Below are 69894 nucleotides of genomic sequence, written 5' to 3'. Positions count from 1 at the left end.
ATGGTGAAGAACAAGGACATATTGTTCCAGGCATGCGTGGCGTCTGTGCTTGAGAGGGAACGCTGCCACTTAAGATAAGTCTGTCTTAATTGGCTAAAATCAATAAAATACACACTGCTAAAACCCTTTAGGGAAGGGACTGGCTCTTTAGAGAGCACAACACTGGAGTGTCTACATGCCACCTCCATGTTTATGATAGCCTACTCTGCAGTGACTAAACATTACTTTAGGCAGTCTATAATGGACATGTTAGCTTTATGAAGCTAAAAAGCTACTTTAGGGGTACATTGAGAACTTGCACTGTGTGAAAGCCTCTGTGAAAGAGTGAGTGAGTACAGCAAGGATGACCTGCATCCAGGACACAGGTAAAGTCAGTGATCATCACACTAGCTGTCAATTATCTAGTATTACAGTTGAACTGGAGTTAACCACAACACAAGCGTACTAGTAGCTTATGGAGTAAACTGGGAAGATATGCAGCCGGATAATGACAGACTTCTTAGAATGAAAAGTTAATTAATCTATCGTGACAGACAGAGCCATTACCCTCCCTTATCTTGTGTTGTTAAACTATCAGTACTTCAGTTGTCTTACAAAATCTCTGACTCAATTCGATTATTGAGCAAGCCACAGAGGACCAGGGGAGGACAACGATGTTAACGTCATGAGAGCAAGCCCTGGCAGGTTATCCTAGACTTCAGCTTTACTACAAACACAAATCTTGTGCAATATATTGAATTGGTGAGAAAGAATAAACAACTGGGAATGACTTGCCCTCCTCTGGCCTTGATAAACACAGATGTTTGATACCTTAGAGTATAATTTCCAAAACAAAAAACACACTTGACTTTTTGTTGTGTCAAATATAAGCACACTACTACTTGATATCCTGGTGCCTTTTCTTCTAACTTCTAACTGCAACAGTGGGTGGCCTTTCTCTGAGACTGGTAGCAAACTGGTAAGCTGGTAACAGTCCAATCCACTCCAATTCAATTCAAATAACGAATTCATTAACAATTGGTTAAGACTGCTACTGGTTATTTATATTTTAATCAACTTATAGCCTACTGAACAATCTTCTAACTGCACTGCCAATGATTGGAAAACAAGTCCTCGGGAAACTAGCAGTGGACCCAATAGCTTGAGGACAACAAAGATATTAAAATATTAAACTTGCAGATGTAAGATTTTTGTTGGTCCAGATGGAAGGGACTGAGAGCCCATTTAGCCGGTGGTAACAAAAAAAGGAATTCCAGTAATCTGCTGTTGATCCTTCACAATGGCACCCTTGTAGCCATTGTTGGAGGCTAATCACCAGTGCAACTCTATGAGTGCTCACAGATAGGAAGATGGGGAATGAGCAATTCAGTTCAAATGTTTCACTTTGACTCAACAAACCAAACTGCACATGGTTCCATACTCGAGCAGATGAAAGATGTTAAGGGGTGAATTTGTGACAAACTGAGAGACAAACTGCTTAGGCAGAAAGTCAATCCCTGTTGAAAGACTAACACTATCAGCTGTTGATTACACTGCCTGCAACTGTTGTCTTCAACAGTGTGCACATTTATTTTAAGAAGTTACCTGTTACTGCTGTTTTCTTTAAAAAATCTGTTTTTTAAATCATATTGTTGAGCAGCTGCTAGTTTCGCTTTTCTTCTAGGGCTAAAACAAATTTGGGTTATCCTAGATCCAGTCAGATTATCTTAGTGTAGGCTACTGAGGCTTTGTAAATGCACACAGCACAGTACTTACATACACTTTCTTGATGGTGATGGAAGTGAATTTAAACTGAGCAAGCTTTATACAAACAACCAAGCATATTCATCAAGTGATGCTCTTCCTGCCTTAATGGATAATGTGCCAAGGACAGTCTCCCATGCTAAAAAGTGTCCATTACCATAAAAGAAGATGAGTATTTTATTTCGCTATGGCTTACTAAAGAGATTATCCAGTGTTAAAGCAGTCACAAATAGAGTTTCACAAAGGATGTTGTCAGCAACATTGGCGAAATATGTCCTAAGACACCATGAAGAGACACTTATAGGCTGGCAATGTGCCTAGGCTACTTTTAATGAAGCTCCTTAAAAATATTTCATACACAGATTAAATAGCTTTCTGGGACCTGTGAGTCGACATCCGCATCAATCATATTTAGAACAGAACAAAAAACGACTCCTAATGTTCAGAAACTCACTGATTGACACTTTGATAAATGAACAAAAAAACATCTTGCATTGAATACTGTGTGTTCTATGTGCGTCAATAAGAACGTCTGAGATTTCGCTGTAATTACGCACGGCTCACTGGTCGGTAGTCTACCTGGACAAAAACGCGGCATGTGAACAATGTCATGAGAAGATGCACGGAGGCACAAATATAATTAGAAGCACCGCTTCTGAGGTTGCCACTTCTAAAGCTAAATCTATCACGTAGGCTATCAAGCTTAATCTGAGCTCGCGCAACAACTATGAAGTGCCTTACCGTCATGCTTCGTAAAGTATCCGCGAGAGAAAAATAGGATCTTCGTGTTAGTCTTACAGCTGCTATGCAATCCCCCTCTGTCTCTCAATCTTCAAATCTCCGCTTGTTTCGTCCCTCGTCGCGCAAATTACTGATGTGCTTGCTTCTTTAGCCCTGTGTGGCGAAGGTTTTTGGGTCCTACAATTGGATTGAACCGTTATAGGCTAGTTCCAGCCAGCAAGAACGCTGTCTACTCGATCTCGTTTGGACCCTCTCCAACAGGACACAGGCTGCCTTGATATCAGCAAATACGATCTGACAAGCAAGGGAGCACAAGAGGGGGAAACTTAGCAAAACAGAAAAAGTATGGATCAAGCCCCGCCCTGAGACAAGAATAGATCACAATGCCCCAGTGAGACATCAACCTTACAAATGATCGATTAAAAATGGATCTGGGCGATTTGTCCCGAATAATCAGGAGTGAGTTGGATTCACACTATGTGTTAAATAAAACAGAAAGATCAACAACAAACACAATTAATTTAGCTTTAAAACTAAATGTATCCTAACGTTACTGACCTATCGACCTCTCATTATTATATAACAGCCTGTAGTGTGTTGACCACGTAGGCTGCAGTGGCTTATCTATCTGTCAGAGTCTAACACTTTGAATTTGTTTACCTTGTCATTTGGGGAAACATTCATCCAAACTCAACTGCACAGTAAGTTAGGCTACTTGAGGCAGAAAGAGGGGGATAACCTTCTTTGATGCGGTGTTGTACACTCCAGAGACTACTTTTCTGTCGTAGCCTAGTCTATTTAGGGATGTAAATGTGCCTGTGCCATCAGAAGGAATAGCCTACTGTGTTAAATTGGAACAGGCGGCAATTTCAGATTCACACTAGATAGGCTGGATTCACACAATTAGTCTGTGAATTAAAAAAAGAAAGCCGTCGGTCAGCGGCCCATGGCTGCTATCTCAGACTTCCAGTCTGTCTCAAAACACACAGATCCTCGAATGTAAAAGTCTATTGTTATTTTATTTCACAGGTGGCTCGGTCCTGTTATCAAGGCCACTGATATTCGGATAAAACATATTTCAAGCCCCACAATTGATATGTAATTGGCTGTGATGATAACTGAACGTGACATATTGAACCAACTTACCGGCCAGCAGCAGCTGTTTTGTAGAAATGACTGTGGGCTGTCGGTGCCATTCGCTGTACCAAAAGCGTCTTGTAGCCTCAGTCCAATTTAATCACTTTCGTTGCCGAGTAACCTTGTAGCGGTCTTTCCTCCTTTTTTCCCCTGTGAGATGTTTCAATGAAGTTGCTCAAGGAACTCCACACTGTAAAGAGACGAGTTTGAACTCCAGATTGCTCATGAATGACCACTATTTGGCGCAAAGGACAGAACAGGTCAACCAATAAATTAGGTCTGCTCGTATCCGCAATTTTTAAAGCTGCCTGTTGCTGTCTCCATTCTCTCTCTGTCTCTCCCGTCCGTTCCCTCTGGACGTGAAACGAGGTCTATTTTTAGCGTAAGCTGCTAGTAAGAAGACTGCTTTAGATAACCAAACAAAGATTGTTATTGTCTGTTGATTTATGCAGCCTAATGGCGCTGGCTCCTATTTTGGCCGATTGGGCAGCCACATAAAGTATCACCATAGTATGACAAAGGCTTAAGTTTAATAGGCTATCGCTATATCTCATGCTACTTTTTTGATATCATAGGTTTGTATTAGACCAGGGTACTTTTGTGGTTGAAAGACTGGGAGCAGTGATTGAGGTAGATGCACCTAATCTGAAACATATATGCCACTTTCCTGTCCTTACATAGGCTAGTCTAAAAATTGTCTGAAGTTATTTAACATATCCACAATAGGCCAGCATAATATCAAGGTAGTAAACATGACTATATGCCAATTTCCTGTCCTTACATAGTCTAAAAATGGTCTGAAGTTATATCCACAATAGGCCAGCATAATATCAAGGTAGTACCATTTCACAGTGGAATTCTCACTTGATGGGTACGCACAGCATGCAAATTGAGCTAATATTTAATCAAAATGTGGTGGCGGTTGAAATCATTAAAATGCTTCTCATGCAAGCAGCTCCTGTTTGACATTTTGTAATGATCACACAGAGCACATGCTGAACACAACCCTCCATTGTCAATTAAGTGTAGAAATCATATTTCCCCAGCGGCATATCATCCATCAAATCAGACCCTTGCTTTTATCTCACAGCCTGTCATTGCCAGTAATTAGCACTAGGACAGGATGCAAACTTCGTTAGGCACTCTAAGAGGAGCAAAACATGTTTGCAGCACTGCCTAAATGGTTCCTAATTGATTTGCACTGTCAGGAGACAGTGAAATGCTGGCCTGTGCTATTGGTGGATGTGTCGTCATCATTGGTTAGGTCTCTGACTGTTTAAGCCATGCAGGGCTTACAACTCAGAGGTGGTAAGTTATGCAATCCTACTCAAGCACTGTGCATTCACAATCACTTTAACACATTCCAGAGAACACTATTCATTGTAGGAAATATTATGTATTGCTCCTGTCCAACATTTACCGCTTGGACATACCACTCCGAGCAGCCTAGCTGATAACATTGACTACTTCATAAGGTCCTTCAGCCATCTGCTGCTGAGATAACTGGGTGTCTTGCCCTACAGGGGCAACTAAAACATCTTTTGGCTTTGATTGGAATCTGCATGCCTTCCATAAATAACATAAATGTTACTACACTGAAATCTGTGAAAAGTTCATATCACAGAGCTTAAAGTAGTTTGCCGTCGAGTAGCTGTCTCGTGCAGAAACTAATCAATGTATAAACCTTGGTTAATAGGTGGGGTTACTATTCTCTATAACTGACTGATTTAAAGAGTTACACATTCCTTTTATCTGGTTGGGAATTATAGAAAATGCATGGCCACTAGCTGTGACAAAAGACACTGCAAGAGGATTTCTAGATTGCTGATGTCTCGTGTGTCAATCTTGCTCAACAAATTCTTTTCACTCAGTGGTGTCCTCTGTTGGTGGGATACACTAGTTGAATGGATTTAGGTGCCATGCAGTCTCTGTGGCACCTATAAAGCCTACCTTACACTGACAAGATTTGGGAAAGATTCTTAAAAGATTGTAGTCTTTTTTAGTAAAGCTTGAATGAGGGGCATTAGTAAAAAGACTACAGTCTTTCAAGAATCTTTCCCAAATCTTGTCAGTGTAAAGGGTTCTTGGGGTGCTATATAGAACCATGCAGGCTTTAAAGAACACAGGGGTTCCTTTACGGGGTGCCATATGAAGCATGCATGAACCATAACTATATAGAACCATTTTTGGTTCTATATAGCACCTTTTATTCTAAGAGTGTATGTCGTTATGATGAAGTCTTTTTGCATGACATATTTCTAGGTGTCTTTAAAAAAGTACATCATTAGCCCTTCTCGGACATCATCATCATCATCATCTTGTTCATTATGTTTCAAAAATCAACATAAAGGCATTGATAAGAGTATGTTCCAAATCTTTATTTCAAGTTAAGTAGACCATTAGGTATTGGTTGAAGTTGTAACACTATGAAATGTACAGAATAATACAGACACTGCTATAACTAATCTTGCATTTTTGTATGCTGCATCGCTAGCACCAAGTTTATGACAGATTTGACACCAACATGTATAACAATTTAGATTTTTAACACTACTCAACTTGTTCAAAACGACTACATGCACAGATACATGGAAATTAAAAACCGAACAACAGCCACAGGACAAAATATCAACAATAATAATAATAATGATAATGATAATAATAATAATAATACATGCAAGGATAAATAGATCATCTTAAAAATCGCAAAAAGAACCTCAGAGATGTATGCTGTCCCTCTTCACCAACACAACACCGTTTCTTCCATCGTCATGAACCTCTCGGCAACTTTCCTTTTTCTTTTCCCTTCTCTGGCTTTTGGTGCCACCATTCAACTCACAGATTTTTACTTCCACATGGAAACACTAATAAAGAATAGTTAGGCAATGTAAAACAATTCCACGTCCCATATAGAGGTGATATATAGCTACTAGGTCTGAAGTGGTTACGTGAATTAAATTGACGGAATTCAGCTGAAACATTTAACCACCCTAAACGTGGTTGATGGTGGTTTTAATGACGTGGTTGAATTCCTACAGATAACCTGTACATTTTAAACGTGTACAGACGCCATTTAGTGCACTGTGCAGGCTTTTGTATCAGCAGTTCAATGGAAGGGCACATTTCATGCAGTGTTATTCAGAACACTCTATATGGATAGGGATTTAGGTTTTTCAATTAGGCACGATACATTTCAATTTGTTAAGTAAAAGAATGGCTAATTCTAGATTTTGAAGAAACTTCCTGCTCTCTCGTTGTATTTTTAAAGGAAGCCCACACAAGCCCTTATACAAAAAAAAAAGAACTTTTTGGAGACCACGTTCACACGCACACACACATAGACACAAGAGACACCCACAAAACAAAAATCAAGATCCTCCAGATTGAGCAGGTTCTGCAGAGTGAGGCATATTCACACATATCAACAGTCGCTTCACATATTTAGTCTGGGAAGAAATTTAGATGAGAAATATTAGCTACTCATATTGTATGTATGGTGATCAGATTCCAGGCGTGGTCTTACTGAGTTGTACTAAAATAAGATGAAGGGTCAACCAGATGAGTCTAAAGCCTTCCACAGTTGTCAGTTTAGTGATAATTAAGATGGACTACTAGGCTACAGGGGCTGTAGTCTAATGCTGACCTGAAAGGTATTCAGTAGATTTTTCCTTATTTTTGCATTTCAACACTTCAAACATCACTAAACTATCACAGCACACTTGGAGGCTTTTTGTGAAAATAAATATACGGTTACACCTTATAAATGAATAAAGTGATACTAGAAGTGTTCCTCTAGCACGGACAAACAGTTGCATTTGTTTTCTTGTCACACATGTGAATTAACTGCTTAGATTGTGTCCTACAGAAGCAATGGTGGCAGGCGTTAGTCTGTTAATCTCTTCAAAACTTGAGTCAGTCAAACAGCCGTCTCCTTTCTTCTTCTCCTTCTTCTCCTCGTCATCGTCATCCTCATCACCGCCTCTGCGCTCTCTCACACGTTCGTCCGTGTTCCTGTCGTTCACTGGGGGCTCAGAAGATGGTGCTCCAGCGTTTAGGGGGGGAGCGGGATCGGCTCTCTCCCTGCAGGTGAAGCAACATACTCAGTCTCACTCACAGAGAGATGGGGGTGGGGTGGGGATGCATTCAGCTCACTTAAGACACTCAAATAAGCACTTAAATGGAACTCCTGTCTTGTCTGAATTCCCCGCGTAGGAGTCCAGAGTAAAAGAGAGAGAGAGCACATAAAAGAGATTTCAGGCATAAGGGGAAAGGAAAGATGTTACATTTCACTCTTATATAAGGATTGTCATATTGTTAGTTATGAGGGATGTTTTGCTCCATTGCCATTCTCATTTGACAATTTGTGTGCAAAGTGTCAAGCTCTTCGTTAGCCCTTCAGGCTCTTCTCTGAGTAAGACAGGCAACTCAGTGACATTTTACAAAACAAATTGTTATTGCCAGCTTAAGTCCATAGCAATGTTGTAACACCTGTAAAATTCAATAGGTTAAGGAAGCACCACTGATGTAAAGCAGCTGAGGAAATGGCTTTAACCACACTAATGGTGTTATGAAATGGCATGAAAAGTGCAGAATTGTTATTTTAAATGGATAATACAACTCTGCATATGACTCACTAGTTTATTTTGCCCACCAATTGGCACTATTAGCAACATACTACATATTAACATTTGACACAGTAGTACTGGGTAGTGCTGTCATTAATAATCATGTCTTTGGTGAGAGATTACACAGATTAGATTCAATTTATACTATGTATACACCATTTCTTAAGTAGAGTGATTCAGTTATGCACTGATGCCGCAAAATTGAAATTCTGGGGCATGATTTGTGTCATGATTTGAAGTTACATGTCAGTCACAGAGAATGGGCAAAGTTTAACTGATATACAATGGTAATGCCAGTCACCACTGCCAAGACCCAGGTAGGACTAGCAGAGACAGCCAGATGGCCAGCAGTGTGAACTAAGGGCAGGGCTTTGGGGTCCCATGGCCTGACAGCCTGTAAGTCTCACCAGGTTGAAGATTCGGGAGAGTGTGTTGCTCTGGTCTCGGCGTCGTCTGCGTGGCGATCGTAGGCTCTCTGCAGCGCGCGACGTCGAGGACTTAGGGCCCCCCTGAAGAAATAGCCCCTAATCAGAACCTGTGTGTGTGTGTGTGTGTGTGTGTGTGTGTGTGGGCGGGTGCATGAATGCGAATGTGCTTGTCCAGAATGGACTACATTTCCAAACAAAAGATAAAACTATTTATTAATATTAAGTCAGATAAAGTTATTTTTAGATGATTTATCATCTTTTACAGTGGGTGGTGGAAGTGTGTGTCGTAAGTGCATGTAATAGCATGTAAACAAGCAGACCTCACCCATACCCAACTATTTGACCTTGTAAATTGAACAGTTTCTGCTACAGTATAATGACTAAAGCAGAACAGTCAGTGCTACAGTAGTTCTCATCTCAGAAATAACACAACATAACAATGTAATATGCTATATCAATATTTTCACTTTTCTCCCTAATCCAAAACAACATCTAGGACACATAGTCTATTTTATCATAAAAGAAATTACTAGTACCATGAAAACATCCATACTTTCTTGGTCATTGTTCATTTACTCAGTGCAACAGAAATTACAGCATTGAGAATTGACAATCAATGCTGGACTGGAATCTGTCAATATTATTATGATCAAACAGGGAAGAGAGAAAGACATGTTCCCCAATGGGACTGTTAATGCATGCAGGTAAAACAGACGAAGTTTGTATAGCTCAAGGGAAGCTATGTCCAGCCACAAGAAGTTGATGGTGGTTAGGACAGAGAGGCATCAGTCAACATTAAGGACTCCATTTCAACATTACCAACACAGCACACTGACAAACAAACTAACCAACAAACTGAGGGGTTACCCATGAACATGTATGAACACATAGGCCCCCCACTATTTAATGCCGTCTCAGTTCTAATTCGGTCCATTTTAACTTGCTACATTTCTCAATCAAGCATCCTTGACTGCTTTCAGTGTATGTTCATACTGTTGAAATGAAGTCTGACAGAACAAGAAGAGGAGGCTGTTAGGGTGTAGGGAGAGAGTAGGAGGGGAGGGACACAGGAGTCAGGAACCCTAAGAGAGAAAATGCTTTACCGGGTGCGGTGCATAAAAAGTTCCGCTGTGTCAAAGCCATCCAGAAGCACACACTCGTTCTGGATCGTCGTGTCAGAAAAAAAGACAGACAACTGTTCTGGTGTCATAGTATCAGGGCGTCAATTCCAGGGGGGCAATTTCTTAGCTAGCTGTGACAACAAAGCAGTGAAGTTCAGCCGAATGTCTGCCATCTATATCTTATACAACGTTTTACAACCTAAGGCAACATCCTAACATGAATATTCTAACATGATACCTAAAGGACAGGGATGATATTCCTGACAATAGAGCACTCTATTTGTCCAAGTATTGAACATTAATGTCTGTACTCTTTGGGGGGAATACCAAGATGCATTTATTTAGCCTGATATATACTGATACAGACTATATCCAAATTCAAATTTGCTAACAGGTTGGTCTGGGTTCACCCCTTGTAATGGAAATGTGTAATAATTCCCCTGACCTGGTTGAGTAAACAGGAGAAAATCAGATGGAGATGGCACACAAGCAGTGAATCAGACAGGAGGGGAAGCAACATCAAAAGTCATTAAAGGAGAAGACAACACCGTCATTAGAGACAAGACAAAGGGGCCAGGAAGGGTCTTGTCAGAAACTGGTCACACTCAGGGCTGTGAATGGAATAGGGTTTTTAGTCCAAATCACACTCGACATACCAAACTCAGCAGCTCTCTCCACTAAAGGACACAAGAGATAAGAACATGATGAGTCAGGTCACCACAGCAATGAAGAACTGAGCAATGAAGGCTCTTGGGTCCTGCTAAATAATGTCAGTGAGAGTTGATTTGTCCAGAAACATCCAAGAAGTTCAACAACAAGCTCACAAGATTACACTAGTACTATATCTTTGAGAGGATTATTTGCAAGTAGAGTTATACCGTGCCTTCTAACACCTTTGTTCAATTGGCATGCACATCAACACAATAGAACCAGTTTTGCGTGTGAGAGCCAACCTTCAACAGTAGTATGGTCTTCTACTTTTTAGTCAGATTCACAAATCTGTTTTGCATTTCCTTTTCCCTTCTGTCCACAAGCCCTGGAACTGTTCTATTCATACCAGCACCGTGGCGCAAAAAGCTAAGGGCTTTGTTAAAGAAATGATCAGATAAAAAAAGTTATGCTCTCAAAAGGGTTTAGACTTATGCTTTAGACTCTTATCACAGATAGAATCCCAATTTGAGTGAGCATTATGCATTACTCTCTGATTGGTGGTCATCTTAAACTATAAAATGGTGCAGATTATTGTTTGGGGAAATGTTTCAAAATGTACAAGGTGCAATTCGTAAGAAAAGTGGAAAGATTGTGTTCACTGGTATTATTGTACATTATGACAATCACACATTACACAATATTAAATCAATAAAACACCCAAATCAAACAGATGACTGGAGCACATGATCTCTATATTTGAATCTAGCCTGTTTAGTTATCATTGTTGTAAGAGAATGTGTATGAAATTTATTTTTATGTTATTTAATCAGAAATCTACAAACCACACCTTTTAGTCACATTAAATCATAATTGGGTGTGGCTGCTCTTCAATGTCAACAGTGTATGAGTGTTTGTGAGGGACACATTACTTACCCTTGACCTTGGACGGGGGGATGAAGACACCTATAAAAAGGAAAAACAAATCCATGAAATACCATCTAACAACGTCATAAAAATCCTCACTCTCACTCATCATTTGTTCATAACACAGACATTATTATTACACATAAGGTAGGATGTAAATACACATTTCTATGCCATGTTCAAAACTATTGAATATGACTTCATACTGATGATACTGGGTCAAATACTTATATCACATACTTATTACACAGTATAAAATGTATGCCCTTTCAAGCCATTTTATCACCATCATAAGCACAGAAATCTTTGGATTTATTGTACAGAGTGCACAGTATGGGTTCACTCACAAAGCTCCTGAAGAAGTGTACCACCACATTTTCATCTGCACGACGACGAGATGAGGAGTGCTGTGGCCTCTGGGGTGAAGATGACAGGTGACCACGGAAAGACCCCTTAAAGTAAAATAGTATCACTTAAAACCCCTAAAAGGTAAGATTGTCGTGCGTACAGAGAGGACATGCCATTGTCACATTATGCTCCTGTAAAACATGTAAATTAACTTTAGTCACAGTTACATGGTTATGCACATTATGATCACTTCACTGTATGTCAGCAAATGTAATGATGACATACTTCTCTTTTAAAAAAAACAAAACAAAAAAAAAACAAGTACATAAACGTGTAAGGGTAGGGGGTATTTTAAGACCCAATATGCCCCGTGAGTGTTTGTCACATAATCTCTATTTAGCAAAGCTTCTGAACACAGTTTGCAATCTAGTCAAGACATCTATGTGCATTTGATTATGATGTGCGTTAGACATCCACTAACGCTACTGGTGCCCCCTAGTGCTCATGCCATAGAAAGTCATGGATAGATAGAGAGGCCATGAGGGAGAATTTTTTGAGTGGGAAGCTGAATGTAGTTCATGGGTGGGGTTCGTCCATAGAAAAGATTTATTCGGAAGCTGCAACACCCACTAGAATTTTTGTGATGACATGCACAGAAAGTCAGCACCCACGAGAGGTGATCATGAGACCGACCATCAGTTGCATTGTCTCTAGCATCTTACTGTACAAAGATGAGGATTTTTCAATTTACATTAAGTGTTGCTGCTATGGGGAACACTTTTATCAATATGAGTATCTCCATTAATATGATGATATAGAATGGTAATATGGAAGGATGTTTTAAAGGTGTCATCCTCAGTATGCATATTAAAATATCTGAAAAAAAAATTACATTCTTTTGTACACATTAACCCATTAACATATGCATTGACCATTGCTCTAGTAAGGACTCAAGGATTGGTGAAGCTTTGCAGAATTGTGGTAGTTTATCTCTTTTTGTATCAGCACTACATCTGCATTCCTTCCAAAAAAAAAAGACTATTTAAAGCACCACTTAGTGGGCACTCAATCTATGCTATACATGGGCAAATACACAAATAGATCAGATAAATGCATCCACACACTGAACCACTACACAGACTATGGGCCATTACACTATATCTATGTCATTCTCCAGTCCTCACATAAACCCTTTGGCGCTGTGGCAACAGGTTGGGCAAACAGCCCAGCACTGTGAACGAGGCTCTCCCAATGCTGTCATGTCTTACCCTAGAGGGGACCCTCCCAATGCCTCAGATGTCATACACACCCGTTCACGCTCTGCACGGACACCAAGTCCATTTGGCAAACAAGTGCAAGCAGTGATGCTAGATATGACCTACACGTTGATCATAGTCCAAGTGACGCATAGTCCAGCATTAGTTACTGTTTGCTGTCCTCACATCCCAAAATAAACCTATGAATCTAGACAACAATAGGGCAGTGTGGAAGTAAAGGTACTGCTATGTGTTGTTGGCCACACCCATGAACACAACTAGTTTGACACAGTAGTGGGCTTCACAGGCTGGTCCTAAGTTTGCTCACATTGGAAATTCCCAAAAGAGAAATTCCCAAAGAGACATATTGTTGAGCATGCATGTTAAGGTCACAACTGTGCAGAATAGTGAATTATAACAAAGCCTAAAATAACCAATGAACTGAGTTTGAGTATATTCTGTTCCTGTCACTGAAACATGATTGATGTGTGTGTGCTCATAGCCACTCTCCTCTCTGTAATGCATAACTTCCCTCCCACACGCAAAACATTTTTGCACATGACACACTGGTCCTTCCAACAGAGAAATAATGGCTTGATAATACACCCACAGCTGCAACAATTATTCTGCACATACAAATAATGTCTAAAAATGTCCTTTCCAGAGAGATATACCACTACTTCTCAAGCATTTACCAAAAGCTTTGGGGGTAATGCAATTGCTTGCTTTATTTGGTGAAAATACACCAAATGTGGGGGTTTCTCTAAGTTATTCCAGTTGGCTTTGATGCCATGATGTGGCAACTACTCCGACAAACACTCCAGTGAAGGTCTGACTGACCTAAACATCACTACATTAATAAATCTGATCGCATTCCTTAAGTGCAGTATTGCGCTATCAATTGCACTATTTTCCATCAATTGCACTGATGTGGCAAGTAAAACACACACAGCATGGTGACGTTTTGTTCATTACAATCAAACAGAGCTTCTCTTCTCCCTGTCCCTGGGGCAACCACAGATCACCAGTCCCACATTCACCATGTCCTCATTTCATGTCTCTCTCTCTCTGCACATTTTGATTAAGTCACTAAAACGGGTGTCATCATCCACTTAGTGACACAATTGGACACACTGGAGGGACACATTCGGCTGATGACGTTTTAAAAGAGGTTAGCTCATCTATTTTGACTGCGACATGAACTCATAGTTCATGTACAATAGCTTTTCTGCCATGTCTGCATTACCGCACACAGGCCAATTAAGCCACAGCCGTCTACTGTCTCAAACAGAAATGCATGTGGCTTTTAAATGGCATGCCACTTTTCATGTCCTCCACACACAAGGCAGCAATTATTCCTTTTTAGATGCTATAAGGCATTTTTGAACTCATAAGAACCTTTCTTGAAATAGCCTATGTTCAATTCAGCCAATTCAAAACTTAAATGAGTGCAATTATAGCCTCCTCTGAATCTTTTTTTTTTTTTTCAGAATTGAAATAATACATTCTTCAAACTCAGTTAATGCATTATTAATGCACTGCAAGTATGGAGCAGCATTTGAACACCATCCTCTCCACATAACCAAGACCCCTTGAGACTTACCTTGCCTCTTTTCTTCTTGTCTATTCCAAAGAATTTGCCAATCTGGTCCAGGAGCCCGGGAGCCTTCTTTTTCCTGCCCAGTCCAAAGGCACTCTGACCTGAGGTGCTTGCAGTGGCCATGCTGAATCTGTTCGTCTGGCTTGGATGGCTACAGGTCTTCTAACAGCTGGAGGTTCTTGGAGCCCTGGGTACGTTCCACACTGCCACACCAGTCCTATAAATCCCCCACAGTCCTCTGTCGCTTCAACTTCAACTCACCCAGGGCTGAGAGTTGGTCTTTGAAGATATGCCCCCCACCCCTCCACATCTCCCCCAACACACACACCCCACAGTGGCAAAGCATCATGGGAGATGAGGTGGGTCCACGGGGCTACATCAGTGGTGGGCGTGGTCCTGTTGTGCCAAGCAGTCTTTGGACCCTCCGAGCCTGTGACCTCTCGAGTCTGTCACTGCCGTCCGTTGAGGGGAAGCCATTGTTCGACGGGTCTGCATCTGCTTCAAATAAACAAGGCCTGTCTATGCGCAAGAACCTGGCCACAATGCAAAACAGTCCCATAGCACAAAAGAGCCATTGTCAGCGGATGATTTCTACCTATTTCACAAATAGATTACATTTTGATGTGACTTATAGATGTTTCATGCTCTAAGTTCAGGTCAACGTGAATTGATTTGCATATTAAGAATACACTGACCTATACAGTGGTGCTACAGTACTGCTGAATACAGAGAGATTCTGTCATGGGGTTGTCCAAAAATGACAATGGCCGAGGTCCTTCAAGGTCACAATCTATTTAATTAATAAATATATTTGGATTTGAGGAAGACTTACAGTATATCAGTCATTATTTATCAAACTATTATGGTTTTCTGTGACAATATCCTGAAATTCAATGATATGTTATGCCACTGAAAGAAATTTGTGATGTTTATAAATGAACATGGAGGCTTTTTGAAAGGGGATCAGTGGGAACAGAGAACAAAGTGACTTGTGTGGTGTTATGCTGTGAGTCTAATAGCTCAGCATACAAATATTTTCAACTCAGTTGGCTTTTGTAGTGTGGTTATCTTGGCCTGTTGCTAGAATATTGATGGAGTTCCCCTTGAAAGATGGCTTCCATTTGTCAAAAACAAACCCAAGGGCCACATACGAGTCATCTCCTGATGTAGGCTATCTCAAGCTCGGCTTTTGCGAGTAATAAAATATAATACCAAACATTTGAAGGGAAGCTATTTTGACTTCTTACCATAAAGCCCTGCAATTTCAATTTCAATTTAATGTCGCTTATAGAGCGCCAATACATTACACATGTCTCAAGGCGCTTTACAGAGTGTTAGACATTCAAAGAGAGCCCATGAGTAACAGGGGCAAGGAAAAACTCCCTAGAATTGGAGATACATATAGGGAGAAACCTCAGACAGACCCACGACTCAAGGGCCCAACCCATCTGCCTTGGGTCAGTTACAGTACAGTCATTTGTAGTTTGAAAGTTACAATGAGAATGAACGTTAAAATAGTCCAGTGTAGGGAATAAATTGTCCAATTGTGCAATTACATTTGCAATTGGCATTATGATCTGAAACAAAAGTTTATACGGTTCTCTAATAGGCGGAGTGACAGAGACGTCCTTTAAAACCGTTTAAAAAATAAATAAATAAATAAATAAAAGAATTTTATGTCAACCTGCAACTCAAAAGATGGATTTCAGTATTCTTGTTTGTCTATGCGTCTAGTTTTTGTTGCAGGACTTTGGCTTCAGTGTCAATTCAGGTAATTACGGGTAGGTCGTCCAGTGTTGCATGAAAGGGCATCCTAAAATACTGGGCACCCAATGCAGCTCAATAGCTACCTGCCAATGACAGAAAAAAACACCTAAAGTCCACCAGTATGTTTGCACAAATTCAATCTATCCTGCTTGCTCTCCCATTTGCATGGGTAGGCCTCAGCGGATGCATTCATTACATGCACCATACCGTATGGCGAGCATGGGCGATCCCCAACAACTGCGGTTCATTCTGAAGCCCGTTGCTGGAATCCGGGCCGTTGTTTGTCCATCACGCCGCATCCACAGAGGCTGATCTGTAAGCCCCGCCGCGCCTCTGGTGAGCGCCCACTGGCAGCGCGGAGATAGCCGGCAGGAATGCAGGGAGTAGGCAGGTCACACTGTTCGTGCCCTTGTGCTCAGAAGACGCGGGGCTTTGTTGTCTTGGCAGGGGTCAAGGAGGAGCACAGCGGAAGACAATGGCAGCCATGGAGCTAAACTGTGGGGCCCAGTGTTGCCCGTAGCCCCCTACTTTGAGAGGCATGCGGAGTCGGGGCCAAATCACCCACACGGCAGCTGGAAGCGATTCTTCTAGGAATTGTAGCAATGGGAGAGTCACAGTGCAAGGTAGCGGGGCCATGTTATTCTGCATGATGGGTCAATGTACAAGAACTTTACTTGGTTGGCATGACCTCTCCATTGCCTTCCTCCTCAAAAACAGCCAAAATGACAAAAAAAAGAGTGCTTCCAAACAAAGGTCTATTCATTGACTACAATTTGGGCTGAAGTGATTTTTTGGGAGAGATCATCTATTTTTGGAATATTGTAGACAGGACTAGATACTGTACACCTGCAAGCCAATAATACCACTAGATCACATCATCATTTTTTATTTACTTTCTATAAACATGAGCAGTTCATAAAAGCCCTGTACATTTTGCAACAGTGAGTAGAAAATAGTTTATTGATATGAAACACTGATACTGATAAGAAACTGCATGAGATGCTATTGATATTTAAATTAAGCAGCACGCTCTACACTGTCGGCCAAGTTCATTCTGCCTGAAAAGGACATTGTTGCAGCTTGATGAAAAAGATACACGCATTCTGCCGCAATGGTAAACATTCCATTGTAAATATCTATCGTGTTTGACATCATGAAATTCTCTGCCTATGGCTGGCAGAAGGCGAGGGAGTCATATTGCTGCAAAGCAACACAAACGGTTGCATTATATGTATCTCTAGTAGAGGAAAAAGATTTGCCAAGTGTTGATGGAATCATTGGCTAGCTACCATGGTGGAATTAGCATAGATTTGTTTGTCCGCCAAAGGGAACAATGTAAGGACAGGCCTTTGGCTCACTGAGCTAATGTGTCACAAAAGCTCTGTGTGTGGCCTTGCTAAAAAGGGGGGTGATTTGTTTGCTAGAAGTTACTTTTCATTCAGATTACCTTAAAATAAATTTACATGATAATGATTTCAACTGGATTAGTTGTGATATTTTGCTCGTGCATGTGGACAAATGCATCTGTGATGCCACACACAAACACAACCCTTTGCTTCAAACTGCATGAGCGTTGAGTCGAGACGACAGGGAATTTAGTCACTAATACATAACACATAATTTACTAGCACAAAGCCAAGGGAATGGCTATATGAAATTCATTTTTGAAAAAGTTTTTCAGTAGATTAATGTAGGTTTCTCGTGCTTTCAGCCAATAACTTCAGGGCCTGGGCCATTTCCTTCATTTAGTGCACACAATGTCTATGAGGTCAAGGGATGAACAGACAATAAAACACCCTCAGAAGTAATGGGTGTGTCTATTTCATAGGACTTACAAATGAAGATGTGGGGAGAAATACAAATTTGCTTGCATTAAGGCTCTGAGTCATGATGAGCATTACTGGTCACCTCTACTTCTGATGCAGAGAGGGAGAGGCTTAAGAGATTTGTAAGATGTCTTTGAATGGACAGGGAATTTAAGTGATTATTTTATTATTTCACGTATCCAAGGATATTTTTCAGCCGTGTCTGTACACACACACACACACACACACACACACCTGGGACTCACAGAATTAAATATCACTAAAAGCTGCTCAAATGGTGAATCTAGGTTAACAAGCCCTACATGTGATGGACAAAAGAGTGAGGATTCATACAGTGAGTTCTCAGGCCAAATTCTAGAGAAATGCATAAACCAGTCCATTTTGCAAGTGGAAGTGTTAAAGGGACACTTGGAAATAAGAACTTATTGTGGTGACAGATTGAGCAAGATGCTGACAAACAACAGTCCCTACAATCTAACTGTGTTGCCTGTGCAGACATCCATTTGGTTCCAGGACGGCCTATGCCATGGTAACAGTAATCAAGGACATTGATGGTGCAAACATGATTATGGTTTGGTTTTGTGGTCTGAGCTTCAGCACTTGGGAACAACCATTTGGGTTAACTATAAAAACATACACCAATGTTTGTATTCTTGTCGCAAGATATTGGAATTGGTATGCTTTGTCCCTTGACCTTTAAAGAGACCCTATGCAACTTTTTCATAGTCATAAAATCGCTTAGAAATCGTTGTCTGACCAGTTTGATCGAAAACAGTAATATTTCCTCCCGCCCCCAGTGTCCCTATCCGCTATTGCAACCTTGCAGTTTGTGCAGGAGGCGATCGCTCCTTGTTTACATCTGGAAGTCTGAGACGCGTAAGGAACAAGAAGAACCACGCTTGCAATTTATTTATATATATATATATATATATATATATATAGCCTATATATTTATAAATATACACGCTAGAGCTGTAGGGGAAGCTCTGCAGAGAAATATGCAAGCATAAAACGAGCGAAAACGAAAAGCGAAACCGGAGATGAAATCGCCAATCCTGCATAGTTTCTCTTTAATTTGACACAAGTTGAAAGGTCTAATAAGGGGAGGGAATAACTGCATGGTGCAAATATGTTATTCTGCACAAAGAAAATGACATCATACGGTACCTTGGTTTAATGTTCATTCTTATGTACAGAGGTGAAGTGTATGTCAATTACAAGGACTGGGGGGGGGGTTCATCTTTAAAATATGCCATTAATTCACAGTCAACGACTTCTCAGATGAGATGATTATGCACGAACCAAGTGAAAACTGACCTCATTGCGTATTCACAATAGCTCCTTGGCTGGGGAGATGGACACACAGTACGTACACGCTGAAGAACAGTTCCGAAAGGACAAAACCCAGGGAGTGGAAGTAACTCAAAATGGACTGAAACTAACCACATACAAACAGTGCATGCCTCCACTGGCCTGCACAGTGTCCCGCTGTGTGGAGTGAAAGACAGTGGAGCTGTTTGAGCTATACAGGGAAGTACGTTGCGGCTGCCGCCCTCCACAGCCTCAGAAGCCATATTTAGCTTGTGTCTGCCTGCGGGTGAGCTTGTTGTCAGCCCAGTTGTTCTTCAGCTCCAATTCCCGCTCCTTGGCCTGAGATTGACACAGGAATATAATTCATGACAATTATTAGGTGCTGACCTGGCAAAATAGTAATGGAACATTTTGGGTTTATTGCTTGTGGTCAATCTTAATAGGTGGACTTTCTCATGTACTCCAAATGACTCCAGATCCGATACAATACAACGAAGATGGAACATCACTATCTAACTCCTTATGCAATTGATGAATAATTTAATAATTTCAATTCTGCCCTTACAAGCCAGCTTAACTGTTCTGCAAAGGTGAGCTTGCTAGCTCTGTAACATCACCATCAACACAACTCTGAGTGGACTCAAACAAGAGCTCCTGAACTATGTTTCCTTTCCCTTCATTAAGCATAAGAGCATCGCAGACATTGGTTATGGACTCACCTGGTGGATCAGATATGTTATCTGGTGTTTGCGCCTCTGCTGTCCAGTAGGTTGTCCTCCCTTTTTCTATGACGCACACAGTGGACACAGTGTTTGATTTAAACTTTGTCAAGACGGAAGTTTGTAACCATCAACACAATGGTGTGTATTGCATAGCCATATAAGTGTCTAAGAGCAATAAACGTAATGTTTAATGAAAACGTAACTCAACACGGCCATACTATCAAAATGTCACATTGTCTCCAGGCATGCACTCCCATTACAAGGGCATATTTGGCTCCATGAGAATGTCCCTTTACTTAATTGGGGAGACAATTATTTATGATTTACCAGCATCTAACCAGAGCCCCAGTAACTCAACAACAATGCACTACTTGCTCATTGGGGGATTTCAAACTGTGGGTCGAGAGACCAATTCTCTAGAGTAAATTGTACAGAGTGAAAACACATCCTGCTATAGGCTACGTGCAGGAAAGGCTCTCTGTACGCTCGTGTGTTTCCGATGGAGCCAGGTGTGTTTGAGCCTGCCGCTATTGGTAATGCAATTAGTGTCTACATGGACCCGGTTGGATGCTGCACCTGGGAATCAGCACGTTACGACAAAGAAATATTTATATGTGTTGAAATTGTTATTTTTAGTTGAACAAGATATTCAGTGTCAGAGTGGAAGATTTAACAAGCATAATATAACAGAAGATGCCGTTACAACAGTTTAATTTCCACCGGAAATAAATGAGTGTACAGGAAGAGCCTTTTGTGCACCTAGGCTATTATAAAGGACATTACAGGGACAGTAGGGTACAGTCAGTGAGGGCTCCTCACCTTGCTGAAGGACGTGCGCTGCTCTTTCTCCTCCGATAGGTTCTTCGTCAGCCACTGCTGAGTCCCGCTGAGCTGGTCATCACCTCGGATTTCCAGGAACTTCACCTCCTCTTTGCCCTGATTCCTTTTGCCCTGCAACCGCCGGAACTACAACGAGAGCACAGGAGTCAGAGGTCAGGGGTCAGGGTTCAGGGTGGACATGTCCTTCAGGAACACAGACAGGCAAAACCTGACCCAACTATCTGTGAAATTTGTGTGAATAATACATCTACAAAAAGAGCACAGGTATACATATGTTTATAATGATCTTCTATGGTGAAAATACTGTGTGTGTGTGTGTGTTTGCACTGAAGGTATTAGATAACTCTACTAATATTATTATAATGTTAGAATGATATAATCCAAAGGTCAATGCTATTTTTTAAATCTAGAAGCCCAAAAAATACCCTTCTTAAATTTACCGGCAAGAATGTTTTTCCATATATTTGTAATGATGGTGTTTTTATTCTAATGACACAATTGAGACGGAATATTGGTCCTTACTGCCTCATCGTCAAACAACGAGGATGATCCAGCCTGTTCAGGCTCTGCTTCAGGATAGTATCCACCAGCATAGTAGCCCTGCGGGTAACACAGCACATCACCATGACACAATACTACAACAGAAAAACCATCAGGCCTAAAAAAATAATTCTCATGTAAGCCGTACAAATACAGAGGCCTTTTCGTCACTAATATATGGGCAAATGGTTCTTCAAGTCACTCTGGGTGTGTACACATTTAAGTATGTATAAGGGGCATGGAAGGGATGGTGACAACAGTTTAATCCCAGGCTTAAGAGGGCCTACGATACATGCCATCTGCTGGCAGTTCGAATGATAGCAGCAACCCCACCCATCTCATCAGGCAAAGAGATGTAATGAAATAATATTTAATGTGCTCTCTCTGGTCCAACTATATAAGCTGAATGGGGTCACTTATAGCCCCACTGTACACGCGAGGGAAGTGTATAAAGATATAAACTACAGCAAGGAGCCCATCTGATACCTCACTGGCGGGTGCCACCCCTGGCTCCCCAGACGGATCCTGGTACTGCTGAATGCCTGCCTCCTGTTGCTGTTGGACATCAAAGTCCGCACCTTCGCCCCCGTAACCCGGCAGGCGGGCACCAAACTGCAGCGGGGCGTTCTCCGTGCCGGGGGGCGGGGGGAGTCCGGAGGGCAGCGTGTCGTCCTTGGGGACCAGCAGGGGGGGCTGCGCGCTCTCGCCCAGGGAGAAGTAGTTCTCGGGGGTCAGCTCGTCGTCGCTGCCCTCCTCGTCGGCGGCCATCTGTCTCGCGAGCAGCATGGCGGCGGACTTGGCCGCGGCCTTGATGGCCGAGGGGGAAGCATTGGTGGAGCTGGACAAGCTCTTGGGGGTGGCTGTCTGAGTCCGCGAGGCTGGGGCCGCGTGCCTGGTGAGGGAATGTGGCACTAAGGAACGGTTGGTCTCTTTCACAATCAGGTTTTTGGGTTGTGGAAGCAAAGCGGATAGTCCACTGCCCTGAAAGGAGGAGAACAAAACAGTTAAAGACTGAAAACTAAAATCAACAATTCATCTAGGTCTGAGAAATACAGTGTACATTGACATCTTGATATGCATTCCCATCTATTATTAGCCTAGAAATCTAGACGCCCCTAGCGGCAGCAAATGCAATTTGGCTGGCGGGACAGTCTAGGCACGATCCATTGAGCCAGGGAGCTGAGAACCCCCAGCACCAGCGTTCCAATCACAGCGTGTATAGAGTCGGTGGGTGGGCTTAACATAATGGTGACTGACATGCGACCAGAAGTTGCGACGGTAACGCATCCTGTTATTTGAAAACAAGAAGATGATTCGTTTAGCGTTATCCTATTGCGTGGAGAGGGAAGGTTACGCATCCTGCTACTTGAAAACAAGATGATGATTCGTTTAGCGTTATCCTATTGCGGGGAGGGAATTTGAAAGACAACTGTTTATCCCACCCCTCCGATTGCGCCCTGTCTACGGTGAGTGTCCAGACCCTACATCTTGATGTGGGTCTGGCTCGTCAGGCTAATCTATTATGACAACTGCAGGGCTTAAAAGCATGGAACATATCTGTTATCATAGAGATCCTAAATTTCCACCTGCCCATGCCTGATTCAAAAATAGCACATGAGAACGTAAGGCCCTGCAATTGTTTCCAATGCCGTCTCTGATGTTACAACTGTGCATAACCAGTCAAGTACATAACAACTAGTCAATCCCATGGTTCATGATATACATTAATTTAATGACACAAAGCAATATTTACTGTCCATCAATTCTATGACACACCCCAACAAGTCTACAACAGTATGACCGAACAAGCTGCATTTAAAGCCAGCTGACTTACCTGAGGAATTCTCTTTCTTTTCACAGGTTCATCCTCCTCAGAGTCAGACTGTCAAAAAACAAATACTGCATCATAATACTGCAAACAAAGCAAGTAGGCCTAGTGGTCTATTCCCAGTGAGGAATGTTGCCCCAGTACTCACGTCAGCATTCTTTATGTCTGGAATGGTGATTTTTACTGGCTCTGTCCTCTTCTTGGGCTTCGGCAAATCAAAAAGTAAACCTTTCGTTTCCACATTGCTTTGAGGTTTCTTGATAAAACCTGGCGTTACAGTGTCCGACCCATTGTCTGTTGTAGAAAAGTTACTTCCTCTAGAGACACTCTGCTGTAGAGCATTCTTCGGCGGCGGCAGGGTTGAAAACAGCCCCACTCCAGCTTTGCTTATTGCTGGGCGACTAACGGGCTTGTCGTCTGAATCGCTGTCAGAATCGCTACTTCCATATGCTACTAAAGACATTGTGGATGTTAGGGTAATTCTAACTGTTTCAAAAACATATATTATGATGCACCTAAAAGGTTTGACCTTACCAAGGGGCGCCTTTACCCTATCAGATATTCCTGTGCTTGACCTAAATACAACAGGGCAAGTTAGACTTAACGCTACTGTACAACCATCATGTGCTCATAACCAATCCGATAATAATATGCCTGACAGTAGATAGGCTAACGTTACCTGTGTTCTGCAAGTTATCGTTACCTAAATCGATATGATAACTGGAAGCCTAATTAGCCACCGTTGCAACTAACGAAACATACCAATGCACACCACTAAAATATTGCATAAAGTCTTACCTGTACAAAACTATACCGTGATTAAATGACTTTATACGACCGTAAGTAGTTAGCTGGATACTGTGGCCGAAATAACAAACTTGAAACAAGCTAGCTAGCGAGCTTGTTGGGAAAACATTAGCAAGTCAAGTCAGTCATGCTAATTCTAAAGCTGTCAAAAAACACATTACAGCGTCTGCCACATATACTGCTGTTAAAGCCTAGTTCACACAGAATTACCTTGGCTTAAATATGCTTTATAAAGAATACCCTCTTAATAGAAACAACATTCCTTCTTTAGGCCATTCGAGTTTCAGGGACCAGACCAAAATGGGACGCTGCTTACAACAAGCAATACAAACATTTCACATCCGGGGGAGAGTTAAGGTAAAATTAAAAGTGCAATCGAAGACTATTAACTCACTACATAGGATGTATGTATGTAGAACATATTCATGTTTCATTTTCTAAACTCACACAAGGTATATATGGGTTTTGTTCAAAATGTTCTAAAAACTTTGTCTTCCGCCTCCGAGTCTGTTGCGACTTTTATGTCGCAATAGACAATTTCACCCGGATGTAATACATACTCGGTAGTACACGCTCCTAGCTGACATTGAAATGCATCTTTCTGAACTGGTTTGGTTGGATCTGTAAAATAAACCGGTAAGTGGAATAAATTATTAGCTATTCCGTAATGTCAAGCCATTTACAATAAATGATGAAAATCAGTTATGTCACTGTAATGACGTTAGTCTTTCTTAATCAAAGGCTAACTGGAAAATTAGCACGCATCTTGAATCCATGCATTCTACACTTCTCTAACACATCCTAGGTCTTCTAATTTGGGTCAGTGGGTCAGTTTGTCTATTAAGTTACTTGAGTAACGCAGCTCTCCATAGATCGATTTTGTCAACATTGTATTGGCTGCGTTTTACATCACCTACCGATGATGACAAGCCTGGCAGTGCAGTGAGAACCATGACTTCTGAAATTATTGGCTTGTGTAACGCCAACGTTTGGTGTTTTGTGTTATGTTGGGGCTGTGTGTCTGTTGTTAGTCACATGATAGGGTGTACTGTATACTGTATACATATGATATTATTTATGTCCCTTTAATAGCTATTGCACTATATGCACTCAAAGAGGGGATTCATTTATTAATCCTTAAAGTGGAAACCAATTCACTATCATAAACATACAGCAACAAGACAAAGACAATAACATTACAAAGTACAGTACTGTACACAGCAATAATGAATAATGGCACCGGGCATCGTCAGTGACACATCACCAACAGACAGGCTACTAAAGTCTACCCGTCCGTGCTCTCAAAGCAGGCCTTTAAATTCTTAAATGCCTCCTCAAACCACAATCACACAGATTGAATTGAAACGGGCTGTTTGAGAGTCAACGTGGTGTATTTGTTTGAAAACAGCACCAAGTTATGGTCCGAGTAGAGTAGCGATCTTTGAAATTGGCATTGAACAAGACAATAGTTCAGTCACATATTGGCAGGTAAGAAGCTGCCTGAACGAAGGTAATCAGAGAATAGGGTGCAATGGTTAAAAGTCACAATTAACAATCACCAGAGAGTCCAGTATGTGACTTAAAGGTTATGTTGCTCTAACTACTCAAACTTTGTTTTCTATCATGTTCGTTCCTAAGTAACACATTATTTTTGCACAGATACAATGAAGCTTACAGCCTTATTGTCAATGGCCGCGAGAGTGGCCTTGCCTCGCAACTATCGTCATGGAACAAGTAGACCCTGGACCTTTGCTGCAAAGAGACGAAACCCACCTGGGTCACACAGAAGAAAGGTTTTTGTGGACACAATTCCAAACGAGGAGTGGACGGTGTTCAAGGGCGACACAGTATGTTTCACATCAGGTCACAATCCCATTCAACAGCACTGACGAGAAAGCCTGATTTGACTGATCTGTCTTTGGTGTTTTGTCCAGGTGGCGATTTTAGCTGGAAAGGACAAAGGAAAGCAGGGCAAAGTGGTCGAGGTGATCAGAGCTCGCAACTGGGTTATTTTGGAGGGACTCAATGTGGTATGTAAACCAGTAAACTATCATGTGAAACGTATTATGTTAATTTCTGTGCTGTAAGTTATATTACAGTTTACCAGTCTATATGTGGACTTGTGAACATGCTTTCTTGAGAACTTCCACACTTTTCATGAGAATTTGAATTGAATGAAATGTCAATATATTGTAGAGTTTGTTTCCATATAGCACCTCTTTGTGTGGTTCCCTACAGCATTACAGATTCATTGGAAAGACTGGAGATTACCGGGGTACCTACATAGCCAGTGAGGCTCCCTTATTACTAAGTGAGATCTCCCTCATTGACCCCACTGACAGGTAATGCTTTTACTAATCTCTTGGAATCCGAACCAGAGATAGGATTTGTACCTAATGAATGCTGTGTTGATTTGATCCTCAGTCCCCATCTGGGAACTCCAATAGTGTTTTTTCATACCTATTCTAGAATTATGATGGATGGTGATGTGGAATGATGCAGTAGAAGTTGTAGAAAGTCTACTGTCTCACACAATTTCCCATAAAAACTGTAACACGAGATGCTGGGTCTATTTCTCTGGTCTGTCCCCACTCAATAGGAAAGTGACAGAGGTAGCCTGGAGGTTCACAGAAGAGGGTGACAAGGTCCGAGTGTCCTTGAGAACAGGACGAATCATTCCCAAGCCTCCTTACCAACGGAAGGATGGGATCGTCCCCGAGCAATGGAAGGGTGAGCCCAACGTGTTTTAGGAAGACTGACTTTCCCTCTTGTTTTTGTCTAATGAACAGCAACGAGGACTTGATTCCATCAGCAACCACTACTAAACAGAAAGCAGTTGCCGTGTCTTTAAAATCCACTAAGGCTGAAGCACGGGGAGAGCGTATTAGCAATGTTGTGCTGACGTGGAGCCTCTCCTCTGTTCCTTTTCCTTCAGATGGACCTAAAGACACATCTGCTGAAGACGCACTGATGAAAACCTACTCCCCATCTTTGAAGACCCTTGAGGAGGAGGTCATGGAAGCCATGGGAGTCACAGAGAACAGAAAGCCCCGTACGTCCTACTGGTATTGAGGAGACTCAAAGTTGGATTGGCACCAGAATGCATCATCAATTCCATTAATCAGGACAACCTGTTGGATTGTGTTTATACGTGTATTTTTTCTTTCCATACATCCTTGTTAATAGGTATGTTTGTTTGTATAGTGTTTATCAGCTGACTGTGAAGTCAAAAAGCTTGTCATGATGGGTACCTGTTATTCCACAAATGACTGCTGCAATAATATTAAATTTGTGATGAGGCCCTGGATCCAGTGAATGATTTAAGATTTAATGATTTACTCATTGCATTGCTTTGTTTGACTAATTCCAATCATTTGTTTACAATGAGCAAATATCATGGTCAGGGTTTGTTTAAACACCCAGTCACCCATCTTTGTGGCTAACGACAGTAAAGCCCATTTCATGTCATTACATTTCAATTTAAATTATAAATGGAGGGCGCTTAAGCCAGCTTATTTATTTCCAGTGGAGCAACAGGTGTGGTTTGATTGTGTTTTTTTTAAGTATATTTCTTGGGCTTTTAATTTTTTGCTGGGTAGGAAAGAAAAGAGTGACAAGTAGGTGACGTAAGTGGGAGAGAGAGATGCGGTGGGATCAGGAATTGACCTCAGGTGGGATTTGAACCTGGGTCCCGTAGATGGGGCTCTTCTCAATCTCAACCCTCTGTCCTCGGGCTCGTTTCTACTGATCTATAAAGAATCAGCAATGGGATAGTCTATGCAGTGTTCTTCATAGATCAGTGGGAACGAGCTGGAGGACCACGGATCGAGGACAGAAGGTTGAGAAGAGCCCAGAGTATGGGCACTGTAGCCCGTTGTGCCACAGCGTCACCCTGTTTACACGGACCCGGTTGGATGTTGCCCATAGTGAATGAGCATTAGGGTGGTCCTTATTTAACCTTTTTGCTAAATGTTAGTGTCTTAACCTCTTAAACTGTTCCTTTTAACTTCAGAATTAGAAATATGCAAAAAGTTTGACAAAAAATATATATTTAGAGGTAGCTCAAACATGTGGAAGATTGCCTGTTAAGCTATGCAGCGTTATTGTGGTATGTACAGTAAGTAATACTAAAAGTTGCTGCAAATTAACTACATTTTATTGAAATCAGAGCAACACTGACATGACAACAATCTCAAAAAAAAGTTAACAGTCTCTTCCTTTTTTCCTTTTGATATTGAGTGCCTTGGACCTGCTTTTTTTGCTCCATTGAAAATGCCCTACCCCAAGAGCACCGTATATGACCTAGCCTATATCCACCTGAGCGCCGGGCTGATTTTTTGCAGTCCTCTATTTCTGATTGTAGCAGAGGATTTAGACTACGAGAGATTTAGATGATGGTGAAGAAATGATCCAAGTTCCATTCTAATAGATAGCGGTGTTAATCCAACTAATTCTGGTATGGTACAACCAGATCAAATATGCTTCAGTTCTTCACTTCCATCAATTACTTTTGCTCTTGGTACACAACACAGCTGCAAGCTGCCTTTGCTTGCTTGCCTTGCCTTTTCCTCATGCAGTTTAAGTACAGTATATACTCTGAGACCCATCAGGGAAATTCAGTCTCTGCATTTATCCCAATCTGTGAAGATATGTCAAAAATATAAAAAGGATTCCAAAAGTGGTAGTAAAAACCTTTATTCTCTGTCCATTCACCAGCTGAACAGTGACGACAAAACAAAGTCAGATACAAAATAACAGAAAAGTCATCTGTGAAAATAATCCTAGGAATAAAAATAAAAACATGTTGCGCCTGGCGACGGAGGCCTAAGGGGGCATTGGTCTCATGGGGCCCCGGGGCGGCTGCGGGGGCCGTGGGGGCATCGGTGGACCCCTCTGGAAGCCGAACGGAGGAGGCCGAGGAGGGCCGCCAGCGTAGCCGGGTGGGGGCATAGGGGGAGGGGGGCCTCTCATGCCCGGAGGCATCCCTACGAGAGACAAGATACACAACATTTAGTATAAATTCAAACAACTGGCTGGGTTTAAATGACATCCTATGAATCAGTGTTCAGTTTTCAAATGCATTGAGCAATCTGCATGTGTGCTAGCCTGACTCCGCCTGTCTACGCACTCCCGCTCAATTTCTTTTCCCTTCAGTACTCAGTCTGGAATACCTTGATCCACTTTCGTTTACTCCGGCAAGTGCACCTCCGCCCCATTCCGCGAACATAGGCGTTCCCGAGAGCAATTACATTTAAGTTTCAATCTTTATCGTTGTGTCCCCGTGGTTAACATACGTCATTACCAAACGTTAGTGACTGAACTGCAATGATTTCAAACTTTAGACAAGCGTCCACAAACCAGGATATAAACATTTACTTTGCACATGGATCTAGGCCAGACTCTGCGAAGAGAGTCATGGTCTCCAGGCTACATGTATAATGGCTGTTTGACAGCAAACTGGAAGCTATGCACGTGATATCAAGATTTTGTGCCCTTGGAATTATAAGGTTCTATCTGACATTTTTGAAAACCGAGTAGTTAACTTCAAAGGTGAGGTGAGGCGTTTCTTGAAGCTGTATGCATTTTTGGACATTATATATGACTATGGACTTCTGAAACTTTGAAGCTCAACATCTCAGAACTGATCTGCCAGCGATTTGGATTTCGCCTTGCAGCTCAGGCTGGAAACCTGCACATCTATCTCTCCTGCTCCCTGTCCACATTTGCTGAGTCCAATCACAAACTGGCTTATCCACCAGGCGCACCCGGATCGTTAGTCTGATTGGTTGAGGGACAATCTATGAGCTATGGAGTCAGTTCAACCATGCCCATTGATCACGCTTGATCAAAGTGCAGACTCTAAAAAAATTGAGATAGTATGGTGATAGCCGGATTAAGGGGATAATCCGGAGTGAAATGCACTTTAGATAAATTTTTCGGACTATTGGGGGTACATACGTACGTACGTACGTACAGCGACGAAAGGACACGCCCCGGTCACTTCCAGGCTAACGAGTTTTGGCTAAAAACGGTGAGCTCGAACTTTCTCAAAATACATCCGAATGACATGATTTTGGTGTCAACTCAACGTATGTACCCCCAATAGTCCGAAAAATTGATCTAAAGTGCATTTCACTCCGGATTATCCCTTTAAGAACTACTCAGAATGCAGATAGAACCTTACAATTCCAAGGGGATGAGATGTTTCACACATCCAATGCATGGGACATCAATAGACGCTTCAGTAATACAGCAATAGACTAAATTGGAGGTATAACTCCTCTCTGGCTGCTGCACTTACCCATATGGCCGAACGGCCCTCTGGGTGGCATGCCCATGTGTGGAGGGGGCATCCCGGGTGGAGGAGCCCTGTGCTGGTTGGCACCTGGAGGGCCCGGTGGAGGAGGCACCATGCCTGGAGGAGCAGGCGGAGGCATGGGCATCTGGGGCATGCCTGCAACAGAGGGGTGATGGACCACAAATGTGTTAACCATTCTTGAAGGACTCCGACAAAGTGTCTGTTGTAAACTACAGTAATTTCCCGCATATAAGCATTGTGTATAAGCCGCAGGACAGTGTTTTATGCAAGTTAAAAGAAACAAAACAATATAAACACCATAATAACTGCCCCCCTGTATTAACCTCATAGCTGAAGAATTTTGGCAAAATCAATGTATAAGCCGCGGCTAATAGTCGGGAAATTACGGTAGCTAGAAATACATTACTGGTCAAATGTCAGCAATACCAAAATGACCGACAGTAGACTGATACAACAGCGAAAGCACCGAGTCAATTAGCACCATCTTGCTCTGCAGTTGGTGCCATGATGATTGCCCATCATTGATTATTGGCACTTTTTATGACTTGCATGACTGAAACAATTGTGAGCAATCATAAACCTTCAGCAAAAAAACAGACACAGCTCATAAACCATCTTAAACCCATAGCTACAAAGTACACCTATTGTGCCTGGTGGTTGCATACCATGGAATGGTGGTGGGCCAGGTGGAGGTCCTCCACCTCCTCCCTGTCCACCGCCACCAGGGCCGTGCATGGTCATGCCAGGTGGCATCCCAGGAGGCATGGAGACGGGTGGAGGAACAGGTGGGAAGGCACCTGGCGGAGGCATACCTGCAGAAACAAAGGAGATTACAGGCTTTCCTCAATATTACTGATTCACCAAAAAAGGTGACCAGAAACAAAAAAAGCCTAAATATTTCAAATAATGTTACAAGCAGAATGTCTAATGGTTTAATTTATCAATACATTAACTTCATGGAAATCACTGTGCAGAGGATGCTATACAGACTTGACTATTTGCAGTGGAAAGAAATGTAAACATTACACAGAGATGTTTAACACAGATCTACCAAATTCATCTGTTTACAACTTGCTTAGCTTCAAAGGCTCAGAGAACACAGAAACACCGACAACTCAAAAAAGCAAAAGCGACCCAACCTACCAAATTTGCCAGGCATGGGCATGCCTGATCCGAGCGACGTCATGACTGGCGTGGGCACTGAGGGCGGTGGTGGGGCATCGGCGAACAGCTGATGCGGCCGGTCAGCCTGCGAGAGGGGGTTCTGGGCGGCCAGCAACCTCTCGGCGGCGGAGCCATGCCTTTCGCCCTTGGAGTCCTTCTTGAACGCATAGGAAACCGTGATGGGCCTGTTGCATAGGTACTGGCCGTTCATGGCCTCGATGGCCGCATCCGAGGCATCGAAGCTGGCGAAGTTGATGAATGCGTAGCCCTTGGAGTTGCCAGTGTCGGGGTCGCGCATGATCTTGGGCGTCTGAAGGATGACCCCGAAGGCGCTGAAGGTGTCATACAGTAGCTTCTCATCGATCTCGGGATCTAAGTTACCGATGAAGATGTTGGCGCCCACATCCAGGTTCTTGTTGTGAGCCGAGGCCTTATTGACACGTATAGGCTTTCCATAAAGTTTTATCATGTTCATGATCTTTATAGCATAATCTGCATCCTCTTCACTCAGGAACTCCACGAAGCCATAACCTTTGAGAAAACACATATGAGAATTAGCTTTTAAACCAGAATAAAAAATAATAACAGGCTGACACATATGACTTACTTACATAGCATAACTACAATCTCAACCAAGGAACTACACTAGAATTACATCAGTGAAATTATAGTATGTACTGCTCCTAAATGCACCAATGAAATGAGGAAATAAGACATTATCTCAAACTAAACATTTCTTAATTATTCTGTGAGATAATAATGACGTATGTGATGTGCACTGTATGTACCTTGGTGCTGTCCTGTGACTCTGTCTTTGGGCATGTGTGTGTTCACGACGGGTCCAGCTTGCAGAAAAAGCTCCCACAGGAGAGGCTCGGACACCTTCTCGTCCAGACCTCCCACGTACACCGTGGCATCTAGAGGGTGATGGAGAGACCAAACATAGTTACTCAGAGATCAACAGCCACAACAATGTTTTAATTTGATTTACAAGTGCGACTGGCAAATTAAAAATATATTTACACTGGAAGTATAACTCTTTCCTAATGGGTAGGATGCACATGCTGCACATAGGTTTACAGTCTTTGAGATCATAGTGAATGCATAAATAGCCATGTCACATAGTAGCAATAAAAAAAGTTCTAGATGGGTTCAATCAAATGTTTAGTGCTAGTATCACTTAACGTTAGCACGCCCAATTCCTTCTTTAAGACATTCACAACAGGATCTACTGATAATACGACACTCTTCTCAAAATGTCCAAATTAGCCATCAAGAGTGGCTAATCAGTGTGCTTCAGCTTCATGCTGCCGTAAGGTAAAGTTACTTTCCGACGGTCATGTGCACGAGGACTACGCTCAAGACTTTTAAAATTCCATATTCATAAATGTTAAGAAATGTGTGATTGAATCGAGTGAAACATGCATGACAATAATTGTTAATAATTGAAACTTCACCGTTACCGCCATAGTATGCGTTGTGTGAAATGAATGAATGTTACTTCCTAGCCTGCTAGCTACGTGGTGAGGTGGATAATCCCGCATTGAATTGAGCTATTTGTTTTTATCTCCGCTTCGCACATGTCACAGTTACCTCATACTGTATTGTAAGAGACACATCAATAAAACGAACAATTCACATGGTTAAAAATGAGTTTGGGAAAGTAGTTACCTTGATTACGTTCCGAAATTGGCCCTGCCGCCATGTTTGCGACGGCTTGTTAACAGCGGAAGTAATTTTGTCTTTGTCTTCTTTTTCGGCGGACAAGACCAAAACAATACTATTCAAACAGTCGCCACCTAGCGCAGAGGAGTGAATTAAAACGCTAACAATCTCTTCAACGAGGCGACGGAGGTTGTTTTTATAAAGACTTGGGACTTAGCAGGAATTGAAACACTAGTATCTGCATTTAAAGATCTTTAATTTCACACACTCAGTGTGAGAAGTGTGTTAACACACACAACATATATCGAACAAAGACTGTTATTTTGTATATATTTTTGACCCGGAAGTTAAGGCAACGTTCTTGCAAAAGGAAATAAGAGGACGAATTTATGTCCACCGTGCATCTGACAGGTTAGTTTATTTTAAAGGTTTCCCAGGATTTAATGCAACTGTAACTACAGCTAAGGAAACGAATCAATGCTTCTATTTGTAATGGCCATTCAAATTGTCAGGGTGGGTTAAGTAAGTCAGGGAGTAGGCAGCTCTCCAGTCCTGCTCTACGTCTTTGAGACAGGTGAAATTGCAAGTCGAGATGATTGAAGTCTGTGTCACAATTATAACGTGTGTGCACATTTTTTGGGTGTACCTGGTCTTCCACCCTCCACCACACCACTGTAACAATACCGGATAATGCATGTGTGCATTTTTATCTTGCTTAACATATAGTCAGGGGGCCAATTCTGAAAAGGGCTTCCGTTAAGACTTTTGCGGACATGTTTTGGTACAAGCGGTCAACCTATTTTTTTTAGTTAGAAGACACCCATAGGTAAGATATTATGGTGGTTGTCAAGCAAATATTTTTTTTTTTTGACTTGTGCAAGCAATTTCAGGCCAATTTTTTGGTTTCCTGCTCAACATGACATACCAACGATAAATGTTGAATATCTCCACAACCACAAGGACCATATAGATACAAATGGTATGGAATGAAAGCTAACACTCGTGGGATGTCTGCTGAAGTGTCAGAATTAACATTTATTTTACAGTATAAGATGCAACAGACCTAGAACATGAAAAAAACAATCTCCGCCTAAAGAGAACCAGTTTTCAAAGTGAATATCAGATTGGAAACATAACATAGCATTCCAAAACCTCTATCAATCAGTACCCCTATCTATGGGAATGAGTCAAGCCAAGTCTAAAGCTTGTAGGGAGAGACAGTGCACTGCTGGACATGTTGTAATACTTTAATGTTATGGCGAAAATGTAGAACTGTAGATGGTGGTCTATGGTGCTATTTGACTTCTTAAATGTACCAGGTTGTGACAAATTGTGTTTAATGGACATATCACTATAGTTATCAATTCTACCCAAACATAACTGCTCTCTCAGTTGTTTAGGATTAGAGGTTAGTAACTAGTTAGTAGTAATAACTTTGTAATAGTCGTATGGCAAAGGCATTTTTCCCCATCCAAGCAGTGGTGCTCGGGTATAGGCAGCCAACAGAAGAAGGCACATGAAGGATGGCATGCTTTCCCCCCAGCTTTTAACCACAGAGGTCAGGTGCTTGGAGCTTGGTGAGTACAGGTCAGGTGCTTGGAGTTGACGATATGTGGATGTGAGGAAAGTGGAAGTCAGTGCAGTACCAGGCAGTGTCGATGTCCCTGACCAGGACTCAGACTGAGCACATGGACATGGTCCCTGGGTACCTTCTGTTGGCTGCCTACCTGAGCACCACTGCTTGGCTGCACTGTAAAACCCGGGAAGTTAACTTAAGTGTATATAAGTCATTCAGCTGAGTTATTTCTATGTGTGTAGTTTGTGTTGGGATAACTTTAAGGAGTCAAGTAAACTACTGTATACTCATTTTATTCACCTAATTTCAACTTGAGTAAAATACAGTCATGGCTGAAAGTGTTGGCACCCATGTTAAAGTTGACTAAAAAGAGGAATATAAAATCATCTTTTGGAAATTGATCTTAATGCCTTAAGTAATAAAAGTAGAACATATCCAACCTTTAAGGACACCAACTTTCTATGTGAATGAATAATGTATCATAAATAAATAAATGTATTGGCACCCCTATGTAACCCTATGGGAATTTAACACAAAGGGTTAACATAGGGGCAGGCAGATTTTTAACGGTCACTTATTTCATGGATCCAGGATAGAATGCATCCTGATAAAGTTCACTTGACCTTTGGAACTAAAATAGCCCCACATCATCACACACCCTTCACCATAACTAGAGATTGGCATGGTGTTTTGTTCAATTGGCCTATTAGCTGGTTTGATTTGCATTGAGCTCAATGAGCATCAAACAGGCTAATAGGCTAACTGAACAAAACTGAACAAAACACCATGCCAATCTCTAGGTATGGTGAAGGGTGTGTGATGATGTGGGGCAATTTTAGTTCTAAAGACCAATGGAACTTTATCAGGATGCATAGTATCCTGGATCCATGAAATAAGTGGCCTTTAAAAATAAAAATCTGCCTGCCTCTATGGGAGTTGAGAACATACTGTAGGGTTAACATAGGGGTGCCAATACGTATGACCCCAGTCTTTTAAGGAAGAACATTTATTTATTCATGATACATTATTCATTGCATGGGGTGCCAACACTTTCAGCCATGACTGTATATGCCACTCATTTCAATTAAGTAATCATGGCAAGAAGTATATTCACAATAAGAAATGGCTGACCACACATTACATTTCCCAGAATGTCACTGTCCATAGTATTCTTAACACATTATCACATATTAATCTTGACTGAAATTGAATCTTAAATGCAATAGTTAAACTATATTTACGGCTATACTATACTGTAGCTGTTATGTTATTGTGTTATTTACATTGACACCACACACCATCAAGCAGATGACTATCCATAACAGACTTGGCCTGTGGGCTGATTTTAAAATCTTAGATCACTTGTAATGCTTCTGACAGACGTAATGATAATCTGAAGATACAGTATATCATGATGGCCAGTACTGCCATGGTGATAAATATTATGTTTCACTACCATCATTCTGCAGTAATCCTATTCATTTAATAGAAATTTAAACCTATAAAAAAAAATCCTGAAATCTTTACTCCTGAAGCTCATATCCTGTCCATAAGAGGGGTAATATAGTTACTCAATGTAAACATGCATAATGTGTCTGTATCTCCCCAAGAGACAATACAGACAGACAATAGGAGGCTCAATCACACCATTGGGATACTCAACTTTATAATACTTTCAAGTGACTATAGGTCAAAGTCAAATTGGGAATCAACTTTGCATTAGGCCAAGAAAAAGTGAACTTAAAAATGTTCTTTATATTTTGAGAATGGGCTTCTCCTTAATGGTATATCTGACCATATTCTGAAAATCATCACCAACACAATATTTTTGCCCATCACCTGGTAAACAGTAAGAAGCCACAATTAACAGCTAAGAGAACAAATACTTATTAGAAAATCAAAGAAGCATTTACCCATAATCCATAGAAAATTATAGCTCACACATTGAGTACATTGCATTTTTTCGTGTGTAGGCCTACATAATTCTTACTTGTCATGACAATTCACTCAAGTTGTTATTAGGTGAATAAAATTAGTGTAGTTTACTTGACTCCTTTAAGTTATCCCAACACAAAATGCAATACTGTACAATATACTAATAACTCCAGTTGAATGACTTATTTACACTCAAATTAAATGAGTTGCCAAACTCAAATGTCAAGGCATCCGGTTTACTCAAATAATTTCAGATAAGTTAGCTTCCCAGGCTTTACAGTATACTCAAATAATTTGAGTTCAGTTAACTTCCCGGGTTTTACAGGGGAAAAACATACCTTTGCCATACGACTATAACAAAGTTGTTATTGCTAACTAGTTACTAACCCCTAACCCTAAAGAAGTGAGAGAGCAGTTATGTTTGGATTGAATGAATAACTATAGTAATATGTCCATTAAATATCATTTGTGTCACAGCCTGGTATATTAATGAAGTTAAATAGCACTATACACCACCATCTACAGTTCTACATTTTCACTGTAACATTTAAATATTATAACTTGTGCAGCATTGCATGTCTCTCCCTACAAGCTTTTAACTTCGTCTTCACAACCACCCTGATATCTTACCTATTTGTGTCTTCTAACAAAAAAAAAATAGGGTGACACTGACAGCTTGAACCAAAACATGTCTGCAAAAGTCTTAACGGAAGCCCTTTTCAGATTGGCCCCCTGACACAACAGTGGCCCTTGTGGTGTGATACTCTTGTGGTATTTGCCCAAAATTACAGTAGGTAACATGGAAGACAAAGGAAGCACTTTGGGGGAAAAATCCGCTTTTTCCATTTTTAAGAATATAGTGTTAAAATGGACAAAATTAAATTTTCTAAGCTGACAACCTGTCTAGAACTCATGTTGAGGGGTTAAATATCAATACTGGATAGGTTGTATGCTTGTACCAAAAAGTGTCCGACAAAGTTTTAATATCAGTTTTGGCCCCCTGACTAATAGTAGGCTACATAGATAGGACCCAGGCTGATCCTGATTTCTTCAGTGACTTTATGTGTGATTTGACATTTGACCTCATCTAAAAAAAGGAAAACACATAGACCTCTGAAGTTCGCCTACAAAAAGGATCCAAAGCTGCCATCTTTGCCCATATAAGGAGATCCAGGAGTTAATTGAAGCTAACTGCCTATGGCAAGTTGCATTGTAAGTTAGCTCTGGGGTAGCAAAGATAAAAGTGTGCCGTCTTCACCTACCGAAGATCACAATATCCACTAGACGGCAGTGGACAAAACTGCGTAACGAAAAACGTCTGCATTTCCAATTTCATCATCCCCGCGAGAGTTTAACAGGTGCGATAATTGAAAATCCCCATGTTGATAGGCGCGTTCAAGTTGGCTGCGCAGCACAAAAACTGCGCAGCACAAGATGCACGTGGTTAAAAATCTGTCCACGATGGTCTAGATGGGCGTGTTTTCGACTCGGCAGTCGGTATCACATGGCCTCAACTTATCGCGGGAGCAAGGCGTGGCCAGGCGGCTGCTCCGCAAAAGAGCAGCCGGTCTGGAGGTACTGCGGAGAGCAGCGGAGCCTAGACCCTGCCTTCATGACGTCAGGTCTTTGCCCTAATTGGCTTTTACATCCCTGACGTGTGTGCAGGTGTTTAGATGCCTCCCCATATCCACAAGAGTCCGTGCGGGTCCGTGCCTCGTGATTCGTCACATGGTCAAGTCTAGCCAAGTCTACACTACGGGAAGTAGAGAGTGTACAACTTCATAGCAGCGTTTGCATCCCCGCCCCTGCTGCCACCGGCAGCTCTCGTTGCTGCAAAAGGTCATTTGGAGTTGAACTTGAACACGGCTATTTTCCCATAGAAAAAAATCTCAAGATACCGGATCTCCTTATTTGGGCAAAGATGGTGGCTTTTTTGTAGGCGAACTTCAGAGGTCTATTTGGGGGCCTACAGTAGATCTCAGTCACGTCATCCTGAGAAATCTTCCTTGGTCACCACCCTTCCCCTGCAGTAAGAGAGGAACTCATCCATGAGCCCTATCTCACTTGCATGTCTCTTAAGGGCTGTTCACACCCAGAACTATAACTATATAATGATATAATGACTATCATGAAATATGAAAATCTAGGGAATAAAAAGGAAAAACCTCTCATTTCAAGGTGGGCACTATCAAATGCAAATCAAGTTTCATAGTGATATTCACCTGTAGTATCTCCGCCTTATAATTCGACACATTGGACAAGGCTTAAGTTACAAAATTGCCCAAGGGACATCACCGGGCATCCTCCTAAATCTTAAAGAGGTACACCTAGTCTACTAGATTCTGCCAAAAAAAAAAACTTTAACCGACAAAACCAGGTCTGACCCCATGGCTGCCTGACTATGACAAAGCAAGTAAAGTGCGCTGTGTCATGCTGTGTCATGCATTATTATGAGTGAAGTAGCTGCACCCTCGACAGTCGGTTGACGTTTTGTTTACATGTTCAATGGAAGTCAATGGGAGCCGTAGGCTAAAGTGGGAAAGGGCGGTGACCAAGGAAGATTTCTCCAGATGACGTGACGGAGGGCAGTCAGAGAGGGTTACAATGTTTACAAAAGTTTGAGAGGACAGATTCATGTCTTGTGGGTTTTCTATTTTCACCTCTGATGTGTTTCTAGGTGTGAAGACCAAGTGGATGTTTGGGCTCCGTACCTTGTTTGGAATTGGGTTCCTTGTGTCAACACAAGGAGGCAAAGTCTTATCTCAGAGGGCATGCTCCCTCTCCCAGAGTCTCACACGTACGGAGTCGTCCTGTAGAGCACTGCACAGCATGGCACATCCAGTGAAGTATCTCGGGTAGGAATAATCACAAACAAAGCCTTTACTTCATGTTGTTTAAGTTTAAGAGTCTAGTCATAGTTGTGTGGGGGAACAAATCCGACCTGATGTGGTCTTTTTTTAGTGCCACTGTGCCAGCATCAGGGTGGAGTGCATGTAGTTCCCATCTGTGATCAGCCACAAATGGCTACTACCTATGGTCTTTTATGGTGTTCACTGTCCAAAACACAGTTGTACTGGTTGTACTGGTGTTCACTGTCCAAAACACAGTTGTAACACATGGTTGTACTGTGTTGTGTGGTGATGGCAAATTAACAAGTAGATTATTTGTCAGCAGTGCCCTCTTGGTACACTCTTTGATAAAAGGAAAACTTTTTTATTTTATTAATGTCATACTTTGTAGTCTCCTGACACTGACTTTCTGCAATGAGGATAAGTGGAACCAAAGCCAAGTTATGTGTGTAATTTCAAGCATAAAAACTTAACCAGAATAAACTCAAAATGAGCCCCTTAGCCAGAAGGGTAGGTTGTCATCAGACTGTCCTCTGTTCACAGACAGAAAGAAGCTCAGGGCATCGACGAGGAGCTCTTCTCTGACTACAGCTTCAGTGTGGACCAGCTCATGGAGCTGGCTGGACTTAGCTGTGCAACAGCAGTGGCAAAGGTGAGACACTCCCCTCAGTCCAGGAGATACTGCAGGGATAATATAGGGGTCATTCCGTGTCAAATCAGACAAAATCCAGGAAAATGGTTGCAGCACCGACTCGGATTTTCTTCAAAGTTTGTCTACACAATGTTTAGGTTCCATAACTAAAATCTGTAAAATATTTTTGTTCAATTCTATTGTTTTCATTGTCTTTTTGCCCTTGCCTTTTTACACCCTCTAAATGACCTTATCTTGGAGGCCATGTTAAGGTACTCATATCTTAAAAAGTATCATTCCTAGCCTGACTAAACTTTATAGAATGGAAGACAAGCATGTTCTCAGTAAGATTCAATGATTAAATGTTTGTACCACAGTCTCATTGGTTGTACAGAAGTCCATAGTTTCTGAAAAAAACATGCAAAAAAAGTGATATTGAGGGTCTCAAAACTTTTTTATTGGGACACACCTGCCATCAATGAGTCTTTTCTATAGAAATATAATCCTTTGTTAATGTTGTCCCAAAATGTGAAGTCTCCAAATCAAATGAATTTGACAATAATAAGGATAAAACAAGACATGTTTGTATTTTTGTGTCATTTTCATGCAGCTGAAAAGCTATGTGGGGTAGGTAGTGGGATCATGAAAATCTATGTGGAAATAGAAAAGTATATGGACATGTAGTGTGTAAAGTTCTAATATTGCATCTAAGCCCCGTTCACAGAATAAATGCATGTAGTTACAGGTGTTTTGGTAACACCAGAATAAACATTTACAATAAAAAAAAAAAGTGAAGTTTGGCACCCCCCTCTGGCGAAACAGTAGCATTTTGCTACTTTTACAAGGAATTAACTCTGGTAGCTATTTGAATGGAATTGAATTCATGTGCTGTGTGCTGTGCCAGCCTCAGCCACTACCAGGACAGGACGGCAGTACTCCTCGGATAAGAACACGTATGAAGATATTCAAATGGCCTTTGAGAACTTCACAGCCATTTTAGATTAATGGTTAAAACATAATTTCAAGTACATAATTCGGTGTATTTGGCATCCTTTTCAATTTCAAGGTAATAGGAATTTCTGCTTCTTTTTGAATACGAGAAGTAAAATACAGCCTTTCCATTCCATTCAAATAGCTACCAGAGTTACATGCCTTGTAAAAGTAGCAAAATGCTACTGTTTCGCCAGAGGGGGGTGCCAAACTTCACTTTTTTTATTGTAAATGTTTATTCTGGTGTTACCAAAACACCTGTAACTACATGCATTTATTCTGTGAACGGGGCTTAGATGCAATATCAGAACTTTACACACTACATGTCCATATACTTTTCTATTTCCACATAGATTTTCATGATCCTACTACCTACCCCTCATAGGATTTCAGTTACATGAAAATGACACAAAATACAAACATGCCTTGTTTTATTGTTATTATTGTCATGGTTATTTGTTGTGGAGACTTCAAATTGTGGGAAAACATTAATTAACTACCGTATTTGAAGAGGAAATAGTGACTGATACCAAGTGAAAAAGATAAACAGTTTTTTTTAATACCCTAAATATCACACTTAATGCACGTTTTTCCAAAATTGAGGGCCCTTTCGAGAGTCAAGAGACATTTAGTACAGACTTTAAATTGTTTACACATGCTTATTATGAGTTGATCTTCCACCCTAGAAAATTTGGGGAGGCTAGGGAACATATTTGTCAAGATATTAATGCCCAGACATGGCATGTGTTTTTCAAGCTGTAAAAATGAAAGAATTTCAAGGTCTTAAAAAGATATGAAGACAGATGATTTCGACAGAAATATTTCACAGGCCTTGGTTTTAGGACCCATTGATGATATACACAAAGTTTTAACAAAATCTGAGACGGTGCAGCAACAATCTTATCTGATTTGACACGGAATGACCCATAGCCTAGATTTCTTTCACGCTGCTAAGGCAGTCTGGAAACTAACGCCCCCATGTTCGCCTGATGTTGGAGGCCAATCACAGAACAGGGGAGAAAGCAAGACCATGAAGAGCTATGCAGAGACGCATTTGATTGACATCCGTGGCGCCCAATGAACGGATCTGGGCATTTTTTCAAATACGAGAAAATGAACGTCTGGTTGCCAGACCACGTCTCATTTGAGAAGTGGGAGGCGTTAGCCAGGCTAGGGATAATATGGAAAAGAGTAAAAGTCCTGTCTAACCACGTGCCATAGTAAATTTAATAATTGCTTGCTTGTTTGTCTACAGGCCTATCCTGCTGAATCTATGGTGAAGGCAAGCCCCACTGTTCTGATTATCTGTGGCCCTGGGAACAACGGTGGAGATGGCCTCGTCTGTGCAAGACACCTTAAACTGTTTGTGAGTAGTGGTTTGCTTGTTGGATTCTTGCAAGACTGCCTTGTTTCTTTTAAGAGTAATCAAGATGTAAGGTGAGTATTTTGTATTTAATGTGACTTGGAGCAGATCATTCTTATTATCTTAATCTTACCTAGTCTTACTGCACTCTACCTTTTTTATTTTTTTCCTAAAATTGTTTTTAGATTTGCTTTAAAAAGCTTAAAATGTTTACTATGTTGTAAGTCACTTTGGTTAAAAAGAGTCAGCCAAATGTAATGTAATGTAAAATAAACGTTCTTATAAGTTTGTCTCTATAAATTCTTGTGTATCCTACAGGGTTATGAGCCCACTATACTGTACCCAAAGAGGCCAAACAAACCGTTGTTCAATAGCTTGACCATCCAGTGTGAGAAGATGGGCATCTCCTTCCTGACTGAAATGCCTGAGGTATTACTCTTACTTCAAACACACTCAAAGGCTAGATGTGCCTCTGGGAATGTTTATGATGAATGAATGAGAACGTCAACACAGTTCATCAAACCTACCATCAAATGTAGCTGATAAGGTCTGAATTGATTTTGTGGCCATGTAATGTGTGTTTACTGATCACATGCCTCCCATACCCCAGGATGAGGTGATTGACGAGGCCTACAACCTGGTGGTGGACGCCATCTTTGGTTTTAGCTTTCAGGGTGCAGTACGTGAACCATTTGGTGCCATCCTGTCCACACTGAAAAAGATCACTGTGCCCATTGCCAGTATCGACATCCCTTCAGGTAAGACCAGCATGTGTATGAATAAACCATAAAAAGAATAGACACATTGCATTCTTGCATTATAGAAGAGTTATGTTAAGTTAAATCTTCAACATACGCTGTCAAATTAAGAATGTGTAAGTGTTTAAATAAGTTACTACCAGGCAGTGATAGTTGACGAGACATGACTTGCAATGGTGTTCAGATGAGATGTACCCCTTTTGGCACAGTATGTGGGTCATTCAAGAAAATGTGTACATACAAGAATACTAATAAGTCTTGAAAAACAATATTTACCTCCAAGTTGAATAAAGATGCACTTCACTTGTCATCGCAGTTTTAGAAAACTCTCTGCTCTTCTCCCTTCCTGATTGACAGGCTGGGATGTGGAGAAGGGAAGCCCAGATGGGATCCAGCCTGACATGCTCATCTCCCTCACCGCCCCCAAACAAGCCGCCACCCAGTTCAGGGGACGCTACCACTTCCTGGGGGGCCGCTTTGTTCCCCCTGCCCTTGAACAGAAGTACCAGCTCAACTTACCCAAGTACCCCTCCACTGACTGTGTCTTCCAGCTCAGCTGAACTCACAGGGACTGAAAATAGGGCCATTCAAGTCCCCGTGTTCCCCTGGGGAACATGTTCTACTCCATGGTGTATGAGTAAATCATCGTTTTCCTAAATGAGTATGAAGAGCGAATAATGTGGTAATTCTAACGGATTATGTTATCATAATGTACGAGACTTTTTTCTCTCTCCAGGTGCTTTGTTTGTGGTAGTTTTCAATGCAGTTTGATGACACTGGCCTTCACATTGCAGTCTGTATGTATTTACAGAAAGCATGTGCTAAAAATAAAAACTGAAATACATCTGCAAAACATGACAGATTATTGAGAAAGTATTGGTATTGCTCCAAGAGTGGATTTTCTTTGATTATAATAAAAACTGACCAGTATGTCTGCTTGTTCATGAGCTCCCTAATCATTTTCACCTGTATACTGGAGTGACATTGGGCTTTTTTCACTTGCTGTCAGATATTTTCAATACCTCCTTTCTAAAAAGAAGCACTGAAAAGGAGAACACCAATTTTCCACTTAGATTCTCAAGGTCACCAAGTACTAGTACAACAAAAAAAAATAGTTGCACGAGTTAGAGCTACACTCTGGGGGCAACAAAATCTTTTTTTTTTTTCTGTATTGACAATATCTGTGACCTCAAGAAACATATCTATATAAAATTGGTTCCCAAAGGTCATGGGAGATCCTGGTATTCCAGACATGTGAAATTAGAAACAGATTTTTGTTTGTAGCATTCATCAAACGCATTCAGTAGTATAGACTTGATAACCCTTTCATTAGCACACATTCATCTGCTTCTTCCACAACTTGCAGTCACTTCAGACAAGATATACAGTTAAGCCCAAAATTATTAGCCCCCCTGAGATTTTGGAACATTACTCTAAAATTCTCCCTAAATTTTTCATCCCTGATCAAATTTTAAAAATCAAACATTTGCCAGTGTTATTATGTAGAATCTGGTGGATTTTGGAGTGTTAATATATAATTAGGAATGCTTAATCTCAAATTGTGTGAAAAGTGGAGTGGTCAAAATTAATAGCCCCCATGTGATTTTTTTGCTTTTAAACACACACGACCAACCTGTCACCTTTCAAGCCACACCTTTGCAGTTAGTTAATGTCCAGAGAACACCTGAACACCCAACCAGCATTGATTGTTTACCTAAAGACTTCAAGGAACAGGCCTACAGGCACTTGAACACCTGTCTGAGAGGGGACTGCCTTTACAGGCATACTGAAAATAAAGGAAATCTGTCTGGACCTCAGAAAGAACATCATTGAGGCCTATAATATGGAGAAAGGCTATACTGTAATCTCTAGATGCTTCACAGTCTGTAGAACAGCCGTGCAAGGCATCATTTCAAAGTACAAAGAGTTCCAAGTTTGTGCATAACAAACCTAAGTGTGGATGAAAATGCTAAATATCTCAATCTAGAGAGAAAAATCATCAGGGATGTTAGCAAGCAACCCTGCACATCCGCCAAAATGATAGTTGCTGACCTTGAGACCTCTGGGGTTAAAGTCTTGAGGAAGACAGAAGCGAGGGATTTTTATTGTGGAGGCCTCCAAGGTCATCGGCTGAGAAAAAACCCATTACTCCAAAAGGGGCGCTTCAAAGTCAGACTGAACTTTGCCCATGCACATTTAAAAGCTAAAAATGAGTTTTGGAAAACTGTCCTTTGGTCTGATGACATTAAACTGGAGCTGTTTGGGCACATGGATGTTGCCTATGTTTGGCAAAAAAAGGGAAGGCCTACAACCATAAAAATACAGTTCCAACAGTGAAGCATGGTGGTAGGAGCATCATGTTATGGGGCTGTTTTGCTGTCTCAGGCACAGGGAGCCTTGTTTGGGTGCATGGGATCATGAAAAAGAAAGATTATGTTGACCTTTTGAGGGATAACATCAAGACGCCTGCTCTTAGTCTAGGCTTAGGTCACCACCAGGGGCCTATTTCACAAAACCAGAGTAAGTAGATCCAAGATAAGTGACGACACACGCGGTTGACCAAGCCTGGTCAAAGTAAACATGCTAAATACGTTTCACTAATGCTGAGCGCAGATGAGTTGAGGCGGCTAGGTCAAGACAGGTGTAAGTTATTCGGTATGTGTGCGCGTTCTCGTTTCTCCCCCAAATAACTCACGGTGGGAATAAAAAAGACGCGAAAAAAAGCGTCTTGCACACAAAGTGAACAACCGCTTTTGATATAGACTAACAACGAGGTAAAGTTGTACTTTTTTGGATGGGAATCATGAGTATTTCTGTTACATAGCGGGAGTAGGTGTGGCAGATCAACTGAATGCAAATTTACGTATGCACCCACGTGTGAGAGCTTCCTTGTCTCAGCACGCAACGTCATTAAGAAAGCTCTTTGCCACCGCAAAGATGCACAAAGTATGTCCTATATTATCTTAATTTGTCTTAAAGGCCGAATTAGTTGAAAACACCTTCGAAAAATGTCCCCTCCACTTCCAACCAACTACTACAGTAGGCTATTCATCAAACGTCCGTCAAAAAAGAAGCAAACAACGAGTATTATAAGGCCACCATAATTTAAATGACACCCATATGGTATAGGCAGCCATTCTGCTGTGTTTTGCGAGTAAATACAAGTAGCAAATAATATATAAATGGAATACAGCTCTTTGAAAAAATCGCATGGAGGTCTGATTTGACTGACAGCTAGCAGAACCAATCAGATAATGTAATTACCATTAGAATTAACTTAGCTTGGCTGTTAGCCTGGTCGGGAGCAGGCTAGCTTCCAAGTATAAATTCCCATGGTAACTTATATGTGATCTCTTCTGTGAAACCAAGTCAAGGCTATGTTCATCCAGGATAACCCAGTAAGCCTGTCTAAATCCCCTATCTTGGTTTTGTGAAATACCCCCCAGGTCCTTCAGCATGATAATAACCCAAAGCATAGTGAAAAGTGGTCTAAAACGCCCTAAAGGATACCAAAATCAAGGTGCTGGAATAGCCTACACAGAGACCAGACCTCAACCCCATTGAGAATCTGTGGCACATGCTTAAAGCAAGAGTCCATACAAGAAAACCATGCAGTTTGGACAAGCTGGAGCTAAAGAGTGCTTAAGAGATATGTGTCAACCTAGTAAAAGACTATTCAAAGAAGTTGTTGTCAGTTGAAGCAAAGAAAGGCTACACTATTGACTATTAATGGTCTGGGGGCTAATCATTTTGAACATGTCAATTTTTGCTTTTCTTGTCACAAATCAGAGCATGAGTAAACAATGATCATCAAACTTTGTGGTCATACTGTCTTTGTGCTTCTGTAATCATATAAACTAGGCACATTTTTGGAAATGGTCATTTTCATGTATAAACAAAGGATTATATCTGAATTCATAAGGGGGGCTAATAATTTTGGGCTTAACTGTATATGGCCATAATAGTCCTAGCTGAAAGTAATGTTCATGATCCAAGAGTTAATGATCTATGTTTAAGAAGTGCAAGCTTAAAAGTGTGTAAAATAGGTGGCTGGTGTCTGCTGGTCGCAAAAGCAATTTGAGATGTAGATTGTGAAGGCCGGCACAGACCAGTGATTGGCTGAAACAGACAGACCACAACTTGTCCGTCATCTGATGCAAACCACAGTTTGTTGCCATGGAGGCACTTAGTTCTTTTGGCTCGTCTTCGCCAATGGTCAGGTTTCCCTGTGGCACCTCACATGCTGTCTGGGCTACCACAATGTTGTCAGAACTGAACTTCAGAAACATCTGAAGTCAACGTCAAAAACTAAAAGGAACAGAGGACTTTATTGAATTTTTATTTTAGGTCCCAAAAAACCATAATAACATTATATCAATAATATTAATAAAGAAAAATCAAAAAGAAACAAAAAACAAACAAAAAAATAAAATAGCTTAGTTTCCTCAGCCTTTTGTTTAAAGCCAATAGAAACGCTGCATGTCCATATATAGGTAAAGGGGTGTGGCTTCAAGCTAAGGCGAGATGTCCTCTGAGGTGCCAATCAGGAATGTTGAGGTGGTGGGCGGTGCTTGGTGGCAGGGGAGGTCAGGGGTGAGCCTTACAGGCTACTGTTGCGATACCTGAGCAGAACAGAGAGCACAAGTTACATTCACGTCATTAACTTCTACTAAAGCCTAACTTTTACCACAGAATAGTTTCAGTCAGTCCCAAGTCAACAGCTACAAGCTGCCTTTAGAGGCAAATGATTTACTTTTGACAATGTCTGTGCTCAGACAAGAGTGGATACATCACATCGCACATACACACGGTCCTACACACCTGCTGCGACTGTGTCTCGGGGCCCCTGCTAGCCAGACGGCTGAGAATGTTCCTCTCAGACATCTGCAATCTAACAGCGACAGGAGGTATCCGGGCAATGGTTGCCGGGAGACGGGTGACATCCGCCTTCATGTCACTAAGCAGCTCCTCCAACTGTTTCAGCACTGACATAGAAACATGAGAAAGGGTGAGTGGACAAGTCAGAGTGAGAGAACAACAACAACAAAAAAACAGTTCAGTACTTTCGGTACTTCAAGTTCCTGAGCAACATAAAGTTTGGTTTTACATCACGACCCACCTCAATCAAATCACCGTCACGTCAGAGACGACTTTAAGTAGGTGACGTCTCACCTTTGTGCAGGACGGCGTTGGCCGGCTTATTCCCGGACATGGACTCTTTGCTGAGGTGCTGGTGCGACTCGGCCAGGCACTCCACCTCGCTGAAGCGTGTGTTGAGGGCCATGCTGGGGTGGGACGGGTCCTCCGTCATGTTCAGGTAGGCTGCCCGACGCAGCTGCTCTTCAATCACCAGAGCCTGTTCCAACAGCTGCACAACATGGAAGAGAGAGAGAGAGAGAGAGAGAGAGAGAGAGAGAGAGAGAGAGAGAGAGAGAGAGAGAGAGAGAGAGAGAGAGGGTAAGGGTTAGGGGATAAGATAAGATAAGTTAAAGGGATAGTTCGGGTTTTAAGACACGAAGTTATATGGGTTCCCCGTCAGCAACGTTGTGCATCAGCACTGACTTACCCCGCAACAGCGTCCTGTGAGCCGAGATCCAGCCGGTTTTTGATGCTGAAGAAAGTAGTCCGGCAAGTTTCTGGGGTCACGAAAGTAAAGTGTTTTTCTTCTCAAAACCATATGCGTTCAAAAGTGTGATATATTTGCACCACAAAAACGTTGTCCAGGAAAAATTCAAACCTCGTTATCACTTACTTATTTTTCGCGATTCCTATCACTGCGCGCTACTGACAGCTGGACAACGTTTTTGTGGTGCAAATATATCACTCTATTGAACGCATATGGTTTTGAGAAGAAAAACACTTTACTTTCGTGACCCAGAAACTTGCTGAAGAAAATAGTCCGGCATCAAAAACGATCAAAAACCGGCTGGATCTCGGCTCACAGGACGCTGTCGGGGGGTTAGTCAGTGCTGATGCACAACGTTGCTGACAGGGAACCCATATAACTTCGTGTCTTAAAACCCAAACTATCCCTTTAAGATATACTTTAATGTCCCCCAAGAGGGAAATTTGTCTAGGGCTGCAGTCACTGCATCACAGACTTAAAACATACATAAAACATAAAATATACACAAAACGGTTGTGTTTAGTTAGCTAGTCAAAGAACTTTCAAGGTGTGTCTTGACGGCTCAAGCCGTTGTTACACTAACTCAGTCATCCACACAAAGTCAGCGTACCTTAAACCTCCGGGCCAAGAACTTGTTCTTGATCTCCAGGAAGTTGCCGCGGTTCATCTCGCCCTTGAAGGGCTCGTTGAGGATGGCGAACCTCACGTCATTCTGGATGTCCTGCCAGCGGGCATAGCCGTGTCTAAGGAGCAATGAGGTTAAGGGGCATCTCCAAAAATGCTTCTACTCTGTTGTCCAGAGACAGACAGACAGACAGACAGATAGACAGACAGGCAGACAGACACTATGACCTTCACACCCAACAAAGCTTAAAGGATACTGAATGATCCCGGCCAGGAGCCAGTAGTCATGACGACGGTGCCAGATCTCATTGGTCTTCTTTGTAACTGTGGCCGCCCGCTCCTCATTCTGCCACAAGGAATGCAGCTCTACAGAGAGACAGACAGAGACAGAATATGAGCTAATGATGACCAACAGTGGACCCAACCTCAACAGGCCAGCAAAGAATGCCAAGAACAGCATTATTCAGTCATCCATTAGACAGATGAAAGTGAACTCCAAGCATTCTGAGCAAAGAAAACACGGGTGCAGGTCATGAGAGACCAACAGAATACAGAATGAAATGAGCGAGAAGACAAACAGACTTACGACAGATACAAAGAGGTCAACACAGAGACATGAGACGAGTGATGATGATATTCAATTAGGACTAACTGACCTGTGAAGCCTCCGTCGGCGATGTTGAACATGAAGCGGGTCTTGGTTGTCGTCTTCTTCTTCTCCTCGCTGGCCCCCGGAGTGGCCCCTGGAGTGGCAGTGTCGCCATTCTGCAGCTTCGCTGGCTCCTCCGTCTTCACGACCTCCTTCTCATCCTTTGCATCTGAACACAACACACGCAAGTCAACAACGGCTGTGCTGAGGCCAGCAACGGACCCATATTACTTTAAGGAGCATTTTGAATAGTAATGCAAGTGTGCCAACTGCAATTACCTTTCTTATCAGGTGCTGGAGTGGTGTCCATCTTTTCAGGCTTGTCTTCCTTTTTGTCCTCAGCTACAGCAAAGACAGAAATAAGTTGGCATGGTGAAACATACAGTTGAGAAAATATTTCTGTGCTATTCACCATCAAGCACAACACCAGATACTATTGAGCCAAAACAAAAAAGGGGGCTTCCATTCACCTTTGACCTCAGCATCTTCCACCTTGCCATTTGGCCCTTCTGGCTTGCTGTCGGCTGCTGCCTTTTCTTCACTAGCCTCTCCACTCTTCTCTACTTTCTCGCCCTCCTCCTTCTCTTTCTCGCCCTCCTCCTTGTCTTTCTCCTTCTCCTTCTCCTCCTTCTCCTTCTCTTTCTCCTTCTCCTTCTCCTTCTTCTCTTCTCCGTTGTCGGCTTTGTCTTTGTCTGTTTCTGTGGCGCCATCAGCCTCCTTTTTCTCAGGTTCTTTGTCCTTCTGTTCAGCTGAAGGTTTCTCCTCCTCGTCAGGGATGGCAATGACCTGAGGTCAATAGAGAATTGAGCAATAATTGATAAGAGTTAATTTAATTGTTAAGGCACGGGTACCGGATGTGGCTACACTTAAAATAGGTCAACAATAATGATGCATTTGGATTGACTGCTAGAAAAGCCATTTGGACAAACTCATGGAAAGGTTGCTGCATTTTTTTTTATGTGAATGCTCACCTCTGACTCTTCTGGCTTGGTCTCTTTTCCGTTCTTTTCTACATCTCCCTCCTTCTTCTGCTCCTTCTCTTCGTCAGCGTCCTTGTTGGCATCCTCAGTTTTGGAGGCATCGTCTGCACCAACAGTTGATAAAAGACAAGATCGCAGAGGTGAGCAGCTCGTTTATGGACACAGGAGCAATTTGTGTAACGCGCAGACACACAGCAGAAGAATTGGGATGAGAGAAAGGGGGCGCTACAGAAGTAAAGAGTGGCCAACCTGGGGCAGGGGTATTGGGCTGGGTGTCTGCGGGGGTTCCAGTGGAGGGGGTTTTGCCTGGGGACTCTGGCTGAGCTGCAGCAGCTGCAGCCGCTGCCTTCTTGCTCTCTTCCAGTTCCATCATCCAGGGCATGGACCACTGGCCGTTCACCTCCTCGAACTCCTGAACCTGCAGGGTCACAGAGCAAAGAGTAAGGTCAAAGCAGGGTCATCAGAACAGTAGGTCAGCATAGACAAGTGCACTTAACATCTTCATTGAAATTTGCCACTAAGGCAGTTGAGATGTACCTTTTTGCGGATAAGTGACATCACACCAATTCGTGTAAGAACATGTTGCCGTGACAACCCTTCCCTAGGAACACCGTCGGCAAACGTCTCTGCTCCATCAGCCCCGGGCTCACACAAGTGCCTCATGAAGAGCGACACATATGCCCTGAACAAAGAAACACCATACGTTCAATAGAGTGGGAAAAAGCCCAGGTCTAACTATGGATCCCTGTGGTACTCCATTTAAACATGAAAAAGCCTTGAAAGTTACTCACTTGAACTCCTTCTCAGACTTCCCTCGCAGGTCTCTGACCAACCACTGGGTGGTGAAGGCATCCTGGGGCGGCATCCCGTAACGCATCACTGCATTCAGGAAAGCCTTCCTCTGCCTGGCATTGAAACCAAGCACCTGAGGAGAAATCAAAAATGTGTCAGTCCAATCACGTATCACCATAGCAGCACATCCATACATACGGTTTCAGAGGAAAGCAGAGTCAATGTTTGCAACCAATATGTTTTAAAGTTTTAAGTTTCAAAGTACTTTAATGTCATTGCCACAAGAGCAGCAAGATCAAAGAGGCAGCATCAGACTGCTAAAATATCCTTACTGCTGCAGCCAAAACACAATTACTGCCATAATGAATAGCAACTTCAAGAAATACGAAGTTCTAAAAATAGACAGGGTGAAGTTCAAGAGTTCTATCCTGGTTCATATTATGTGTACTCGGGGGTGTGTGTGTGTGTGTGTGTGTGTGTGTGTGTGTGTGTGTGTGTGGAGGGGCTGTTGTTGTCATGAGTCAGTGATTCTGTATGGGAGTTGAGCTGTCGAGAAGTCTTATAGATTTATCGAAAACATGCGCGCGCACACAAGGGGCAGAAAGCACCATGAACAACATTAAGCAGCTGCTCTCCGTGAAAAGATTAAAATGAATTTTAGTGCCGAAAACAGCACTATTCGAAATGACGATGGTTAGAGAATGTTCAGGAATGTAAAGTAATGCATATATTTGCCAGAAACCACCAAAACCGCCAAAAAGACGATGTTTTATAAATAATGAAAACGAACGACAAACTCTGAAATACGCTCATAAATGAGATGTTATCATCATTTACAACAGTGGCATACAAAAAATGCCGATTATAGCTTACAGCAGCTGGTTATTAGGTTAACTTTATAACGTTATGACCGGGCATTCGGCGTCTTCTGCCCCATGGGTGCGCGCGCATCTAGTTTTGTTAGTAAACAGGAAATGTATGTATTGAAAGTGGTTAAAAACTCCAGTTGAGTCTAACCTCAATGTTGCCTCCCACTCTGGCCAGCAGAGGGGGCAGTGGCTTGTCTTTGTCATTCCTCAAGCCCTTCCTGTTGGGTCGTCGCGAGTTTGCTGTAGGGCGGAGGGAAGAGATAAGAGTGTTACAAAGGCTACATTTAAAAACAACAACAACAACAAAACATCTTTCTACGCTCTCTGTTATCCAATAACATCCGATGTTAACACAGGTCCCGAGTCAGGGACTTGGGGAGTACTACCAGTCCACCCTATAGTGCACAGTAGTAGCAGGCTAAATGATTGTGTACCTTCGATACGCTCATCAAAGTCTTCATCACCCTCCTCAGACGCCACAGAGTAATCAGACTGGTTGTCAGACTGGTCATCCTGCCAATCTGTAGAGAAAGAGGAGAAACAAAACAATTAGACAAGAGCACAGACTGTTATAGACGTATTTTTAAAAAAGTTGGAGAGTTGGTCTACTAGTATCTATCTACACAAACATTTCTACTTTCTAAATAATGATTGAGTGTTCATCCACCAACACAAACAAGGACCCATAAAGAATTGTGAGGCAGTTTATAGCTAAGGTGCTTGTAAGTAAATAGATGCAAGTAAAAGCAATTAAACAGCAGCCACAGCTGACCAATTTAATAGGCACCAAAGGCATGTATTTATGTCTTAGTGAGTAATTCCTGCGTGCCCGCAGGTTTCTGCAATAAAAGGTCTGAAAGGGTTTTCTTAAGGCATCTGTGAGCACTCGCTGTGACACTAACCATGCAGTCGTACTCAGATCATGCATGCAATGAGGTTAAGCCAACTAAACTGAAAAAATGCAATGCAAAAAAACAAAACAAAAAAAAAGTCCTACACCCAAAACACACACTCTCTACATACCTACATGCTTCTACTCAGTGATAAACACAAAGACAAACACAAAAGGGGGAGGGTTAGAAAGTAGTAATAATGCCGCGCAGCGCCGTTTGTTACCCCGTCTACTACCTCGGTCCTCCTGGGAGCCATCGTTGTAGTTGACCTGCTTGCGGATACGTTTGCCTTTGCCCAAATTGCGGGCTAGGTCTTCCTGCTGCTGCTCATAGTGATGGCGCAGCAGCTTTTCCCAGTAATCTGGGTCCACACTTTCCTCCTGTTTAATAATCTCACGCTGCACCTCTTCTTCCTGAAAACAGATCGAGAGAACAAACATTGTAAAAAACAGTTTGGCGATGACTGCTTGGTCACAAGTATGATTGATACGCCATTCCCAAAGCCATGATGTGATGATCTCTTATGCCCATAGATTCTTTCTAACCTAACTAAAAGCTTAAAACCATACAAAACATAGAATATATTCAACTTCAACTAACTTCTATGTTAGATGCTATATGTGATGTGTATGTGAGATGTGAGATGTGTGTGAGATGTGTATGAGACGTATGTTATCATCAAATGCTGCCATCTTCTATGGAATGGAATAACATGTGTGAAGAAGAATATCCTTTATAGGACAATAAAGAGTATCTATCCATCTTCTCTAGTGTAACCTCTCTGGGCTTGTTTAGAGCTGTATGCTAATTTACTGAGCACTGACCTCCTCGTCTTCATCCTTCACCACATACTGGGCCACCTTGAAGGAGCTCAGGTACTCGTTCATGCTCTGGATCTCAGTATCGTCATCAGTGGCGTCCTGGTTGCGGTCTAGGAGCCGGTCAATGGCCTTTTCATCATAGTGGATGACACTGCTGTCCTCCTCTTTGTTCTCTCCTGCGAAGAAAAAAAAAAAATAGTTGTGTGTTTGTTGTATGTGACTGAGAACTTAATTTAATTTTTCTATATGACTGTTTTTCTGCTTCGAGCTGGGTGATGATTGATTTCTAACCATCTGCTAGCTCATCCTTGAAAAGTTCTTCTGTTCCGAACTTCAGAATGTCATCCAGTTCCTGTTTGGACATGGACCCTGTTTTGGAGCCAAGACCTGGACGCACCACCAAATGGGTCAACATCATCTTTTTCTTGGCCACCTGAAATATATACATGGAAAAAACAGATCAGAAGTGTTGCCAGGTATCATGGAGGCGTGGCTTTTTGCCTGGAGCACAATATCTGAGAATTGTGAGTTGTGAATTTCTCGTACCTGAGTAATTCGCTCCTCCACTGAGGCCTTGGTGACGAAACGGTAGATCATCACCTTCCTGTTTTGGCCAATACGGTGAGCTCTGCTGAAAGCCTGGTGACGAGGGTGAGAATAGGGCAGAAAAGATTAACATCATTTAATTTTTTTTTTTTACTTTTTATCTTATAATTTCAGAGGGGGATCAACATCAACGTAAAGCCACAAAAAGCTCTAAAAATCAGCCAAAGGTGCAGTCACCGACCTGAATGTCGTTGTGAGGGTTCCAGTCGGAGTCGTAGATGACAACAGTGTCAGCAGTGGCCAAGTTGATACCCAGACCACCAGCCCTGGTGGACAGCAGGAAGGCAAACTGGATTGCACCCGGTGCTGGAGGAGAACACAGAACGTTACCAAAGCACATGAATCAGACGGAACTCTGATAACTGATGCCGTAGCAACGCAACTTGGACAAACCAGGTTTGGTGTAAACCAAGCTTTACAATGTCTAGTAATGCAGCTGGAGAATGCTAGTTCACTCAGTTTGAAATATGAGGGAGTTAGACAGCTAAGAGACTAAGATATAATGAGGAATTCTTACAGTTGAAGCGATCGATGGCTTCCTGTCTCATGCCTCCAGTGACGCTTCCATCGATACGCTCATACTTGTAGCCTTCGTTTTCTAGGAAGTCTTCCAGCAGGTCCAACATTTTGGTCATCTGGGAAGAATATACCAACAGGTTAGTGCCTCTAAAACTGTTGGTCAAAATGTTAACAAAAATGTATGCAGCGTAACACTATAGAAAAGCAAACATGTTTCGATTAGTAAATGTATGTAAGTTAAAACACATTTGCTACACACAGTCATACCTGAGAGAAAATAAGCACTCTGTGTCCACCGTCCTTGAGTTTTCTAAGCATCTTTTGCAGCAGGAACAGCTTTCCAGCAGCTTTGGTCAAGGCATTACCTTCGTACATGCCATTGGGCATCTTTGGAGCTTCCTGTTTGGGAACATCCATCACAAGTTTAACACTGTCTTAATTTGTAGCACACTTTCATTCAAATTTTCCGATGCAAATATTACATGGTATGTTCCATGACAATAGTTCACATGATTATGGTTCATACCATTGCAGCTGCCGGAAACAGGAAGGGGTGGTTGCAGCATTTCTTTAGGTCCATCACCACGTTGAGCAGGGATACCTGATTACCACCTCCACGGGTGTTCAAGGCCTCAAAGTTGCGAGTCAAGATGAACTTGTAGTATTTCCTGTAGAGACAGGTCACATTTTAAACCACTTCAAATAAACCGTAGTCTCCACTAATGTCTTCTTGAGTGGATATTTTGATAAGTGTGAATATTTTCTATTCAGTGTTCTATTCAACACTGCCATCGACCCTCTTTCACGTACTTTTGCATTGGACTCAGCTCAACTCGGACGATGAGCTCCGTCTTTGAGGGCATGTGTTTGAAGACGTCCGCCTTCAACCTACGCAACATGTGGGGACCCAGCATGTCGTGCAGCTTCTTGATCTGGTCTTCCTTGGCAATGTCGGCAAACTCTTCCAAGAAGCCCTCAAGGTTACTGATATACAAAGAGGGTGAGCAGTTAAGATTAGCTTCTGTACATAATTTCAGTACAATACCTCTAGGGTTTTTGGCAAAGCCATAATACAGATTAAAGGCAGTTCTCTCTCTCTCTCTCTCTCTCTCGCACACACACACACACACACACACACACTTACTGGAATCTCTCAGGCGTGAGGAAGTTAAGCAGATGGAAGAGCTCTTCCAGGTTATTCTGCAGAGGTGTTCCGGTCAACAGCAGCTTGTGTTGGAGAGGGTAGTTATTCAGCACCCTGAAGAACTAGAGAGAGGAGCACAATATAGAGTTAATTCAGTTCATTCAGGGATTCTACATGTAGCTGATGATCTTGAAATGCTTAAAGATTTATTCACGCTAATTTCATAAGCATGCTATTATTATGCTCATTATTTAGATCAGTAGTACCCATTCTTAGTCATTAAACTCACACATAAAGAAGACCGGCTGTATTACATTGAGGCATGAACTCACCTTGGACTGGTTGTTCTTCAGTCTATGGGCTTCGTCCACCACCAGACAGGCCCATTCGATGGAGCCAAGGATGGCCATGTCGATGGTGATCAGCTCGTACGACGTCAGCAGGACATGGAACTTCACCTGTGCCTCTTTCTAAAGACGGGGAGGGGGGAAAAAAAGAGTCAGGAGAACCATTCGAAGTCAAATCGATAGACAGGACAAGGAATGAGACTCTGCAAGGAAAACCGCACCCACAACCATGGCATCTTTAGTTATTCTATAGACCTCTCCAATCTGTTACAAGAGGATTTCCAATTTAAACGTTCAAAACCGACTTTGATACTTTGAAGTGAAAATGATACAGACTTTAGCATAATGCTCTACAAAATATTGACTTTAATATTAAAACCAAGTTATCATAAGGTGCCTTATGAATGCATATGCAATTGAAAGAGTCTACAAATTATGGTTAGACTTTTTTGAAGTGCCCCCTTCACCCCTTGCCCTCCTCACCTTCATCCGAGAGGCCTTCTTGCCGCTGCGGATGGCGTTGTCCTCAAAGGAGAACTCGTTCTCACGGATGACAGCCCTGCTGTCTTTGTCACCCACATAGGTGACCACGTACATGTCTGGGGCCCAGAGCTCAAACTCACGTTCCCAGTTTATGATAGTGGACAGGGGGGCGCTCACCAGGAACGGTCCCTTAGAGTGACCCTGGAGGTGGAAAGAGCAAAAAAGGGAAAAGGTCATTCTCAGGGATAATTCCAGGATCCTTTAAAATTGACCAAAAGTGAAGTGTAAAGGCTGGTGTTGTCAACTTTAAAACTGAACGACATAATTTGACAGAGACCGACACGCCAAAAAAAAAAGAAAAAAAGAAAAGAAAACTGTATTCCAGTCTCAAGTTTCACCAGTAGGTGGCAGAAGTATCTCCATGCTGGCTCAGGGCCAGAACCATTCAAGCTTGACAAACAAAATGTGGCCACTGATTTTCTGGATTACGCTCTTACGCAGCCCATAGCATAAGTATAACGCCACATTCATCAACACCGTATCAAATGAAATGGATATAAAACACATAAAGCATATATAACAAGCGTATAAAACTCCCCAAAGTCAGCTCAGATAAGAGGGATGTTTACGGAGGATAACGTTGCGTGAAAAGCTGAGCACACATGGCATTATAATAACCACTGAGTTTTCGGCTAGGAGACGGCTGATTAAAAGCGGGATTATAATGGGAGAACTGAGGCGGAATTGTGGTCTCAGAGCCATGGGCTCGTCATGTTGCATGACAACCTGACAAACATTTTGAGGAACTCTGGCTTTCATTTTGAGAATGAAATGAAAATAAAACCAGAGTATATAAAATGCAGGCTACGACGTGTCCAATTGTTCTATAGCAAAAGCTTTTTGAACCACAGCACCACAGCAGCTGTACGTGAATAGATCAGCCAACATTTTCAGAAATAGAAGGTCCAAGTTCAGAAAAGCTCTTAGAGTATGCTTGCTTTAAATGGTCAGTACTCCGCTTGTAAATACAGACAGAAATGAAAAAGACAAATCCATTAAGAAAAGTGCTACATGTTTCTAGCCCCCAAAGAAATAATAAAGTTGTCTGACTACGATATCAGTTTAGACCTACAAAGCATCAGATCCCTTGCTCTCTCTCTCACAAACACACACACACGTACCTCCTTGTAGAGAGAGTAGAGGAACACAGCAGTCTGCACAGTCTTTCCCAGACCCATCTCATCGGCCAGGATGGTGTCAGTGCCCTGTGCCCAGGAGAAGCGAAGCCAGTTGAGACCCTCCAGCTGGTATGGATGAAGGGTACCACCCGTAGAGTCCAGGTACTCCGGCTGGCGTTCAAACTTGATGGTGGGCTGTATGGGACAAAAACACAAACACACAAACAATAAAACATAAGCACTTTTAGGGCAGGCGCACAATATCTAAAATAGTTGGATGGACTATTTTGCACCCGTATTTTCATGTTCACACACTTACATCCACCACTGGGTTCTCAGGAGGTCGGTCAAGCCTCTTCATTTTGCCCTTAATCTTCAGCTTCTTGCCAGGCCTTCCCTCATCTCCCATCATCAGTTCCCTAATACACACAATCACAGACCATTAGAACAGACTATTCTTTTATGTATTTTTTATCATGTAATTTTATGCATAGTTCTTCCTTCTAATCATCATCTGTTATTTACAAATTATCTATGTAAAGCACTTTGAACTGCCTCTGTGAAGATGTGGCGTATTCATAAACCTGTTATGTCAATGCATACCTGTGGTGCCAGTACTGGAGTTTATAAGTGTCGAACTCGGGGACGTCCATGTCCTCAGCCTCCCAGGAGGCCTGGTCATAGGCCAGGTCCTTCCACTTAATCAGGTAGTGCACGTTGTTCTTTTTGTCCGCACTGCACACACGGGAGAAGGGGGCGGGGGGGGGGGATGCGGGGAGACAGAAGGAGAGATTAGACGTTAGTCAACCTTGTCATCTCACCTTTCCCTTGTTATCTTCCGACTGGGCTAACCAGCTGCTGCTTTAACACTGTGTGTGTGTGTGTGTGCGTGCGTGCGTGCGTGCGTGCGTGCGTGCGTGCGTGCGTGCGTGCGTGCGTGCGTGCGTGCGTGCGTTGTTCTCACCTGTGGTTGAGAATGCGGTGGATCATCATCCACTCCATCTTGATGCCGTAGCGGTAGAATCTCTCCTCCATCCGTGCATAGACGGGGTCTTTGTTCTTGCGTTTGTCACTCTTGTCCTCCTCACCCTCAACACCAAAGTCAATGGGCGGGGGCTCGTCCATGTCGTTCTTGCGCTGGTAGTTACGGAACATCACCTGACAGTGCAGCTCCAGCTGGATGGGGAAGGCGAGAGAAAATGGACTCAATTTAAAACGTTCAACTCAGTCATCAAGTCAATCGACAGAAGTGAAACATTTACTAATTATAAAACCACTGAGAGGAATTAGACGGCATGGAAGAGTGTCATCATGCATTTACTTAAGACTGGTACAATGTAGATGCTTTTATTAGATTTACTTGTAGGTCAACCAAAGAGAGCGCATGATCCACAGGACTACGTGCGGAAATATGCAAGATGTGTCTTCACGCATCCAGGTGGGCTTACCTGTAGCTCCGACACCCAGGAGCAATGCCAGTAGGACATGTTGTGCCACTTGGCGAAGAACTCCCTCTCTGGGCGGCCAGCCAATGGGGAAGGGTCTGGCTGGTCAGCAGGGAGATCAGGAGGGCGGGGTACGGGGGTCGGGGGTGGAGGGTCACCCCAACGCCACGTGAGGATCTTCTGCACCTTACCCTTCAGGGCCGGACACTGGAAACACACAAGACACAATCCAGTTTTATGGCCACACAGAAAACATGCGCTTCAACGCGCTAAGTTCATTCAGTTGCCCGTCAATGTAATCAAAGATCCTTAAGGTGGAGCAAGATACTTCTTCGTAGTTCATGTCTATGGGCGCAAAACGGGGACCAATTCCTCTGCATAAAGGGGGGTGTCATGCACATAAGACTTCAATGGAACAGCTCTGCGTAAAGGGGGATTTTGCCCCCCCTCCCTCTTGCGATTCGGGTTCCAGGAAGTGGCTTCTCATAAAGTATCTTGCTCCGCCCTTAATGATCTTTAATGTAACTCTGTCTGAGATGTGTGATGGCTGTTCTCACCAAGCAGCGCGGGCAGATCCATTCTCCGTTGGGGATCTCGGGCAGCGGCGGGTTGAGACAGTGGATGTGGTAGGACGAGGGGCAGGAGTCGCAGCAGAGCAGCTCGCCGCCGTCCTTGCACACGCGGCAGTACTCCATGTGGTGGTCGTCCTCCTCGGCGGCCGCCTCGATCTCCTCCTCGGCCTCCGAGCCCTCCTCACGCGCCTCCCACTGGATGCCCTCCTTCTCCTGAGAGGAGGCGAAATACAGAGGAGGAGAGAATGAGAGGGTGACAGCACATACAAGGAAAGAGAAAGATGCTGTACACCTCAAGTGAGGAGTGCTAATACTGAAGTAATATAATCATCAGTCCCATCAGTGGCGTGAAAAGCCATTTATCCTTCATCTCTCGTGTGAGAATCACCCATTAATTATCCCGTCATACTGGCACGGAAACTACGGGAGAAGATCGCTCAACTGTGTGGAGTGACATGTGGCTATTATGGTTTTAACTGTTCATAAGAACTCTAGCATGGGCGTGATGCACCAAGGGGGTTTCCGTTGTGTGCGTGTGTGGGTGCGTGTGTGTGTGTACGTCTGTGTGTGTGTGTGTGTGCGCGTGTGCGCGCGTGTGTGTGAGAGACTCACGCAGTGCGGGCAGCTCCAGGTGCCCTCAGGGGCCTTCTCCATGTCAGGGTCCAGGCACACCATGTGGTATGCTCGGGGGCATGTGTCGCAGAGGATGATCTCCCCACCCTGTTGACACACCTCGCAGTAGTCCTGGTGATCAGTCTCGTAGCCATCGCCATCCTCCTCTACTGTGGCAGGGCAAAGGACAAGTGTGAAGATGGACGTCAAAAAACCTGAAGCTCCCTTGACATACTGACCAGAGCCAAGTCGCAAGGAAGACGGACTAAACTACAAGCGACCACTCAATTCAAACATATTAGTCACAGATCATTATTATCCATATGTATTAGTTGACTCATAGCATGTCTGTGGTTGACTCATTGACGCATTGAGAATAGCCTAATGGCTGAAACGTCTGCTCCCTTTCAGTAAAAGCATTTAGTTACTTTAGTCTGGTGCATTTTTCAGAGTGTGAACGTTTCCAGCTTTCTCATGAGTTCTTTTTGCTTTGACGCACCTGTTTAAAAAAGACCGTCATCTAGAGCGCAACAGTACATCTCTGCCATATGTATTAGTCACATACAGCACACTCACCCTTCTTCTTCTTCTTGGTGGGCTTGGGCTTCTTCTTGGAGCGGCTGCTGCGGCTGTTGGAGCTGTCCGACACGGACACGCTGTTCATGCTGCCGTCATCAAAGTCACTGTCCACGTCCACTTCATCCTCTTCGCTCTGTCAGGACACAAGGTGACAGACGGAGTGGGAGAAATCTGTTAATGCACCATGTTTCTCTGACAGGAGGAGAGATCAAACTGACAAGAGTGTGCGTAAGTAAAGGTGAGAAACACAAAATAAATGTGACACTGGACAGATAAGACTTCTCTCTACCCTAAGAAAAGCATTAAACAAGCCATATCGTAATTTCCCAACTATTAGCCGCAGCTTATACATCGATTTAGCAATATTTCTTCAGTTATGAGGTTAATAGATGGGGGCAGTTAATGTGTATGGTATTAATATGTATTCTTTTTGCATAAAACACTGTCCTGCGGGTTATACACGGTGCGGCATATACACAGGAAATTACTGTAAACACTCACCGAGGAGCGCTTCCTCTTGCTGTTGAAGCCGCCCAACTTGATCTTCAGTGGAGCCACCTTCTTGGCCTTTACATTCTTCTTCTCCTGAGCTTTGGGGGTTGGCTTGGACTTCTTGCGAGCATTAGGTCCTATTGGGGGGAAATGACGGGGTGTTCAGAATCAGAACTCTAAACAAGGTTCCACAGAACTCAGATGTGGTACGTCCAACTGAGCACATGTCCTGAATACTACAACTGAGCCAAATCAGACTGATATTAAAGTTACTGGTGCCTGAGCACACAGGTGTAGATCTCGTGTGAACTTCAAGGGTCTTCCAGTCATCTCACCTTTGCCCTCCTTTGTCTTTGCCTTGCGGAGCGGAGGGGCTGGAGGTGGCTGTGGTTCGGGGGGCGGTGGGGGAGCGAGGGTGGCCGCCGGCGCTTCGGTCACCATGCTCTCCACGGCGGCGGCCACGTTCGCAGCTGCCAGCGCGGCGGTGGCTGTGGCCGAGCCTCGCAGGGGGTTCTTGGTGCTGAACTCGCGCCACTTGGCGCCGAGCACCATCATCATCTTGGACACGGCGATCTTGGGGTTCTTCGCTGCTATGAGAGGCCTGTGAGGAGAGGGGGAGCATAGAGATGAGGTCAGGACAGAGAGTCAGAAGATGCAGTGTCTACTGATGTGGAGCATTACACTAGCTTCTCTAAAACCAGTCACTCATCACCAACAGTGACGCACGCAAAAGCTGCGTAGAGAGAATCAAAAGGTTCCATACCTGACAAACTGGCTGAAGGCTTTGTAATTCGTGAGAGATCTGTAGTCCTCTTCACTGAAGACGTGGTCAATATCCTCCATACCCCAGTCGTCCAGAAGCTGAGATGAGGTCTTAGGCTCCTGAAGGGACAAGTCCAGGTTTAATGCAAATTACTTACTTGGCCTAAGTGCCGGGGCACTAATGAGATTACAAACTTTAAGATTTAAGGACAATGTGGCCTGCTTTAATGTTGGGAAAGCTTTTAGATCTCGTTCAACCTTTTCAAGAGAGGATTCTTTGCAAAACAATAAAAAGCAAGACTTACAGTTGGTTAAGTTGGAATGGAATTAATGCCTTAATGGCAAACGTTTTCTGCTAAAGGGGGTTTAACTATACACTACATTTACATCAAAGTTGCCTCCACCGACAAGGAACACATTTTGACAGCACCTTCAACGAAGATTCAAGCTCAGCCAACCAGTACTCACCGAGCTATCGTCATCGTCTTCCTCCTCCTCTTCCTCCTCGGCAGGCTCTTTCCTCTTGCCACTGGAGGACCCTCCACTGCGCTCCACGGTGCCACTGCTCCTCTTCTTCTCTTTGGTCGAACTGCCGCGCTTCTTCTTCTTGCGGCCGGGTGTGTAGTCACTGCCCTCGCTGTCCGAGCGGACGCCGCCGCCGCCGCCACCAACGGCCCCCTCCTCGACCTCCTCCCGCTCGGGACCTTCCAGAGGCTCTGGCGAGCTGACCGGCAGGTCCTGAAAAGACACGCGTGGGACATTAAAAAATGAATGCGCTCATAAACATGCACATTAGAAGATCGTACACAAACACAGATTGAATGAAAAGAATTCCAATCTCATAGACGTCTTAAGACTTATGTACAGAGAGAAAATTGAGTACTATATGCCTTAACACGTGCACCCAAGCATAGGTAGCAGGGGTCAAAATTTACTTTTGAAATGTGAATATCTACCAGCCAGAGACAGATGAACTGGTGAAATCCACCAGCCATTCCATAGGAAATATGTATTTTCTGTCTGAAATCTACCAGCCAACGTATTTATTTATAATTTATCAGCATTTGGCTGGTGGCTGGTGCTAATTTTGAGCCCAGATAGGTAGACAGGTTCGCAACACAAGCCCTAAGTGGTTTGTGTGGCTGTGACCACTACAAAGCTATGGATGAAAGAAGCCCTACAGGAGCCCCTACAAGCCACGTAGTCGTGCAGGGTGTGACTGAGAAACATAGTACAATAGAACAGTAGGTAAATTGGGTTTAGATACAGGTAGCACAGCTGAATAATGCTTGGCTACTCTCAATGCTGCTCAGTGCTGTTGCATCTGTAATGTGTTTTTGCAAAGTGCAAATACCATCTTCCCCATTGACTGAGTTTACATTCACTTTAGTATCCCGGTTACGATCGGGGTTTTGAAGTATCCCGGTTTTGTATTTGCACATGGAAACATCATACCCCAATTTCGGAACCCCGGATAAGCCCTCATCCAGGTTACGAGTATTCCAGTTATGCTAGGTTGTGTACGCCCAGAGAAACCGGGATACTGTTCCATGTATACACCTTATGCCGGTTTCTCAGGCAAAACACGTATTACATTAGTAACCGGGATACGGAGTGCTAATAGAACTTTAGCGTTGGTAACCGGAATACTATTATTCATCATGATGACAGGGATATTAATGACCGGGTTTCTCTGTGTTCATGTAAACACCATATCCTGAATATGATCAAAATCGGGATAAGCCTCATAACCGGAATACTAAAGTGCATGTAAACGCAGTCATTTAGGATGAGCTAGTGGAACAAAACCTAAAATTACTGCTAGGTCACACTCCTACATCAGATATGAATTATATATGAGTCAATCTCAAGAATTCATGTAAGAAATGGGGCAGAAAATGGGCCTTTATAGGAGATGTCCAGCAAACAAGGGCCCAATGCAAGTTAAATTTAGAAGACAGGAATACTGTGTTAATTCTGCTCCCTTGAGATGGCAGCAGCTCTTGCCAAGAACTCTCTATCAGACTCCAGCCATGAGAACGAATGAGCCTAAACAAAGCTGCAATTTTCAGTATGGTGTTAAGACAATCTCAAACTTAAAAGACTGTACAAGTAAATAGAGCAGGACCGTTAAATCCGTTTCGAGGGAATGGGTCCACAACTTAATTGTGCATTGGGCACAGATATGAACACATGAGAACACACACACACACACACACACACCTCGCGTCGCTGTCGTTGCCTTTTGCTGCTTTTGCTCTCTTTGCTCTTCTTGGCCTTTTTCTTCTTCTTCACCTTGGGGGCTTCGCCCTCTGACATGTCCTCCTCCAGCTCCTCCTCATCTGGAAACAAGCCAGACACACAAAGCCCGTCAGCACTGCCCCACAACACCTCACTCCCGACCAACCTCTAGAGCCGGAAGCACATTGTGGAATAGCTGTGCTAACAACTGCAAAAGCACCAACATTTTACTCCTGTCTAAACAGTTCCAACACTGCTACGTTGTCTGTTGATGGTGAAAAGGATGAACTTTAATAATAACTTTCGAGCTCAGGGTAGTTATTAAGATGCCAGACGTGTCATAAGCTGGCATTTTCATTATTCCATGTGACTGAAAAAGTGAACCATGTGAAATATGAGAAAACTAGTGTGATAAACCATGCTCTTGGCATTTGTCTAAAACAAGTTTTGGAGGCACTTCTACAAATCATATGCTGTGCAAAGAAGTAATAAAGAAATCCACACTGCAACCTTGACAACCATGTCAGGCCCAAATCCTCTAATGTAATTGCTTGCAGATTGAGATTGCGAGGAATAGCAGGACAGGTCAAACGGTGGCACCTTCTGTAGGTTTGTTAATAGCTGGTTGTTTATGTCCGAGATCTGTTGCTCAAGTCTGTGAGTGCAAAACTGGCTGGCAATTGGCAAACCCCAATGTCATTCGGCTGTGGCGATAGGATCTGATAGAACATGACCTCCACCACAGTAACATGTGCCTAACAAGAGTGTCTGGAATGTAACAAGAACAACAACAACAATTGGTCGAAATTATGAAAACAGTTCAAACCAGGAACTTCAAGCAATGAACTTCAAGCAATGAACGGCGGTACATTATTACAGTTTATCAAGAACTAAAAACAACATCAAGCACATGGACACGGAAAGACAGATTCAATGTTATCCGAATGGAACAAATGATTTATTCGGGATAAATCGAAAAATGCTTGTATGACACATACAATGATATCCATAAACAATAGACGCACTGTATTGGATAATTAAGGTTAAGACTTCCCGTCCTAACTCCACTTGCATAATCTGTTACCGATTAATAACGTTAACCATGCTGGTTAGCAAACATTAGCGTTACGCTTGCTGGTGAAGAAAAACCCAAAGCTAAAGTCAGAAGGAGCGACCAACTCTAAGTACTTAGCCATAGTAGTCATGTTACTCATCCTGACAAATACACGTGTAACAACGAACAAATCAGCTTGACACATTTGAAAATATTACATGAAGCACAATTTATGCTTGTATCATGAGGAACAAAACTATAGCGGTTGTGACAATGTTGTCAATTTAGGGAAAGCCCCTCGCGGCATTTTCCGGTTACCGTCGTCACATAGTATTTTGAAAACACTAAACAGCTAATGGTCTTACAAGCAAAATTGTAAAACAAATATTGTTCTCTGCTCTGGTTTAAACAACTGTCTAAATTAGTAGAAATGATTCCCAGAGACAAGTCTACCGCTTTCTGTCACCCGGCGTACATACACGCCATACACCAACGTCATCAGCGTGCTAACCAACTAGCTACCAAACCCAACAGAGCTCGCGGCAGTCCACCATCTGCACGCGAAAATACCGGTAGGCCGCAATTCGGGAACACGGTGTGAAATAAGCATCTCTGTTAGGTTAAGGTCATACACCGATATGTCCAATTCAATTTTTGTGTGCTACAAATGTCAACAGCACGACTGAGAACATTACAGAGGCATTGTCAACATGGATGGATGTTGAAATGCGAAGTTATGGCACTGAGCTAACAAGTGAGCTAACTAGCGGATAACAAGCGATAGCCTAGCTCGCAAATGGATGAATCCGCATCACTGATCCGCATAGTTGCAGTTTGCCATCTTCGCTAACTGCTTGCAACGATTGACTATCGCCCAGTAAGTGCATGGCGTTGAGATGTAATACGAATTCTCCAATTACGGATTAGTAGCACATGTTCAGTCCTCTGAACTCCTTAGAGCTTCAAAGTTTTGCAAGCTTTTTCAGCCAAACCAGAATTTACAGTTATGCTAACATTATTAAGAACCTAATCACATAACGTTAACGTAACCAACATGACCCAGAACGAGGAGAGCTTCAAACCTACGTCTTCGTCTGATTACTGACTAAAATTACAAGCACACAAAAGTTTGAGATACTATCAACGTAACAGGGAACTCTATCTGGTAAGCGCCAACGTTAGCCATGGACCTGTATAATGCAGGCGTTGGTACACATTAAAACTTGGTTGCAGTTGCAGCATATATTGATGGATGCAGTGTGGTGGTTTCAACCAAGTTAGCCAGCTAGCCATCACACTGTTGTGCCAGCAATTCGAATTAAAATGACATTACCTTGAATCATGCTTCGTTTTTCAGTATGTCCAAAATCATCCCTCTCGTCTTCACTCCCCGACATTATGACTGTATTTTCACCTCACAATGTGGGAGAATATAGTTTGAGTAGTTTTTCCTCTTCGGCTTTAACCCAATCTTCCGTCTGTCCAAGTCGACGCGGGAGGAGGGAAAGCCGGTGGCGAGGGGGTGAAATCAGAAAGAACAAAAAGCAAACGGAAGTTAATGTTGAGTAGGCTGAGCACCAGGTGGACTTATAATCTCTACCTCTGATATTCCTTATGAAAGTAGCCAATAGGGTAACTACAACAAGATCCAAAGTATCAAACATTACCGAGATAAACGCGAAGGAATGATACGAAGATGACAAGAAATACTTAATGCATCGTTTGCTTAAGCGGCCAAACTACTAGCGGTTAGCTAACTAACATTACCATACTGGCTAGCTACATATACCTCAGGCAAGCGACAGCTTTGTATGCTTGCTAACTCGCCTGTTAGCTTTACCGGCTAAATTCAAAGACACGAATATGTCGTCCCGCCATGAATCCATTTTTTGTCTTTTTGACACGGGACACGTAAGTGTTCTAATGTCGGTAGTTTTACACATGTGATTCTAACATACTCGTTTAAACAGTAGTCAAAATTGCAACAATGTACAGTTACTCACATAACTTGAATGATCCCGTTGTTTTCGAAAAAAATGGATTATGTTATTTATAATTAACTCTTTACACACTAAAATATGTCGTATTCCTCTTACAGTTGTACTGAAGACTAAGGGCGTGTTCACACGAGGATGATTTTTCACCGGTTGCGGGTGGATGTTTTACATTATATTCCTATGATACAGAGAGGTTTTCTTTAAAAAGGTACTGGGCGCTTTTTAAACCACCGCCACCGGCGTTTTTTTCCACCTACCCCGGGTGGTTTTCAAGTTGAGAAATCTCTACTCTCCAAGAAAAAACACCCCGCGTCAAGTGTTTTTTTGACAGCTGACCAATGAACGAGAGTTTGCGTCATAGTCAAACTTTATTGAAGCTTCTTTTTTCAGAAAAAAAAATGGCGACCAAAACAAAGTAAAAAGATGCCAGCCAAACAGCTAGTTGTTCTTGTGAGTGAACATGTAGAGCTATACGACATGACCAACAAGTTATACCACAACATTTACCATAAGGAGACCATCTGGAGGTCGATTGGTGGGATTTTGGGCCATAATTGTAAAAAATAATTCTCCGTTTTCATCCGCTCACCTGGCAAGCTAATAAGCTAACCAGTAGCAATCACGTAACGGTACTTGTGCTCTAGAACGGCAGTTGTCATGGGAATTCAAATGAACGTTCTGTGCTGCTTTGGGGGAATAAAAAAAACCAGTCGGCTTTCTATCTTTCAAAAAACCACCCAGGTCAAGTGTTTTCTGAAAATAAAAACCTCCTCGTGTGAACACCTCCTAAATGTATTTCTAATCAATTAAGCCGTATTCTAATGTTGGATGTTGTCCGGCATTTCATACGACGTCGCCGTCTCTCTCTCACTCACTAACACCCCTTGCATACACACAAAGAGATCAGGGGCCAGACATCCCATAATAACCCCCCCACATACACTTACCCCTCCCCCACTCTGCATAGTTACCTTGCAACGTACAGACCATAATAATCCCCCCACATACACTTTCTTCCCCATTCCTCCGTGCCCCCCTAGCAACCAACGTTACCATAGAAACACTCACCCCCTCCCACCCCCACCCAACATCCCATAATAATAATGAGCACAGTCACTGACATCCCACAATAAGCATAACTCCA

The 69894-nt window shown here is 42.6% G+C and overlaps 7 protein-coding genes across 12 annotated transcripts in view; 2 read left to right on the top strand and 5 right to left on the bottom strand.

The window, feature by feature from the left end:
• The window catches only part of znf516 (zinc finger protein 516), a gene marked incomplete in the record, with an annotated part of 40628 nt that extends 37907 nt beyond the window's left edge, over positions 1-2721 (bottom strand). The window contains 1 exon segment of the mRNA XM_062529875.1: positions 2485-2721.
• Positions 2722-5978: 3257 nt separating this feature from the next.
• On the bottom strand, positions 5979-14859 carry mbpa (myelin basic protein a). Of its 2 annotated transcripts, XM_062529604.1 has the most exons (6): positions 14578-14859; positions 11718-11822; positions 11380-11409; positions 10452-10472; positions 8654-8755; positions 5979-7701 (listed from the first exon to the last, which is right to left on the bottom strand). In XM_062529604.1, the coding sequence occupies exons 1-6, from the start codon at positions 14695-14697 to the stop codon at positions 7651-7653; spliced, it is 429 nt and encodes a 142-aa protein (XP_062385588.1). In that variant the 5' UTR covers positions 14698-14859; the 3' UTR covers positions 5979-7650. The 2 variants fall into 2 exon arrangements, with proteins under 2 accessions (XP_062385588.1, XP_062385587.1); XM_062529603.1 differs by lacking the exons at positions 8654-8755; positions 10452-10472 and having other exon boundaries at positions 11718-11786; positions 14578-14854.
• Positions 14860-17249: 2390 nt separating this feature from the next.
• Positions 17250-24531, bottom strand: prcc (proline rich mitotic checkpoint control factor). Its single transcript, XM_062529403.1, has 7 exons — positions 23557-24531; positions 23415-23462; positions 22067-22561; positions 21563-21640; positions 21020-21166; positions 20198-20263; positions 17250-19817 (listed from the first exon to the last, which is right to left on the bottom strand). The coding sequence occupies exons 1-7, from the start codon at positions 23869-23871 to the stop codon at positions 19731-19733; spliced, it is 1236 nt and encodes a 411-aa protein (XP_062385387.1). The 5' UTR covers positions 23872-24531; the 3' UTR covers positions 17250-19730.
• A 186-nt stretch (positions 24532-24717) lies between these two features.
• On the top strand, positions 24718-27515 carry mrpl24 (mitochondrial ribosomal protein L24). The gene is made up of 6 exons (XM_062529885.1): positions 24718-24851; positions 25875-26062; positions 26150-26245; positions 26454-26557; positions 26815-26945; positions 27151-27515. Exons 2-6 carry the CDS (start codon positions 25880-25882, stop codon positions 27285-27287), a joined length of 651 nt encoding a protein of 216 aa, XP_062385869.1. The 5' UTR covers positions 24718-24851; positions 25875-25879; the 3' UTR covers positions 27288-27515.
• A 1379-nt stretch (positions 27516-28894) lies between these two features.
• Positions 28895-33511, bottom strand: sf3b4 (splicing factor 3b, subunit 4). The gene is made up of 6 exons (XM_062529884.1): positions 33370-33511; positions 32487-32615; positions 31678-32229; positions 31200-31346; positions 30517-30669; positions 28895-29200 (listed from the first exon to the last, which is right to left on the bottom strand). Exons 1-6 carry the CDS (start codon positions 33401-33403, stop codon positions 29040-29042), a joined length of 1176 nt encoding a protein of 391 aa, XP_062385868.1. The 5' UTR covers positions 33404-33511; the 3' UTR covers positions 28895-29039.
• Positions 33512-33630: 119 nt separating this feature from the next.
• Positions 33631-44326, top strand: naxe (NAD(P)HX epimerase). The gene is made up of 7 exons (XM_062529883.1): positions 33631-33774; positions 39552-39729; positions 40267-40375; positions 42600-42710; positions 43026-43136; positions 43318-43465; positions 43823-44326. Exons 1-7 carry the CDS (start codon positions 33753-33755, stop codon positions 44023-44025), a joined length of 882 nt encoding a protein of 293 aa, XP_062385867.1. The 5' UTR covers positions 33631-33752; the 3' UTR covers positions 44026-44326.
• A 3464-nt stretch (positions 44327-47790) lies between these two features.
• chd4a (chromodomain helicase DNA binding protein 4a) lies at positions 47791-68971 on the bottom strand. Of its 5 annotated transcripts, none has more exons than XM_062529881.1 (41): positions 68757-68971; positions 68087-68231; positions 65682-65800; positions 63927-64196; positions 63460-63578; positions 63032-63297; positions 62706-62833; positions 62202-62337; positions 61626-61795; positions 60999-61226; positions 60445-60648; positions 59961-60172; positions 59600-59731; positions 59316-59415; positions 59000-59191; positions 57819-58019; positions 57321-57458; positions 56989-57110; positions 56655-56828; positions 56371-56512; positions 56112-56243; positions 55843-55960; positions 55507-55631; positions 55266-55358; positions 55011-55152; positions 54723-54895; positions 54134-54311; positions 53440-53526; positions 53154-53245; positions 52136-52269; positions 51882-52026; positions 51595-51762; positions 51336-51458; positions 50835-51150; positions 50644-50706; positions 50372-50533; positions 49973-50081; positions 49702-49834; positions 48638-48833; positions 48287-48450; positions 47791-48087 (listed from the first exon to the last, which is right to left on the bottom strand). In XM_062529881.1, the coding sequence occupies exons 2-41, from the start codon at positions 68148-68150 to the stop codon at positions 48073-48075; spliced, it is 5985 nt and encodes a 1994-aa protein (XP_062385865.1). In that variant the 5' UTR covers positions 68151-68231; positions 68757-68971; the 3' UTR covers positions 47791-48072. The 5 variants fall into 5 exon arrangements, with proteins under 5 accessions (XP_062385865.1, XP_062385866.1, XP_062385864.1 ...); XM_062529882.1 differs by having other exon boundaries at positions 61626-61792; XM_062529880.1 differs by having other exon boundaries at positions 51336-51448; positions 51594-51762; positions 54122-54311; positions 68757-68970.
• Between the last annotated feature and the right edge of the window lie 923 nt (positions 68972-69894).

The sequence above is a fragment of the Sardina pilchardus genome, chromosome 24, assembly GCF_963854185.1.
Source record: "Sardina pilchardus chromosome 24, fSarPil1.1, whole genome shotgun sequence".
Lineage (NCBI taxonomy): Eukaryota > Metazoa > Chordata > Actinopteri > Clupeiformes > Clupeidae > Sardina > Sardina pilchardus.
The sequence above is the reverse complement of the archived record's forward strand: the minus strand, read 5'-3'. Positions and strand labels throughout refer to the sequence as shown.

Bases quoted from the DNA above. Each gene is read 5' to 3' on its own strand.
- mrpl24 (XM_062529885.1), top strand. From the start codon at position 25,880: ATGAAGCTTACAGCCTTATTGTCAATGGCCGCGAGAGTGGCCTTGCCT. The intron at 26,063-26,149 runs GTATGTTTCACA...TGTTTTGTCCAG, and splicing joins CGGTGTTCAAGGGCGACACA to GTGGCGATTTTAGCTGGAAA. The intron at 26,946-27,150 runs GTGAGCCCAACG...CTTTTCCTTCAG, and splicing joins CGTCCCCGAGCAATGGAAGG to ATGGACCTAAAGACACATCT.
- mbpa (XM_062529604.1), bottom strand. From the start codon at position 14,697: ATGGCCACTGCAAGCACCTCAGGTCAGAGTGCCTTTGGACTGGGCAGG. The intron at 11,823-14,577 runs GTAAGTCTCAAG...TTTTACTTTAAG, and splicing joins ACAAGAAGAAAAGAGGCAAG to GGGTCTTTCCGTGGTCACCT. The intron at 7,702-8,653 runs GTGAGACTTACA...CTTCACCTGCAG, and splicing joins TCTCCCGAATCTTCAACCTG to GGAGAGAGCCGATCCCGCTC.
- sf3b4 (XM_062529884.1), bottom strand. From the start codon at position 33,403: ATGGCGGCAGGGCCAATTTCGGAACGTAATCAAG. The intron at 32,616-33,369 runs GTAACTACTTTC...ATCACCCTCTAG, and splicing joins AATTTCGGAACGTAATCAAG to ATGCCACGGTGTACGTGGGA. The intron at 29,201-30,516 runs GTAAGTGCAGCA...TGTCTCTCGTAG, and splicing joins AGGGCCGTTCGGCCATATGG to GGATGCCTCCGGGCATGAGA.
- naxe (XM_062529883.1), top strand. From the start codon at position 33,753: ATGTCCACCGTGCATCTGACAG. The intron at 33,775-39,551 runs GTTAGTTTATTT...ATGTGTTTCTAG, and splicing joins GTCCACCGTGCATCTGACAG to GTGTGAAGACCAAGTGGATG. The intron at 43,137-43,317 runs GTATTACTCTTA...CCCATACCCCAG, and splicing joins TCCTGACTGAAATGCCTGAG to GATGAGGTGATTGACGAGGC.
- chd4a (XM_062529878.1), bottom strand. From the start codon at position 68,150: ATGTCGGGGAGTGAAGACGAGAGGGATGATTTTGGACATACTGAAAAA. The intron at 57,111-57,320 runs GTGAGTTCATGC...TCCTCTCTCTAG, and splicing joins TGAAGAACAACCAGTCCAAG to TTCTTCAGGGTGCTGAATAA. The intron at 50,082-50,371 runs GTCAGTTAGTCC...GTCTCTCTGTAG, and splicing joins CGCCGACGGAGGCTTCACAG to AGCTGCATTCCTTGTGGCAG.
- prcc (XM_062529403.1), bottom strand. From the start codon at position 23,871: ATGTCTTTAGTAGCATATGGAAGTAGCGATTCTGACAGCGATTCAGAC. The intron at 23,463-23,556 runs GTGAGTACTGGG...GTTTTTTGACAG, and splicing joins CAGACATAAAGAATGCTGAC to TCTGACTCTGAGGAGGATGA. The intron at 19,818-20,197 runs GTGAGTCCATAA...TGTCAATCTCAG, and splicing joins TAACATATCTGATCCACCAG to GCCAAGGAGCGGGAATTGGA.